We start from the raw sequence: 63,957 nt of genomic DNA on the forward strand, positions 1-63,957 counted from the left end.
AGTGCAAATTAGTACAACCACTTTGGAGAACAGCATGGAGGTTTCTCAAAAAGCTCAACATAGACCTACCCTATGACCCAGCCATGCCACTCCTAGGCATCTATCTTGAACAGCAGGCCCCAAGATATCAAAAAGACATTTGTACTTCCATGTTTATCACTGCACAATTCACAATAGCCAAAATATGGAAACAACCCAGATGCCCCTCCACAGATGAATGGATCCAAAAAATATGGTACCTATACACAATGGAATTCTACATAGCAATTAGGAATGGTGAAATATTGTTATTCGCAGGGAAATGGTCAGAACTTGAGCAAATAATGTTGAGCGAGACAGGCCTAGAACACAGAAAACAAAGGGGCATGATCTCCCTGATATATGACTGTTAAGATGGGGTGACGGAAAGACAGTAGAGACCAGGTCTGTGAAACCAAAAACTGCTTGTCAAATGGTATTTCCCATAGGATTGGGTCAGCGACCCAACATTATGTAACTAAAACCAAACCACTACTCAACATATAAAGGTAAAAAATTGACCTCTCAGTGGAATGCAATAGCTCAAAAGCTATGGATGTACATTCATATAAGACTGCTGTCGACATATTGTCTAATGTCGACATTACTTTTAAAGCCCTAGGTGAATTTTCTTGGGCGTAGGCCACGTGGCTATTGTATATGTTCTTGGTACATTGTGTATTGTATATATGTCTACCTGACCTAGGGAAGGGAAAGAAAAACAGAGTGTAAGATATCACAAGAAATGTACACACTGCCCTACTATGTAACTGTACCCTTTTTGCACAACACCTAGTCAAAAAATTTTTGTTTAATTAATAAATAAATTACAAAAAATAAGATGTGAAGAGCAAAATTAGCATGGAACTTTTTGAGAATGTGTGTGCCCATACTAGAGCGTGAACTCATGGCCTGGGTGCTGAGCCAGCTTTTTCCACTCAAGGCAGGCTCTACCACTTGAGCCACAGCTCCACTTTGGGCTATTTGTTATTCGGCGTTTTAAACGTTTTTTGTTTTTTTTTTTGTCTTTTCTTTTTTGTTACTGGGGAATCAAACCTAGGACATTGTACTTGATAGGCAAGTAATTTGTCACTAAGCTACATTCCATCCCACTTAGGGCTTTTTGATAGTTAATTGATTATAAGAATCTCACAGACTTTCCTGCCTAGGCTGCTTTTGAACTGTGATCCTCAGATCTCAGCCTGAATAGCTAGGATTACTGGTGTGTGCCACTGTAGGCTGAGTTAACATGTAACTTTCTATAAAGAATCTTGATGAGTCTATAGTGCAAACACTTTTTTTTTTCCTCACATGCAGAATTCTTTTCTTTTTGTACAGGCCCTGGAACTTGAACTTAGGGCCTCACATTCTTGCTCATTGTGTGTGTGTGTGTGTGTGTGTGTGTGTGTGTGTGTGTGTGTGTGTGTGTGTGTATGTGTGTGTGCTCAAGGCTGGCATTTTCCCACTTAAGCCATACCTCCACTTCTTATTTTTTGCTGGTTAATTTGAAAAAAGAGTCTCATGGACTTTTCTGCCCAGGCTAGTTTCAAACCATAGTCCTCAGATCTAAGCCTCATGATTAGTGAAGATTACAGGTATGAGCTATTATGAGTCATCAGTGTTCAGCTCATCTAACAATTCTTATCCTCTAACAATTTTACATTAATCCATCCAAACAACTTTCATTTCAATTATCCTCTAATTTTGATCTTGTTTAATTTTCAAGTTTTCTCATGTCCAGAATAATTCTCTGTCTGGTAAGATTTCCTTTTGACACATTTAAAGTTTTTTTATACTATTACATAAGCAATAATGTGTATAGCAATAAAATATAGATGCTACTTAAGTAAACAAAGGATGAGATTTATTCAAAGCATAAAATCTCTGATTTTTAATGTAATATAAACTTGAAGTATACAATTAAAAGATAAAGGAACCCTATTCATTTAAAAGTAATATTATAATAAATTCCATTTTTCAAGTATTGCATATATCTTATGTGAAAGCTTCATTAATTCAAGAGTCTACATTTGCCTTCATGTCTAAATATATACACAAGACAAAGTGGGATGATATATATATGTGCACATATATACATATGTATGTGTATGTTTATATATACACGCATACATATTACATTGGGAAAAGAGAAAGGATTTTAAGCAGGAAGTATGAGAAGAGTGAAAAATAATATAAAGCGTTCCTAAATTCAACTCCATGCAAGAAATTAATTTCAAGTATAATGATATGGATAGGTTAAAAGGTTGCAGAGCAATGTACCATGCAACATGGATCAAAAGAAAGTACAAGTAGTAAGATGAATCAGATAACATAGACTTCAGAGGGAAGAAAAATCACCACTGATGAAAACAGATATAACAGATTAATAAAAAGGTCAATCTATGAAAAAGGTGAAACATTCCTAAATATATGCACACTGCACAAGATAGCCACCAAATGCACGAAACAAAAACTGATGTAAAGGAGAAACCTACAATTTCAGTTGAGAAATTGAACAACCTTCTTTCAATACTTGACAGAACAGATAAAACAGAAATTCAACTATGATTTGAAAGAACTTAACATTAGCCAATAAGAGGATGTGACTAGCAGCTATAAAACACGACCCAACAGTAGCACACTATGCTTAGCATACAAGGAATATTCACTAAGACAGACCACATTTTTGGATCATAAATAAAACCTTAATAAATCCAGAGGAATTAAAATTCTTGACTTCAATAATGGAATTAAACTAGCAATCAGTAACAGAAGTTAATGGAAATATCTCCATAAATTCCTTAGAAATTAAACAACACCATATTTCAAAATAATCTAGTGGGGGAAAAAGGAATTCTCAAGTAAAAATTTAGGAAATACATTTATGACATGAATGAAGTGAGAAATTTAAATTTTAAACCAATTTCATGCCTTCTAGTTTGGCTTCCCTCTTCTCTAACATTTTCATTTCTTACCATTTGCAAAAACAACCTAGGTGCTGGGCACTGGCCAGGTGCATAGTAAGGATGGAGATCCACTGGAGATTTCTCCATTGATTCTGTATGGCCTCATTCACAAATCTGGTTAATGATCTATTGATAAGTCAGGGAATTACTTGGCCCTGTGTCTTATCCAACAGGCTAGTTTGGGTTCATTTAGCAGCTGTGATTACAGAATTCTCAAGAGAAGCCTAAAAGGACAAGCTTCTACTCATAAATGCCTTTCTAGTTTGTTCAGGTCACATTAGGTGTTCCCATTAACCAAAACAAGTCAGATGGATAAGCACATTGAAAATATGGGAAGGGAATACTACTCAAGGTCATCAAAAGGATAGAAGGAATACTTATGACAATTCTTTCTTCTATTTTTCCTTCCTTCCCCATTCCTTTTATTTTCATTTTTTACACATAAATCTCCCATCATTATTATGGTGTATCTAGATACAGAGGTGCTTATACCAAAAATCTCCAAAATTATTCTCTACTTTTTTTCTCCTAGTACAACATGGAATAGTACTTAATTTAATGAGATAAAAATTCATCGTGAAAATTATTTTTTTCTCAGTATTTTAGTAATTCATCTATTAATAAAAATATCCCCAAACCTATTATTTCAATTGAGAATATTTAAATCTTAAAGTGAAGTAATTTAATTAAGATACAAAAATATGTAAAAATCCCTTATAATAAAATATTTTCTAATATTCCAGTATTTGTTGTTGTTAGTGGTGGTTATTGGGGCGTGAACTCAAGGCCTGGGCACTGTCCCTGAGCTCTTACTGTTCAAAGCGAGCACTCTACCACTTTGCACTACAGATGCACTTCCAGTTTTTAGGTGATAATTGAAGATAAGTGTTATGGACTTTCTTGACTTCCAACTTCAATCCTCAGATCTTAGCCTCATGAATAACTAGGATTACAGGCGTGAATCACCAGGGCCTGGTGAATATCCTAGGGTTTTTTTTCCCATTTATTTTCTTATGAATATGCAAAGAGGGAAGCATCAATAAGTGACTGTGTTTAAACACCTAAAAAAAAAGACCTTACTATTAAGCAGCGTTCCTGTCTTAGGTAATTGTATATGTACTTTTTATCTGAGAGTAAGCAGCCGGTGAAATTAAATGATTTTCCAAATGACTGCATTGTCAATCTACCTTCTACTGTAAACAACTGGTTTCTGTCATTGCTCCCCCTTATGTGCATTATTTGCTCTGATACAGTGTGCTGACAATCTTAACATGTCACTACAGTTTCCTACAGCCATCAACTGGCCTGCCTTTATGAGAGGTCTTTTGAGAAACACTGACCAGGGATCCATTCCTTCCAGAAGAAATGGAATTAGATACAGGAACTGCATTACAGTTGAGCAAATTTCTGGTCCTCATTCACATTAACATCATCACATTTACACATCTACAAAGCAGAAATATTTAAGATCTATCAGTAGCCCACATGAGCTCTGCCCATGCAACAACACAGACAGCTTTGGATTAACCAGAGACATTGAGAAGGAGCCTTTACACATCAAAAATCACATTAAAACTGAAGGGAAGAATAATCACAGCCAGTATCTAGTAACATTTATTATTCTGTAAATATAAAACCTACATTTAAAAGGAACAAATACGATAGCAGGTAAGTGGCTCCAAACTTCATGAACACCAAACAGCTCTAAATTGTGACTGGCACTGGCTCCACATGTGAGCTTTGATGATTTCTCAGCTTTTCCTATGGCTAAAATGACTGCTTATTTGCCTTCCAGAGTTCTTCATATTGGCCAGATCTGAAGAGAGTCTTCATCTCTTCTGGAGGGTCAGGTAACTTTGAGACTGTAAGTTCCAATGCAGGTAGTTCTCAATGTACTGCACATGGGCAAGGAGGCACATTTCACACATGCAAGCCATGAAGAAGGCCTCATGGAAAACATGCTTGTTCTGGTATACAGCTCTGTCATCGATGCTGAGCTGTATGTCATAACATTCCTCTTGGTTTCAACCATGATGGCTACACCAGTGAAGCTACTCAATTTGAAAGTAAATTCCTCTCCTATGGGTAAATTCTGTATCCCATTACAGTTACCTCACTCACATTTTTTTTTACTTCACAGTGCTCAAGGTTGTGCTGGTCACTAAGTGCTCTATAAATCTAGTGTGACAAAGGTATTTGAACTAGGAAACTGAAAGGGAATACCAAAATCGAGAGACATAGGGTAAAAAGACAAACGACTATAAAAGCAATACTTGCAAAACTGTTTGGTGTAAATCAACTGAACAACTCATGGGGGGAAAGGGAAAGGGGGAGGGAGAGGGGGTATGAGGGAGGAGGTAACAAACAGTACAAGAAATGTATCCAATGCCTAACGTATGAAACTGTAACCTCTCTGTACCTCAGTTTGACAATAAATTTTTTTAAAAAGCAAATAGAACACCTAAAAAAAAGAATAGAGTTTAGAGGTTCAAGTCTTATGATCTTTAGAGCTGAGCCCCACAAATTTATTTTACAATCTTTCTATCCTTTCCTTCCTCTCTTCTTGCTTGAAAATACATAAAGAATAATTGAGATTCCCAATGGCCATGTGAAGAAGAATTTCTGTGCTGGACCGCACAGGATTTCTGATGCATGGCTGCTGAAAACCAGGGTTCTAAACTCCTGTTCATATTAGTATCAAAAGAAGAACTGTAGGGCTGGGAATATGGCCTAGTGGCAAGAGTGCTTGCCTCGTATACATGAGGCCCTGGGTTCGATTCCTTATCACCACATATACAGAAAATGGCCAGAAGTGGCGCTGTGGCTCAAGTGGCAGAGTGCTAGCCTTGAGCAAAAAGAAGCCAGGGACAGTGCTCAGGCCCTGAGTTCATGGCCCAGGACTGCCCCCCCCCCCCCAAAAAAAAAGAAGAAGAAGAACTGTAGTTTTCACAGGAAAGAGTCCATCAGAAATATTTTAAGCTTATTTATTTATTTATTTATTTATTTTTTCGCCAGTCCTGGGCCTTGGACTCAGGGCCTGAGCACTGTCCCTGGCTTCTTTTTGCTCAAGGCTAGCACTCTGCCACTTGAGCCACAGCGCCACTTCTGGCCATTTTCTGTATATGTGGTGCTGGGTAATCGAACCCAGGGCCTCATGTATATGAGGCAAGCACTCTTGCCACTAGGCCATATCCCCAGCCCTATTTTAAGCTTTAAGTAACATAAAACCTATAGCAGCTTAAACAAAGATGTGACTTTTTTTCTCTTCTTACCAAAATTCTAAATATAGGTGGTTGCTGGCTTTGATCACGAAACTCAATTTTCAAGCCAGTTTTATGTGCTCATTTGAATTTTTCCCCCTGTTTCAATCCTTCAGAGTGTAAGATAACTGTCCCAGTGTATTCAAGATAATAAAATAACTGGATCTAAAAGCATGGTTTCTCAAAGGTGTGTGACCTTTGAAAAATTTCCTTAATTATCTGAAACTTACTTCTTGGTATGGTATGAGTGCATGGATTGGAAATGTAATCCTTCAATGAAGTAGAGTGGAGAGGTGGGGATTAGTGGTAGATGTATGGTCATGTACCAGAGACCTTATTAATGGATAAAGGCCTTTCTCATGTGAGTGCTACCAGCACTCTTTAAGAACTCTCTGACCTGTATTCCTTGATATAGAAAGTGTTCTAAAACTAAACAGAACTGAATGCTTGGCCAGTGAACTAGAGAATGTATTACACAATAGTAGGAGAAGTGACTTTAAATTAGATAGATAGATAGATAGATATTAATGATTATCTTCACCCAAGTAAATAAAATGCTTTATCTACCATATATTCTATTTCCACATGGAGTCTTAAAAGTAAGTGCTGATATAAAACTAATAAGATGTTAAATATCTCCTTCTGAATTTTACTTGCATGGAATCTTTGATGTATTCTAATTTTAGATTTTTACACTATGTTAGATATCACAGGAGACATGAAAATATATGAGGCACAGTTCTTTTGCCCTAGAGGCAGTCATTATCTACTGATAATGGTAGTAAACATTAAGAAGAGGAGAGTCAAGGAGTTGTGTGAGAAAGATTCAAGGTGTTTTGGGCTTATAGGCAAAGATATATATATATATAACTTTCAAATTCTGGGCTCTAAGTAGATTCTGCAGGATGCAAGGTTAGGGAGGGAAAAAGAAACTTCTTTGTCAGATATGACAGTGACAGATTGGGGAGGTAGCAGCTAAGCTTAGAAAGAATCTTTACTTTGACCCAGAAAGTATACGGCAACAGAATGTCTTCAGAAATAACTAACTGCCAAGGGATGGGTGGAAAGAGGGTGAGAATAGTGAAGGGTGTGACAATGATACTGATCAAGGCAAATTGTATTCATAAACTGCTTCATTAAATGGAACCTCCTTTGTACAACTGTTAACAGATAATAAGTTTTAAATATGTCTGTCATGGGGTTTGAGCACAGAATCTGGGTGCTCTCCCTGAGCTCTTTTGCTCAAGGTTAGTGCTCAACTGCTATGAACCACAGCCCCACTTCTGGTTTTTGTCGTGGGTAATTAGAGATAAGAGTGGTTTCCAGCCACAATCCTCAGATCTCATCCTCCTGAGTAGCTAGGATTATAGGCATAAACTATCAGTGCCCGGCTAATAATTTTTTTAGAAAAAGAAATAACTAGCTTCATCAACATGATCAAATCATAGGCAATAAAAAGGAAAATTTAAAAGCAAGTCAAGAGCAAATTGGCAAGTGTTTGAAATAATTAGTTGAGAACTTAGATTTTTTTTTCTACAGGAAGAAATCCAATAAAGGGAGCATACCATGGAGGGTCTTGGTTATGCAGAGATATACAATAAAGTCATTATGAAGGACCTGTTGGGGGGATTTGAGAAAGAACTAAAAGGAAGCTGTACTGTTTAACCTTGATTGCCAACAGGATTGGATCAACAGATCAGGAGATTAGAAAAGCAATCCCCTGGGAGTATCTGTCAGGGTGTTTCTACAGTCAATTAGATCATAATGGCTCTGGCTTAATCAATAGTTCAAGCTGTAGATTCATTCAAAATGTGAGTAGATTATTGGGAAGTGGTAGGACTGCCACTGTGGAAGGTGAGACCTAGCTGGAGGAATTGGTTTGCTGAGGGCAAGGAATGTAAACTTTGGATATAGACACTTTCTGTTCTCTCTCTCTCTCTCTCTCTCTCTCTCTCTCTCTCTCTCTCTCTCTCCCTCCCTCCCTGTCTCTCTCTCCCTCTCTCTCTCTCTCTTCCATATCTCCCACTCCCATTTTTCTCCTATTCTCTCCCTCCCTTCACACTCTCTTCCCTAGTTACTATGACATGGGCAGCTTACTCACAACATCCTCCTCATTATGGTGCCTTTCCTTATCACAGGCCCACAAATAACGGAACCAGCCAATCATGTGCTGAGACGCCTCAAACTGTGAAGAAAATATACCTTTCCTTCTTTTAAGTTGTTCTCTTAGGTATTTGTCACAAGTATTTGATAAAACAATTGACTAAATCAGAAGTCAAGCAGATGAAGAATAATGGTTAGGAGCAAGAGGTATTAAGAGTTAGAAGGTGGGTGATGGTAATAGAAATCAAATGTTTTTTTCATATTATGATTATATAGTCCTTGAGGCAGACCTACTGTGTTGCCTTGAACTAGCTAGACTGAAGAGATAGATGAAAGTACTTACATACAACAAAGTCAAGCAATACTTACTTTTAAGGTTTTCTTGTCAACATCTGTCTAAAGAAGAAACACTGAGTTATAAGCTATTATGTGCTATTCTTGACCATGGGATCTAAGGTACAACAAACGTAATACTAAAGTACGAGCAATAATTTGATTTGTCCTAACACCACATAATAACCTATATTTTTACATATTTATCTGTCTTCAATCATGGTGAGTTTTCTCTTCCTCGATAATATATACTATTTTTGTATGTGAGTATCCTTTGCAGGCCATAGTTGACAACTGGAATTGTTACTAATTTGCTTCCTTAAATTACCAAGCCAATGCAATTACTTTTTAAAATGCTTTCAGATACACAATTCAGATAGGTAAACTCAGATGTAAATCCTATAACAGTAAGATTGAATAACATGTATTTTTCAAATTATATTCTCAGAAATAAAGTCAGATAGTGCCATTTGCATTGATTCATTTTCATATATGAATATAAATTCTCAATTATACTTTTGCATTTATTGTATTCTTTCAGATTTAAAAATAAATCTCTAAGTGTCAGTAAAGATTATTTTAGTAAACAGACATACAAAGATTCTAAGTGAGGATTCCTGGCATAGCTCTATGTGTGAAAATGTGTGCACTCTGCATACCAATGACAAAACCAGAATGCATATTTACCTGTTGGTTTATCCATTATCTACAAGATTCAATGGAGAATTTCTTTTTCTCACTGCATAAAGAAATCACAATCTGGACAGAACTGCCAAGATGGATAGGGGATGGGCTGTCCTGATCCAAACTTTAGCAACAATGCTGGATTAACATATGTTCAAGGTCTCTGGAAAAAAAATTCAAATCAACGTTTATGCATTTGTTTCCTTCCCATATACATGAAATTGCCTTTTTGCCTTGGGGGTCAGGAACGTAGAAATATGATTATAAATGTAGATAATTAGATGTTCTCTCTTGCTTTTAAAATCTTTTGTTGTTGTTGTTGTTGTGTTTTTGGCCATGCACATGATGCCTGTAATCCTAATATGCAGGAGGCTGAGACTGAGAGTCATGTTTTCAATCCACCCTGGAAAACAAAGTCTGAGAGGATCCATCTCTACTGAACTAGCAAAAATTTAGGTGGGAAACTGGCTCAAATGGTAGTGTGCATAGTGGCGAATAAGAAAATCTAAGGAAAACTCAGGGTCCTGAGTTTAAACCAAAAAAAGGCAAAGAAATACTATGATTTTCATTTTTAGAAAAGCATGATAATTTAATTTGTTTTTGCAATTTGAAAACAGAGGGCTGGCCCAAAGTAGAAACCTAAAACTGTGACAGTAATAAAAGAAAAACAATTTGCCCCAGTCCTAGGGCTAGAACTCAGGGCCTCGGCACTGTCTATGAGCTATTTTTCTTCAGGAGAATGCTCTACTATTTGAGCCATAGCTCCACTTCCGGATATTCTGTGTGTGTGTGTGTGTGTGTGTGTGTGTGTGTGTGTGTGTGTGTGTGTGTGTGTGTGTTTAATTGGAAATAAGAATCTCAGAGACTTTCTTGCTTAGGCTGGCTTTAAGTTGCATTTCTTTTTTTTTTTTTTTTTTTTTTTGCCAGTCCTGGGCCTTGGACTCAGGGCCTGAACACTGTCCCTGGCTTCCTTTTGCTCAAGGCTAGCACTCTGCCACTTGAGCCACAGTGCCGCTTCTGGCCGTTTTCTGTATATGTGGTGCTGGGGAATCGAACCTAGGGCCTCGTGTATCCGAGGCAGGCACTCTTGCCGCTAGGCTATATCCCCAGCCCCATAAGTTGCATTTCTTACATCTCAGCCTCCTGAGTACCTAGGATTATAGGCCTGAGCCACCTACACTATACCCCTTTTATTTTTCTAATCCTGAGATTTGAACTCAGGGCTTGGTTATATCCATGAGCTCTTTTGCTCAAGGCTAGTACTCTATCACTTTGAGGCACAGCACCACTTTCTGTTTTCTGGTGGTTAACGGGTGGTAAGAATCTCAGGAACTTTCCTGCCAGGCCGGCTTTGAACAATGATCCTCAAATGTCAAGCCTCATCAGTGGTTAGTATTACAGGAGTGACCCACCAGTGTCAGGCTATGGTTGGGGAATGAGATCCAGTTTGCAATTTATGCACTAGAGAACTTTTGGTGACGAAATGTTTGATGGTAGCTTAAAATGTTAAACACACCTCTCTTGATACCTCCATTGTACTCCTAGCTGAAGTTTACCTAGGAGAAATGAAAATACATTTGCACACATAAATGTGAACACAGATGCTCATAGAAAATTTCTCTGCAACAAGCCAAACCAGGAAAAAAAAAACCCCAGAAGTTTATCACAAAGCAAGAGACTAAATAAAGCATGCGTTGTACATACTAGTGAACACCAACATGGAAGGTGGGGGAGGGGCTCTCCAATTCCTGCGTTTATGGGAGTGCGCGGGAGAGAATTCTGACAGTTAGGAGCCTGGATGGGTTTCCTAGCGACCCCAGGCCTCAGGGAAACAAACCACTGAGTGAAGAGAGAGCCAGTATGGCAGAACACACTCGGAGGTGGTCCTTGCAGCCATGGGTACTAAGGCCAATGCCCCCAAGCACAATGCACAAGCGTTGGCCCAACGACAAGGTATCTTCTAAGTGTGTTGTCACGACCAAGGAGGAGATTCTCAAGGTTCCTTCCTCCCTGGAAGGACGGAGATGGGTATTTCTGAAGAAAGGGCAAGATGACTTCAGGAGAGGCTGTCCATCCTGTAAAGATCTGATAATCCCAGGATCCAAGGAGGCCTTTATCCCAACGATTAGTCGCTTATATCAACCCAGAGATCCAACGAAGATGCCCAGGAGTGCAACGCTGTATTCTTCGCTCTCGCAAGCCCAGCAAGAACGCCGGGCATTCGTGGACGCCGTTGAAGCCCGAATAAACCAGAAGCACCCCTTGGCTCTCTATCCGAATCTGGAAGACAATATATCCGAAGATCTCTTACTGGAGGTGCTGCGATTGCTGGACCCTGAAAGGGACCTGGAGAGTACGTGGGATTATTGTGAGAGCGGCAAGAAAAAAATGGAAATGGAGAAACCCTTTAAGTTACCTAAAATCTCTAAAGAACTGAAAATGATCCTGGAACCTCCCAAGATTCCTTGTACCCGTCGAGAACTTTTGCCTGTGAGAAAAAAGCGAATCTCAAAGGAGTTGATTGAAGCTGCTATGCGCAGGTACATACCCAAAGGAGTCTATGACTTCTGCAAATGGGTTCAGAGTCTTGGAGACATACACATTAGTGAACACATGGTAACGGAACAATTTGGCGTTGAGTATGAATGCACTCCAACCTATACAGATTCCTGCATCAAGAAAGTAAACTTGATTCCTGTAGAGCTCAGGTACTGCAGAAAACTAAGCAAAGTGAAGCAGATAAGATTCTCCCTCCAGGAAACCAGCTTTGATAGGAGACTCCGGAAGCCGCCTGATCCGTATAAATCTCGCTGGGTGAAGATAAGGTATGGAGCTTGGTACCTGAGGCCTGAGTTGTGGAAAAAACTAGAAAATGATGAGCCTCTGACTGACCCCAATGTCATTGTCGAGCAACCTGTTCCTTCAGACATTATTGATGAACTTTATGGGACAATTGCCTTTAAGGACTTCATCATGAGCAAAGGCTACTCTATGCCAGCTATACTTGAGAAGTTTTTCTTCAGGAAGGGATGGGATTACCAAGATGTTTCTACTCCTATCCCGAGAGTAGTAAGAGCTCATGAACTGAAATATGCGGATGATGATGATGACGACGACGACGACGACGATGATGATGACTAGACAGTTTTCTATTCATCACTTGGCTATTTCCTGCTCTCACTTTACTCATCAGAATATATGATGAGATTCCTACCATAAATATATATTTTTGATGGACAGTATTTATAATTCAATGCCCAATTCTTATAAACATGAATGAGCAATTAATAAAGTTTTCTCTTGTTACTGCTTTTGTTGTATTTTTAATGTTTTACTTTTTGCTTGCCACGAGGTACTTTTCAAATCTCCTTTTGGTTTACTCTAACTCAAGGAGTGTGTTACTTTCTAATATCCATATGTTTCTAATTTTCATGTTCATATTCATTCCCAGCTTCATTCCACTATACTCAGAAAAGATATTTCTAGTGATTTTAAACGTATTAAATTTGTGAAGACTTATTATGTGACTTAATATGAAGAATGTCTTATATGCACTTAAAAATTTGTATTCTATTGCTGTTTTGTAAAAAAATTCTATATATCTGTTGTGCCTATTTAATCAGCAATGTAGTTCAAGTCACTTTTCCTCTTAACGTTTGGATTTCTGTGCATTACTAAAAGGAGAATATTGGAAGTCTCTGATGATTTTTATTGTCAGTTTCTACCTTAAATCTGTCAATACTTACTTTATGTGTTTAGGTACTTTGATAATAACTGTGTATGTATTGATAATTGTGCTGTTAACTCCCATCTAATGACTTTGACTGTCTCTAGAAACAGTTTTAGAGTTAAAATCTCTTTTGCTTGCTTTATGGATAGATAGCTATCTTAACGGATGACTCCCAGTTATCATTTGCATGTAATATATATATTTATATCCCTCCATATTCAGTATGTGTTTCTTTAAAATGAATATTTTGCTCAGAGTATATCACGGGATCTTATTTAATTCAATTCTTTTATAGCAATATGAAAAACAAAAATCATTTTGAATGTCATGTATTTCTAATATTCCTGAACAGACACAAAACTTTTAATGCTGTGATAGTAAGGCTGAAGTAGAGGGAAATAAAAGTAAAAATAATACATATGTGAAAAGGAATATCTTTTAAAGCACCAAGTTCAAAACAGATAACCCTAAAGCCAAGTTCTCTCATCTTTCAGTCAAGGTACTTTAACTCTGGAATTACAATTTAGAGATCCCACTAAGTTAGGAATGTGTAGGGAATGAACATTTATACATTTACAATTAAATTCCCTGTAGTTAAGAACAGACTTAAAGAAAGACTTCTCCTAAGAAGCATAAGAACAGCTGAGACACAAATGAAGAGAAGCTCAACATCTATGGCCATAAAAGAAATGCAAGTAAAATAAACCTAGATTCCACCTCACCCACCCCAGTTAGAATGTCCATTATCAAGAAAACTGACAATAACAGATGCTGGTGGGGATGTGGCCAAAAGTGAATGCTACTATAATGGTAGTGGGAGTGTAAACTTGTCCAACCACTCTGGAAAGCAGTATGGAGGGTCCTCAAAGACTAAACATAGAGCTTCCCTGTGACTCAGAAATCCCATTCCTGGGCATTTACTAATAGACCACAAACAAGGCCACACTAAAGCTACCAGCATTGTTAAGCATAGCTAGATATGGAATCAACCCAGATGTCCCTCTGTGGATGAATGGATCAAGAAAATATGATCTATATTGTTTTCAATGGAATTCTTCCTGGTGGAAAATCAACTTACATAGTTTACCAGGAAAATAAAAAATACACAGTTAAGTATGATGAACACCTGAACATTTCAAAGAGCTTTCAACAACATAGAGAAATATCAAAAGCAAAATAGGATAGCATGTCTCCAAATGGTAAAAATTTTATGGTTTTCTTTATTTTTGTCATCCTGAAGTTGCACACTTTATGGACACTTATTTTACTTATCAATTACAAATCAATAAATCTAAGTGGGGGTATCTAAAACAATCAGTTAAAACACAATCCCAGTAGTTGTCCTAATGTATGAGTACAAACTGCAAACTCAAATCTACACAGGGACTAAGGCGGTAATAAAGATGAATAAGGCAAGTCATGAAGATGGCAAGCATCTATAGGGAAAAGCTATGACTTAGCTCCAGCCAATCATTATCATGTGAGAATGCAAGCCAAGGATCGTCCAACCTTCCAGTTTTCAAAAAAATACTGATTTTTAAGATATTAAATCTCTCAATTAAAAGTATTTGTTGAATTTTGAAAACCCTTATCAGCTAAGTGAAATGCTTATCAAGCCTGAATCAGTCAGTTTGTGTTCACTACAAATGATGCTCAGTGTGTGAGGGATAAGCAAGAAGTCACTGTTTACCAGTGAGACAGAATGAGCATTACTAACAAGATCAGAGGAAGTCAATGAAGTTGGGTTAGTAAAAGTGTTGAATATTCAAAAAGATATTGGGAATGTCATAAGCATAATAAGCATAAGCATCTGTTTTGAATAAGCAACTACTTATTTATCAGTTTTGCAACTCCCACTACTACTTGTGTTCTTGTACCCAGAGCTTGCTTCTTTTTATATTATGTAAAATTTATCAATTTTTTTATCTTTTCAAATTTATGCTATAGTTAACACTGATTAACTCATCATCAGATGAGTGTTATATTCATCTGTATGTCTTTATATTTGCCTTTACCAGTGACATGTTTTTATGTTGCTATTTGGAATGTTTTATTTCAATGTGACAAAAATCCCTTAAGAATTTCATACAAGCCCAGGTGCTGGTGGCCCATGCCTGTAATCTTAGCTACTCGGGAGGCTGAGATCTGAGGATGGCAGTTCAAAGTCAGCCCATGCAGGAAAGCCCATGAGATTCATCTCCAATTAACCACTAGAAAACTGGAAGTAGCACTGTGGCTCAAATGATAGAACATTAGTCATGAGCTGAAGAACTCAGGGGTAGTGAGTGCCCAGGCTTGAACTTTGGTTCAAGTCCCACAACAGACAAAAAAAATTATACAAATGTAGGTCTGTGTTTATAAGTTTAAAAATATGTTTTCTTGGGGGGTAGGTTATCTCCAATCATTTTTTTTGACAATGCTGGAGTTTGAACTCGGGGTCTCGACTCTGTTCCTGGGGCTTGAACTCGGGGTCTGGACTCTGTCCCTGAGGCTTTCTGTACTAAAGGCTTGCGCACTACTACTGGAGTCAAAGTTCTACTTCTGCATGTTTTGATAGTTTGAGATAAAAGTCTTGTGATTTTCCTGAGCAAGTTGGCTCCTCAACCTCCTGAGTATGTAAGATTATAGGCTTGAGCCACTGTCATTGGCTGTCACCACCTTTAGGTCTATTCTTTTTTTTTTTGGCCAGTCCTGGGCCTTGGACTCAGGGCCTAAGCACTGTCCCTGGCTTCTCTTTGCTCAAGGCTAGTATTCTGCTACTTGAGCCACAGCGCCACTTCTGGCCGTTTTCTGTATATGTGGTGCTGGGGAATTGAACCCAGGGCTTCATGTATGGGAGGCAAGCACGCTTGCCACTAGGCCATATTCCCAGCCCAGGTCTATTCTTTTAGTTAGATTGCGATTTGGTATTTTTGCCGTTACTAAATTGATAATTTGAAAAATGGTTTACCTCTTAGAATTGCTGAAATTGTTGTCATTATTTTTTTAGCAAGCTTTTAAAAATATTTTTTCTCTCCTATGACTGCATTAATGTATATAATAATTCATCTAACAGTGGCTTACAAATCTCACGGGTTTTGTCAATGATTTTCTTTCTTTGTCCTTTTTGTAACTCTTTGCATAATTTGAGGTGTTCTATTTTTTATTTCTTCTTGGTAAAGTCCTTTTAAAAATTATCTTAGTACAATGGTAAGGACTCCAGGAAAGGATATCAGCAGAGAACATCAGTGCAAAGTGTTAAAGTCTTTGGTGACCAAGACATTGTGTGTCTCCAATAGCAGAAGGCCTCCTGGAGCCCTCAAGAAAAGAGCTAAAGGAATCCTCTGGGTCTGGGCTATGAGCAGTGAGTGAACATGGGACTTATGCTGGTGTTTGTGAAGTGTGCACAGGCAGAATGAGTTTTTAGTTTTTAAGCATGCACACTTATGTTAGGGAGTGTGGTTTCTGGTGTAGAGTAATAAATAGAACATTGATAGCACTAGGATTTGGAGTCTGGTCATGTTCGTGAGAGTAATGGAACCATTTGCTATGGGGTATGTGATGATCCTGGGGTGGAGGTGACAGAATGCCAATACTATCTCTTAGCAACATGAACGCGGAGCAGCTTTACTAGCTTGGTCCTTGGTGTTGAACATTCCTTTCCTTTTCCCTATATGGGGATGTCACTATCACTATTTGTGCCAGGCTGACAGAGTTAACTAGTCTCATATACTTTTCTCATCTTTTGTATTATACCCATTCACGAAACAAAATATGTTCCATTTACTTTCAACAGTACACATGCCTTTGTGTCTGCTAGTACTCTTTTTATCCTGTTGTATCTTAATCCCAATTAGCTCAATTAAAGCAAGATAATCTTATCCTGTTATATTTTAATACCAGCTAGCTAATGTAAAGCATAATAGACACTCAAGTTTTATTTCAGTGCATATTTTAATGAGTTTACCTTAAAAAGTTTTAAGTCAAGGGCTGGAGATATGGCCTAGTGGCAAGAGTGCTTGCCTCATATACATGAAGCCCTGGGTTCAATTCCCCAGCACCACGTATATAGAAAATGGCCAGAAGTGGCGCTGTGGCTCAAGTGGCAGAGTGCTAGCCTTGAGCAAAAAAAAAAAAAAGAAGCCAGGGACAGTCAGTGCTCAGGCCCTGAGTCCAAGCCCCAGGACTGGCCAAAAAGAAAAAAAAAATTAAAAAAAGTTTTAAGTCAAGTAAATCAAATAGTAGTAATTTACTGGAATCAAGTAACAGATTTAAGTATCCTGTCTTGTGAAAAATAGACCAAATAAACTATACCTTTCTCATTGCAAACGTTCATTAATTAACACATATGTTTCACAGGGATGTTAGCATATATGGAGTCAGAAGTGCTTTTCCACATTTTAGTTAGGCAACATTGAACTTCATGGAGCTTATCTTCTCATTTATAAAATGGAAACTGTATGATCAAGCATAAACATTTACTGGTGAGAATTAAAGGATGATTTTGTTATGGTTTGAATATGAAATGGTCCTTACAGGCATATGTGTTGACTTCTTGGTAGGGGTGCTGTTTTGGGAGGTGCTGCAAACTTTAGGTGGTAGAGCTAGAGAGAGGAAGTAGATCTCTGGGGATATCTCCTTGGGGCAATAATTTTTCCATAACTCCTTTCTGTTGCTTTTTCTGCTTTCCAGCTGCCATGAGATGAGTAGCATTGTGCCAACTATGTGTTGTGCCCCACCAAGCTGATCATGGGTTGAAACTCTGAAATTGTGAATTAAAGAAATCTTTTCTCTTTTAAACTCTTTCAGTCAATTTTTACAGATTTAAAGAGCTAACAGAATATATAAAATTGTCTGATTCCACAAGCATTAACAGAATTAATATTCTGAATATATTTATAGAAGAGAAGGGGGAAGCAGGAGGAATGTTTTATTGCAAAGGTAGAAAGGAAAGAAACCAAGTGGGGAAGAGTTTGTGATGACATTAATACAGTGCAATAGTCTCCAACTGTACACATTCCATTTTAGCTGTTACTTAACATGAACAAAAATGTATTTGAAAAATGAGAGCTGCTGTTGGACAAGGTGTAGTGACACATGCCTATAATCCTAACATTCAGGAGTCAGAGGCAGAAGGGATTGCAAGTTTAAACACAGCCTACATAGTGAAATGCTGTCAGGAAGAAAGAAAAAGAAGAAAGAAAGAAAAGAAAGAAAGAAAGAAAGAAAGAAAGAAAGAAAGAGAGAGAAAGAGGGAGGGAGGGAGGGAGGGAGGGAGGGAGGGTGGAAGGAAGAGAGAGGAAGGGGGAAGAAAGAAACAATGGGGGAAGAAAGAAAGAGAGAGAGAAAGAAGGAAAGAAATACAGGAAGAGAAAGAAAGAAAGAAAGAAGAAAGGAAAGAAAGAAAGGAAAGAAGAAAGAAAGAAAAAGGTAGAATGAAAAAAGGAGAGAGATAAAAAGAGAGGGAAAGAAAAGAAAGAAATCAAACAAAACAGAATAGAAAAGACGTTTTTAATGGTAAATATTAACCCCTGAAAACTATGTTATCTTTGGAGATTATGTGGGTTAATCCATGCACATAAAAGGAATAATATTTGACCTATTAAGATTGTTTTAACAAAAAATATTTCATTAAATAAACTGGCCTCAAGTTCATGTTTAAAAAAAATAAATTCAGGTAATCCTAGCTACTCAGGACACTGAGATCTGAAGATAGTAATTTGAAGCCAACCCAAGCAGGAAAGTCCTTGAGAATCTTATCTCCAATGAACAACTCAAAAACCAAAATGAAGTTTTGGCTCAAGTATTAGGTTCAGCATGTCCCTGGGTTTAAGCCCCAGTACAGGCCATAAAAAAAGAAAACAAAATTGAAGAGAGCCCAACAAATAATTGTACCATTGTAGCCACTTAAAACCTTGAAAGTCTGTTTAAGATTCATACTGTATAGACAAGGACTGAAAAATAATCAAATTTCAGTTTAGAAAAATTCAAATAACCACCTGGACATACATATCAGTAATCATAACTATTCAGAAGGCTGGGGCAGAAATATTTCAGGTTCCACATCAGCCCAGACAAAATTATTGAGACTCTATTTCAGAAGTAAAAATAGAAATAAAAGAATTCAGCTATGGGTCAATCAGTAGAGCACTTACTTGCCTAGAACAAGGCCCTTTTCAAGTACCTAGTACTATACAAATAATAAATAAAATTATCTTCAAGTAACTGAGTTATAGTGGGTCAATTACAATGTCTATAGTTAAAAATCATCTCACTGTGCAGCATCTTCTCATAATTATACTCATAAATATTATAGAAAAATGTGCAATTTGAAATCTTGGGCTCCACATGTATGAAACTTGTACCGAGGCTTCAAAGAAAGGAAACATAGGGATATGCCTTCATTTTTCTGGAAATACTTGGGGTGTGGTTTCTCATATTGCCTAAAATTGCAATTATGCCTTTGTGAGCAACAACAGTGGAAATAAATTCATCCCTAGAATTATATAAAGAACATAAATCACGCAAAACTGTTCAGTTTGATGCAATCCCATTTATCCAGTCTGTCTGTGATTTGTTGTGATTCTGGATCTTGGGAAGTTTTGACCAGTGCCTAGGAACGCCAGAGTTTCCTCTAACCTGTCTTGTAATATTTTCATGTATCTGGCCTTACATTGAAGTCTTTGGTCCATTTAGAATCTATTGTGGTGCAGGCTGAAATATAAAGATAGAGCTTTAGTTTTCTGCACATGGATAGCCAATTCTGCCAGCACCATTTGTTGAAGAAGCTGTCTTCCATTCTGTGTTTTTGGCTCCCTTATCAAGTGTTATGTGGTTATAGGAATGTACATTCATTTCTGGGTCTTCTATTCTATTCCATTAGTTCTCATGCCTATTCTTGTGCAAGTATCAAGTTGTTTCTACTACTATGGCTTTATAAGAGAGTCTGAAGATCAGTATTGAAATTCCTCCAACACTGTTCTTCCTGCCAAGGATTGTTGTTGCTATTTGGGGTCTTTTATTATTCTATATGCATTTTTTGTGTTGCTTTCTTTATATCATAGCTAGCAAGATAAATAAAAAGCCCATAGAATGGGAGATGATTTTTACTAGCTATGTATCATACAAGGGCCTCAAATCTAAAATATAGTTAGAGCTCAAAAAATTAAATTTGCCCCAAAAAACCATCAAAGAAACAACAACCCAACTAATAGATGGGCTTAAGACTTAAAGAGAGACTTCTCACAAGAAGAAGTAAGAATGGCCAATAACACATGAAGAAATGTTCAACATCTATGGCCATAAAAGAAATGCAAATCAAAATAACATTGAAACTCCACCTCACCCCAGGTAGAATGGCCATTATCAAGAACACTAACAAGAACTCATGCTGGTGGGGATGTGGCCAAAAGGGAACTCTACTACACTGCTGGTGGGAATGTAAACTTGCTCAACCACTCTGGAAAGCAGTATAGAAGTTCCTTTAAAAAACTAAACTCAGAGCTCCCCAATGACCCAGCAATCCCACTTCTGAGCATTTATCCAATGGACCACAAACAAGGCCACAGTAAAGCAACCAGTACAACCATGATCATTGCAATACTGTTTCCCATAGACAAGATATGGAATCAACCCAGCTGTCCCTCTGTGGATGAATGGATCAAGAAAATGGGGTATGTATACACAATGGAATTCTATGCTTCCATTAGAAAGAATGCTATTGCACCATTATTAAGGAAATGGAAAGACTTGGAAAAAATATATTAATTGAAGTAAGCCAGACCCAAATAATCATAGGTTGCATGGTTTCCCTCATTTGTTGTAACTAGAACTTGCCTATAAATATACATGTAAACACACTGGATGTTAAAAAACCAAAAATTACACTTGGACATGATCAACTATACAGGAATGTAAACATTCACAAAGTGATACCAAAGGAGGACATTCTTTGAAGATCACAAAGGGATATTCTTAGAAGATCACAAAGGCTCAATAGCTATATGAATATGAACATATAAAATGATGTTTATTGAAATGAACTCCAAGAAATGGAAACAAGAGGTTTGTTTGTGATTGTACTTTTTGTTTTGTTTTTTTCTCCTTTGCTGTTATTTTTATTTCTGTATATTTTGTCTTGTATGTAAGTTTATCTGTTTGGGGAAAAGGAAGGGGAGAACATAAATGGTGGGACAAAGGGCGAATAAATGCAACAGTGATACTCACTAGACACTGTGGAAAATTAACTGAACAACTTGGGGGGATGAGGGTCCGAGGGAAAAATTGGGAGAAAACTAGGGAAGAGGAGACACTGCTCAAAAAGAAATGTACTCATTCCCTGACTTATGTAACTATAATCTCTTTGTGTATCACCATTAAAATAACAATAAAAATTACCAAGGAAGTTACATCATTTAAAACAACAGAAATAAAACATATTTCAAGATGAAAAAACAAAAACTAAACACAAGCCAAATGGCATTTGCTTGCACAGCCAGCAATGCCTGGGTAATGTGCCCCTGATCTTTTATCAGTTAAGCAGAGGACACTGTTCTCTTTTCAACTTATTGTTAGACTAATTAAGGAATATCTATAATGCATACTATACCTTTAAGAAAAATACAGCATTACTCATTCAGCATAGATTTGCTTCAAGTAGAAGATGTTGACACCATCTGGAAAAATGAAAATAGACAAACTCATGACTCCTATAGTTTAGTTTTTTTTTTTTGCCAGTCCTAGGGCTTGCACTCAGGGCCTGAGCACTGTCCCTGGCTTCCTTTTGCCCAAGGCTAGCACTCTATCACTTGAGCCACAGTGCCACTTCTGGCTTTTTCAACTTATGTGGTACTGAGGAATCGAACCCAAGGCTTCATGCATACTAGGCAAGCACTCTACCACTAAGCCACATTCCCATCCCTCTTTTGTTTTTGTTGTTGTTGTTGTTATTGGGTTTTTTTTTTTGGCCAGGCCTGGGGCTTGAACTAAGTGCCTAAGTACTATCCCTGGCTTCTTTTTGCTCAAGGCTAGCACTCTACCACTTGAGCTAGTTGAATATTCAAAGAAGAAAATTTTGATTTTCTCAATTATTTTTCCTTTACTCTTTTTTAGATTCAAGGACACTGCTGAATATTTTTTTGGTGTGTGCATGTCCTGGCACTTAAACTCAGGGCCGGGGTGTTGTGCTTGGGCTTTTTTGCTTAAGGCTAGTGCTGTACCACTTGAGCCACAGTTCCACGTTGAGCTTTAGTCTTGCAGACTTCCCTGTCTGGACTGGCTTCAGAACTTAAACCTTGGATCTCAGTCTCCTAAGTGGCTAGGATTACAGGTGATAGCCACAGGATTCCAGATGCTGAAAATTTTTGAGCATTGAATAAACTAGAAAGAGAAAGCTATATTACCTGGTCCTTTCTAATTTTGAAGGGAATGTCTCCCAGGGTTGTCTTTGAACTGCAATCCTCAGATCTCAGCCTCCTGGGTAGTTAGGATTATAGGAGTGAACTAACATTATTTACTAAACATTTATTTTATTTTTTGTGCATTTCTGGAGCTTGATCTCTGAGTCTAATGCTATTGCTTACCTTTTGTTTTTTGCTCAAGGCTGGCTTTCTATCACATAAGCCACACCTTTACTTTCAAATTTTTGGTAGTTAACTGGAGATAAGGACCTCACCAACTTTTCTGCCCAGGCTGGCTTCAAGCTGTGAACCTTAGATCTCAGCTACTGAGTTGCTACGATTACAGACATGAGCCTCCAGTTATTTTACAGAGATATGTTTAAACTATAAAAATAGGTTATGATAGGTTGTAGCACATTTTCTAGTAAATTACTCTGTGTGATCTGTATGTCCACATATGCCTCTGCTCTAGAAGTTTAGGATATATTCTCTAAATTCTGTAATAATCAATTATTACAATAAGAAATCTGGGTCTAGGAACATGTGATAAAATATTTCCTTTGTTTAACATAGATGAAAGAAATTGTTTACCAATTCTGAGAGTCTACAATGAAAAAAAAACATTAACAGTGTAGCTTGTGAAGTGAAGCAGAAATACGTTTATACTCCAGCACTACCAGATTCTTCAGCATTGTGACTGTAGGCAAATTGCTTCATAGAATGTTTACTGAAAATAACTTGTAGTTTGCCAGGTTCTGCTGGCTCATGCTTGTAATCCCAGCTACATGGAAGGCTGAGATCTGAGGACCACAGTTCAATGCCAGCCAGAGCAGAAAAATCCCCATGAGACTTTTATATCTGATTACACGCAAAAAACAGAAGTGGCCTTGTGGCTCAAAGTGGTAGAATTGCCCAGGCCCTGAGTTCCAGCTCCACAACCAACAACAACAATTTTAAAAACCCTGTTTTCTACTGTTGTCTAGGATTTTTAACACTTGGAAAATATTTGGTTGGTGTTACTGTTTGATAGAAAGTGTCCTCTCCAAATGATTTCTCAACTAATTGCTCAGTCCCCAGCAGGTGGCAAAACAGGCTACCCTCAAGACCCTTCCCTTCTCTCCTCTCCCCATCCTCCCCTCTCTCTTTTCCTGAGAAGCATGAACCAACAATACCCAGCTGAAACTTCACTCATTTAAGATGAAATGGAAAAACCTCCCATGCTCCTGGACTAGGAGGATTAACATTGTGAAAATGGCAATATTGCCAAAGGCTATCTACAAATTCAATGCAATACCCATCAATATTCCAACACCATTCTCAATGAAATAGAGGAATCAATCCAGAAATTCATACGGAACAATAAAAGACCCCAATAGCAAAAACAATCCTAAGTAGAAAAAACAGTGCTGGAGGAATTTCAATATCAAACTTCAAGCTGTATTACAAAGCTATAGTAATAAAAATAACAGCTTGGTACTGGCACAAGAACAGGCCTGAGGACGAATGGAACAGAACAGAAGACCCAGAAATAAACACACAGAACTATGGCTACTTAATCTTTGATAAAGGAGCTAAAAAATAGGATGGAAGAAAGACAGACTCTTTAACAAATGGTGCTGGAAAACTGGATCAACACCTGTAACAAATTAAAACTAGATCCTTATATATCACCCTGTACCAAAATCAATTCCAAATGGATCAAAGACCTCGAAGTAAAATCAGATACCCTGAAAACACTACAAGAAAGAATAGGAGAAACACGGGCTCTGTGGCACAGGACAAAAAGGTCCAGAAATGCAACAAATCAAAGAAAGGTTGGACAAATGGGACTGCATCAAACTGCAGAGCTTCTTCATGGCAAAGGACATAGCTCACAAGATAAACAGAAAGCCCACATATTGGGAGAAGATCTTACTGGCCATACAACAGACAAAGGCCTCATATCTAAAATATATGCAGAAGTCAAAAATGCCTCTATCAGAAGGAATGACATTGCCCCATTCGTAAGGAAATGGAAGGTCTTGGAAAAAATTATACTAAGTGAAGTGAGCCAGACCCAAAGAAACATGAACTCTATGGTCTCCCTCATAGGGAATAATTAGCACAGGTTTAGGCTAGTCACAGCAGAGGATAACAAGAGCATAATAGCTATACCCTTATGAACACATAAGATGATGCTAAGTGAAATGAACTCCATGTTATGGAAACGACTGTTATATCACTGTTGTAATTACTTTCAACATGCGATGTGAAACCGTAGTTTATATTATTGATGATCCTCTTGTATCCCCTTCCTGTGGTTGTACCTGAACTATCTCTGTATCATATCTGAGTACATTGGAAACCGTGTATACCGGTATTAGAACTAGGAAACTGAAAGGGAATACCAAAATCGAGAGACACAAGGTAAAAAAGACAAACGATTACAAAAGCAATACTTGCAAAACTGTTGAGTGTAAATCTACTGAACAACTCATGGGGGAAAGGAAAAGGGGGAGGGGGAGGGGGGAATGAGGGAGGAGGTAACAAACAGTACAAGAAATGTATCCAATGCCTAACGTGTGAAACTGTAACCTCTCTGTACATCAGTTTGACAATAAAAATTAAAAAAAATTAAATTCCTCTAAAACAAATTCTCAAAGAACCAACTTCCCCCTCAACAAATTGGCTAAAGACCTAAAAAGAGACTTCTCTGAAGAGGAAATGAGAATGGCCAAGAGACACATGAAGAAGTGCTCTGCATCACTGGCCATAAAAGTAATGCAAATCAAAACAACACTGAGATTCCATCTCACCCCAGTAAAAATGTCCATTATCAGGAAAACTAATAACAAATGCTGGAGTGGATGTGGCCAAAAGGGAACCCTACTACATTGTTGGTGGGAATGTAAACTTGTTCAATCACTCTGGAAAGTGGTATGGAGGGTTCCTCAGAAGGCTAAACATAGAGCTCCCCTAAGACCCAGCAGCCCCACTTTGGGGCATCTACCCAAAAGATTACAAGCAAGACCACACTGAAGCCACCAGCACAATAATGCTTATTGCAGCACAATTTGTCATTGCTAAAATATGGAACCAACCCAGATGCCCCTCAGTAGACGAGTCTATATACATATGTAGTACATATACACAATGGAATTCTAAGACTCTATCAGAAAGAACAACACTGCCCCATTGATAAGGAAATGGAAGGACTTGGAAAAAAAATCATACTTAGTGAAGTGAGCCAGACCCAAAGAAACATGTACACTATGGTCTCCATCATAGGGAATAATTAGTAAATGTTTAGGTTACTCACAGAAGATCACAATAACCAATACCTATGCCAGTATGAACACATAAGATGATGCTAAGTGAAATGAACTCCACATATGGAAACATGTGGTACAACACTGTTGTAACTATTTTCAACATGCCATGTGAAACAGTACCTTTTTTTTCTTTTCTTTTTCCTCTCATATTCCCTTCCCATGGTTTTACCCCTGCTATCACTATATCTGATCTTCGTACCCTGGCTAATGTATACACGTGTATTAGAACTAGGGAAGGGAAAGGGAATGCCAAAATAGAGAGATAAAGGATAAAAAGACAAATCTATCTATCTATCTATCTATCTATCTATCTATCTATCTATCTATCTTTCTTTCTTTCTTTCTTTCATTCTTTCTTTCTGTCCATCCATCTGTCTGTCTTTCTATTGTTATTATAAAGTTGATGTACAGAAGGTTTACAGTTACTTAAGTCAAGTAAAGTGTACATTTCTTTTTGGAGAATGTCACCCTGCTCTTGCTCTCTCCCAATTTTTCCCTCTAATACCCAGCACCTTCAAGTGGTGTAGTTTATTGTCAACATTGTGTCTAGTTTCTTCATCCTTTGTCTCTTCATTTCTGTGCCCTCCCTTACCTTGCTGAAGACAAGTAAATGAATAAACAAGATAAAAAGACAAGGAAAAAAACTCCATTTCTTGGAGTTCATTTCGATAAATATTATTTAATATGATCAGAAGCACATAGAATGTATTGTGTCTTTTTGTTCCTCCCCTAAGAAAAATACATTATTTTTATAAGCTGTTCTTAGATCCATGAGAACTGAGTAAACTGTGTCATGTTAAATGACAGAAGATAAATACTAACAGAAGGGTGTCCTACTTAGTAACTCATATCTTGGGCAGTGGACCTGGGGTTTTAAATGTAATACATCTTAGGCCACTACAATTTAAAAAGATCATTTATTTTGCTACTTTAAAGTTCTTCCTGACAACAGTAAGCAGAAAAATAAAAACATATTGAGGATATAATAAATTACTCAATAATTTATCAATTATTAAGTGTCATAAAATATAGGAATAAACATCAGTTATAACTGTTGTAACCTAAATTTATGTGGAAATACATGTTCATTGTACAGAATTAAAGAGACAAGATGCAACTTGACTTATTTCTACCTTTAAATAAATGTTGAGCCACAGAAAATAAAGGATCAGGTCATTTAATATGATTAAAAAATAACTGTGTATACAGATTTATAATAATTCCTTTAGGAAAATGTAATCCCTATGTCATAGATAACAATGTGAAATTTCATTTTTCAATCAACAATGGGCAAAAGAGGACGAATTTTAATGTAATTAACAAGTTCAACATGTGAAAATCAGAATGAACACCTCTGTAGGCATGGAACAACATATGATAGTAGAGCTACTAACTAAACACCAGAGCAAAAATTGTAAAACTGTTTTCCAGGCCCCTATAGTCATAATTTAAGTGTGGTACTATGTAGGTTATAGGTTTCAAATGACTTAAATATTTGGTCAAAAGAACTATTTTCTTCCTTGAATCTCCATTTCTGCACCAGGTGATATGTTGACAGTTGCATGCAACTCTAACTATAATTGATCGATTAATGTCTTCCTTGTGTCCAAGAATAAATAATTAATCTCTGAAACAACTTATTCAGATCTTCTATACATTCCATATTTCATTTTTCCTTTTATTTCCTTAAACAAAAGCATTCATTTTTTTTTTTTTTTTTGCCAATCCTGGGCCTTGGACTCAGGGACTGAGCACCATCCCTGGCTTCTTTTTGCTCAAGGCTAGCACTCTGCCACTTGAGCCACAGCGCCCCTTCTGGCCGTTTTCCGTATACGTGGTGCTGGGGAATCGAACCTAGGTCTTCATGTATGGGAGGCAAGCTCTCTTGCCACTAGGCAATATCCCCAGCCCCAAAAAGCATTCAATTTTATAAACTATCAAATCTTTCAAAATGAAGTTCAGAGTATCAGTGTCAGTATTTCCAAAGAAAGGTTTTTTACTCTATAAATGATTAAAATATCTATCACTCTATGGATTTAATAATATAAAAATATAAAATAATTGCTTTATATTATTATAGTGGTAAGAGACTTCTTAAAATAAAATATCTAATCTGAACACTCGTGTCTTATGGCATTAGGTCTGAGCTACTCAGGAGGCTGAGATCTGAGGAATGCAGTTCAAGCTAGCCAGGACACAAAAGTTTGTGAGACTATCTGTAAACAGTAAAAGAGCTAGACCAAAGATGTAGAGCATCAGCTGTGAGCAAGAAAGCCTAAGTGAGGATGTGAGTTCAAGCTCCAGTATCAGCATAAAAATTAAATTAAATTAAAATGTCTAGGAAATGACTCTGTGGCTTGAAGTGGCAGAGCGCTAGCCTTGAGCAAGAGAGCTCAGGGACAGCACGTAGGTCCTAAGTTCAAGCCCCACAACTGACAAAATAAAGAAATGAAATAAAATTAAAATATCTGGTATGGAGGCTGGGAATGTGGCCTAGTGGTAGAGTGCTTGCCTAGCATGCATGAAGCCCTTGGTTCGATTCCTCAGTACCACATAAACAGAAAAAAAAAAAAACGGAAGTGGCACTGTGGCTCAAATGGTAGAGTGCTGGGCTGGGAATATGGCCTAGTGGCAAGAGAGCTTGCCTCGTATACATGAGGCCCTGGGTTCGATTCCCCAGCACCACATATACAGAAAACGGCCAGAAGTGGCGCTGTGGCTCAAGTGGCAGAGTGCTAGCCTTGAGCAAAAAAGAAGCCAGGGACAGTGCTCAGGCCCTGAGTCCAAGGCCCAGGACTGGCCAAAAAAAAAAAAAAAAACCACAAAAAAACAAAACAACAACAACAAAAAAACAAATGGTAGAGTGCTAGCCTTGAGCAAAAAGAAGCCAGGGACAGTGCTCAGGCTCTAAGCTCAAGCCCAGGACTGGCAATATATATATATCTTGGTATGATTAGTGTTAAGCATCATATCAAGAAAGCCTTGAAATATAACAAATAGGGGTTTGGAATGTGGCTTAGCGGCAGAGTCTTGCCTAGCATGCAAGAAGCCCATGGTTCAATTCCTTAGTACTATATAAACAGAAAAAGCCAGAAGAGATGCTGTGGCTTAAGAGGTAGAGTGCTAGCCTTGAGCAAAAAGAAGCCAGAACAGTGCTCAGGTCCTCAGTTCAAGCCCCAGGATTGGAAAAGAGAAAAAAAAGAAACCACAACAAATAGACATAACTAAAGAACCTGAATTTGTTTATTACTTTTCAGAGAGAGGGGACATACATACTTGAAATCATGTCTTAATTCAGGGCAATATTGCGATAAATATCTATATAAATACTTGTTTGTTAAGCTACTTTTTGATGTTTAGTCCCTTTGTAGATGAATCTTAAGCTTACTGGTTCCTTTTATGTGTGCCGTCCCTGGGGCTTGAACTCAGGAGGGCCTGGGTGCTATCCGTGAGTTTTTTGCTCAATCCTAGTGCTCTACCATTTGAACCCCAGCTTCATTTCTGGCTTTTTTGTTTCTTGGTGGTAAATTGGAGATGAGACTAACAAACTTCGATGCTGGGCTTTCTTCGAACCAAAATCTTCAGATCTCAGCCTCCTGTATAGCTAAGATTACAGGCGTGAGCCACCTGCTCCCAGCTGAAGTATTGGTTCTTAAAGATATTCATATTTCAGCTAGGCACAAGTAGTTTATACCTGTAATCCTACCTACTCAAGAAGCTGAGATCTGGGGATCATGGTTTAAAGCAACCTGGGCAGGAAAGTCCATGGGACTGTTAAATATCCAATTAATGATTCAGAAAATGCTGGCACTGTAGCTAAAGTGAGACAGTGCCCAGGCCCAGAGTTCAATCTCCAGGACTGGCAAAAAAGATATTCCTATTTTAAAACTACCTTAACTAATATTTTCACCAGAAATTGAATAAAAAGAGATATCAGAAGTCAGAGAAAAAGCAGGGAAGAAAATCTGTAGTATAGTCTACTTTTAGAATTATTGTTTAAGTATAACTAAAAAAATTAAAATAAGCCTCCCTATGAGTAGATAAGATTGTCAAGACCTTTTACAAATAGTTCTTATATATTAATGTTAGTCAATGAGCTAAGTGTAGTATTACCCTCATTTTCATATAACCTATAAACGCACATGTATGTGTATATTTATAATACTCATTAAGAAGCATGTAGATACCTAATATTGATATGATTCATAGAATGCAACGTAATTAAAGAATAAAAAATAAAAACAAGGATTGCTGTGAGAAATTGCTGAGGAAGTTGAAGTATATATTCATATGGTTAGTAGTATTTTCCCTAGGAATGTAGCTAAAGCATGTTTTCTGTCAGAAAACCTTTACAGAAGAAAACTGATACTTATATTCAGGTATAACTTAAAAAATATATAGATCAGGAGAGCTCTGTGGAGTGCCTTGAGATGGCTGATGAAATTCAGCACTCACATTGTGACCTCAGTAGGGCTGTTAGTACAGATGAACTTACTGCAGAGAGCTGCCATTCAAATAAAGCTTAATGAAACATGGCAAAACAGTACTGCTTTTAATGAAATCACACTTGGGAAATATTCAAGGAAATTTCTTAAAGAAACAGGTGACTAACTCAAAATGTTAGTATTTATTCATAAATTACCTTTAAAGGACTGGGAACTGGCTGCCCTCACCTGCAATCCTAGTGACTCAGAGGACTGATATCTGAGGATCATGATTCAAATGTAGAAAAAGTACCTGAGACTTTTAATCTTCAAGTAATCACCCAAAAGTTGGAAGTGGAGCTGTGGCTCAATAATAGAGCACTAGCCTTCAGCAAAAACGCTCAAGGACAGCACCTAGGCCCTAGGTTCATATCCCAAGACAGGTACTAAAAAAAAAAAAAAATACGACCAGCACCCCCCACCCCCAGGAAGAAAAAAAAACTTCATAGGTCAGTCAAGATTGTGATCTAGTAAGCTTCTGGAACTGTATTCCTAACCTCTCCCTCAATGGAATTGTTGCTAGGTGACCACCTCTACTTAAATAACGCAGATCACTTGGCCAGGAGCACATACTCGGGCTCCTTGGTCATTTCCTTGCTAACAAACCATGGGCTTCCCAAGAGGGCCCAGGCCCCATCAGCGCCCACACTGCCTGTTTGGTAGAGTACTTACCCTCTCAATGTTCCCCATATTACTGGGTATTCCATTCCCACCTGCAATGGCCATGGTGATTACTACTCAGATTCAAAACAACTTTTGCTACGACTGTGAAGCTCCAATCAACAACCAGATTCAATTACAACTCTATGCAGCCTACGTGTACCTGTCTATGGCATTTTACTGTGATCGGAAGGAGGTGGATCTGGGCCACTTTTCACGGTTCTTCTTACAGCAGTCACACAAGTGGACCCAGCAATCCAAGAAACTCCTGTGGATCCAGGAGGAGCGCGGCAGCCACGTCTCACTGAACCGAATTGACAAGCCTAAAGACCACAACTGGCACGGTATCTTCCAGGTGATAGAATATGCCTTTAATTTAGAAATAGCCATCACTGAGAGCCTTCTGGAGCTGTATCATCTGGCTACCAGAAGAAGAGATGCACAGCTCAGCAATTTCTTGAAGCATCATTGCCTGCCACAGCAACTGGAAACCCTTGAGGAATTAGACAGTTTCCTAATGAATCTGCGCAAGATATGGGCTCGCCGTGGCCTTGAGAACCTAGTTAAATAGTTCTTCAGCCAGATGTCCCTCAGAAAGACCAAGAACTAACCAGACTGTCCAAGGCCACCAAGAATTACTCAGGGCCACCAGGACAGTCAATAACAGTGTCTTTATATCATATTTACTTTTTTTTCTGTTTGAATTGTCTACCTGGTAAAGACATTTGTCTATGAACAAAATCAATGTGTTTTTGAGTTATTCTCGCGTTTAAAGAATGAGTATCCAGGGGTCTCCACATACTCATGCCCCATTATCTTGCAACTCATTTTGTCCAGCCATGTACTGGAGATTTGCATATATACAATAGGTTAGGAAGAAGGAAGGGGGAGGAGGAGAGAGAGAGCAAAAGGAGACAGAAAAAGAGAGAGAAAGAGAGCTCTTTTATAAGAACATTGTTAGGTCAGAACACAATAAGAGAATGGTTTTAATTTCTAGCACCACACAGAAGAAAGAGGAGGAGGGAGGAGGAGGGAGGAGGAGGAGGAGGAGGAGGAGGAGGAAGGGAGGAGGGAAAAGAGGAGAGGAGAGAGGAGGAAGGAAGGGGAGGAGAGAGAAGAGGAGGAGGGAAAGAAGAAGGGGAAAAGGGGGAGGAGAGGGACAATGGAGAGGAAGAGGAGGAGGAAGAGGAGGGAGCGGAGGAGGGGAGAAAGAAGGGGAGGAGGGGTGGAAGAATTGGGGGAGGAGAGGTGAAAGAAGAGGGGGGAGAGGCAGGAGGCAAAGAAGGGAGAGGAAGAGGAGGGGGAAGAGGAGAAAGGTAGAGGAGGAGGAGGGTAAAGGGGAGGAAGGGAAAGAAGGAGGAGAATGGGAAGATGATAAGGGGGAAGTGGGATGAGGAGGAGGAAGAGGAGGGGGAAGAAGAAGAGAGGGAAGAGGGGGAGAAGGGAGAGGAGGAGATGGTGGTGGTGGTTAAGCATGTCATGTCCTTGCCCAGGGCAACTTTGACTAAGAGGACATAGTGACATGACGAGGAAGCTGGCAGATGCCATGGTTTGGAGCTGAGTGTTGCTTCACTGCTGACTCGCTGACAAGAGGTTTAGGATGTTGTCTGTGTTTTGTGAAGAGCATCTAGCATCTTTCTTTTTCTATACAAACTTCCCAATGTGATTTTTTTTTTTGCCAGTCCTGGGGCTTGAACTCAGGGCCTGAGCACTGTCCCTGGCTTTCTTTTGCTCAAGGCTAGCACTCTACCACTTGAGCCATAGCACCACTTCTGGCCTTTTCTATATATGTGGTGCTGAGGAATCAAACCCAGGGTTTCATGCATACTAGGCAAGTACTCTACCACTAGGTCATGTTCCTAGCCCCCCCCAATGTGATTTTATTTTTTTATTTAATTAAATTTCATTGTCAAGGTGATGTACAGAGGGGGTACAGTTACATAATAAGGTAGTGAGTACAGTTCTTGTCATATTTGTTACACCCTTCCTCATTTTTCTTTCCCTTCCCTAGTTCAGGTAAGCATATATCTAGTGTACCAAAATCATATACAGTAACCACATGGGGTATGCCAAAGAAAATTCACCTAGTACATTAAATGTAATGACAACAATAAAATCCTCCTGTTTCCTTCTCTTGCAGTTCATTTTGCTTAGCCTCATCTTATATAATCATATGTACATAGCTGTTGAGCTATTGTGGTCCTCTGATAGGTCTATCCTAGACTTATTATGTTTGTTTAGGAATTGTTTGGTTTTAGATACATAATGTAAAGTCGCTGAACCAAACATGTGGAAATACCATTTGAAAAGAAGTTTGTTATTTTGCGGACCTTGTCTCTACTGTTTTCCCCCTCCCTCCCCCCTAACAATCATATATAAAGGAGACCATGCACCATTGTTCTCTGTGTTCTAGGCTTGTCTCACTCAACATTATTTGTTCAAGATCTGACCATTTCCCTGCGAATACCATTATTTTATCATTTCTAATGGCTATGTAGTATCCTATTGTGTACAGGTACCACATTTTTTTGAATTCATTCATCTGTAGTGGGGCATCTGGTTTGTTTCCATATTTTGGCTATTGTGAATTGTACAGCGATAAACACGGATGTGCAGATGTCTTTATGGTATCCTGGGAGCTGTTGTTCAAGATAGATGCCTAGGAGTTGTATGGCTGGGTCATAGGGTATGTGTATGCTCAGTTTTTTATGAACCTCCATATTGTTCTCCAAAGTGGTCGTACTAGTTTGCACTCCCACCAATAGTGGAGAAGGGTTCCTCTTTCCCCACACCCCCTCCAGCATTTGTTGTTGCCTGAGTTCAGAGTACAGGCCATTCTAACTGGAGTGAGGTGGTATCTCAGGGTTGTTTTTATTTGCATTTCCTTTACTGCCAGGGATGTTGAACATTTTCTCATATGTTTCTTTGCCATTTTTTTTTTTTTTTGGCCAGTCCTGGGCCTTGGACTCAGGGCCTGAGCACTGTCCCTGGCTTCTTCCCGCTCAAGGCTAGCACTCTGCCACTTGAGCCACAGCGCCGCTTCTGGCCGTTTTCTGTATATGTGGTGCTGGGGAATCGAACCTAGGGCCTCGTGTATCCGAGGCAGGCACTCTTGCCACTAGGCTATATCCCCAGCCCCTCTTTGCCATTTTTATTTCTTCTCCTGTGAAGTCTCTCTTTAGCTCCTTTGTCCATTTAATAATTGGTTTACTGAGTTTGGAGGGGGTCAGTTTCTTGATTTCTCTGTAGATGATGGATATTAGGCCTTTGTCTGTTGCTGTGCTGGTAACGATCCTTTTCCATATGGTTGGCTGTCTTTCTAGTTTGGTGGCTATGTCTTTAGCTGTACAGAAACTTTTTAATTTGTAGTAGTCCCATTTGTCGAGTCTCTCCCCTATCTGTTGTTCCCCTGGGACACTATTCAGGAAGTTCCTTCCTGTGCCTCTAAGTTTTAGTGTCTTTCCTACTCTGTCCTTGAGTAGGTTCAGGGTTTCAGGTCTGATGTTGAGGTCCTTAATCCATTTTTAGTTGATCTTGGTGCATGGTGATAGGCTAGGGTCTACTTTGAGTTTTCTACATGTGGCTGCCCAGTTTTCCCAGCACTAATAATTAAGAGGCTGTTTTTTCCATTGTATGTCTTTAGCTCCTTTGTCAAATATCAGCTAACTGTAAGTATGCAGATTTATTTCCGGGTCTTCTATCCTATTTCATTGATCTTTGGGTCTGTTTTTATGCCAGTACCAGACTGTACTTGTTATGATGGCTCTATAATAGAGCTCGAAGTCTGGTATTGTGATGCCTCCAATGTGATTTTAATTACATTTTATGCATATTATTATATGTCTTTTTAGTTTTCCTCATGGGGGTAAAGGCAATTCAGTATTAAAATATTACCAATGGCATTTTTGGAGGAAATCAGACAAGACAACATTGAACACAAGTGTATAGACAAACTCTGTACACTTGAAGAAGCCAGAGAAACTGGCTTAAACTGATTTTCCATTATTTCATAATAAAGAAAAAATTAGGCTGGGAATATGGACTAGTGGTAAAGTGCTCGCCTCGTATACATGAAGCCCTGGGTTTGATTCCTCAGCACCACATATATAGAAAAAAGACGGAAGTGGCACTGTGGCTCAAGTGGCAGAGTGCTAGCCTTGAGCAAAAAGAAGCTCAGGGATAGTGCTCAAGCCCTGAGTCCAAGCCCCATGACTCGAAAAAAAAAGAATAAAAAAAATTATGCTGGCATGTGAAAACATTTTCACAGATTTACCTATCTTTTGGGTGCATATCTCAAGCCTGAATTCCCCAAGTAAGTGCACTGCTATCAGTTAAAATTTACTTTTGTACCAGGCACTGATGGCTCAGGCCTGTAATCCTAGGTACTCAGAAGGCAGAGATCTGAGGATCATGGTTTGAAGCGAGCTTGATTAGTAAAGCTACATGAGACTCATCTCCAGTTAACCAGCTAAAAGCTGGGAGTGGCACTCTTAAAGTACCAGCCCTATAGGAAATTGTATCACTAAGGGTAACCATTGTACAAAGATCCAGTCCTGGGCACCATGAAAATAACATTAGGTGCTAAAAGAAGTGACAACAGATATAGTCAGATATAGCTTGTGTCTCAGTGTAAATTGATTCTTCCGGTATTGTTAATATCTGGGTGAATGTGCATATTTAACATGAGTGACTTTGTGTTAAATAGCCATATTCCTGAGAAAATTTTGAGCTATTATACATTCTAAGTAGATTAAAAAGTATTTGTGAATTGACTTGTTATTTATAGCCTTAACCACCTGTCTTAAATATCATAGAAGGTGTAGAGCACAGTATGGTTAATGTACTGAAAACATAAAAACTCTGGTTCTTTATATTATACTTTATTTATTTTATTGCCATTCCTGGAGCTAGAACTCAGGGCCTGGGCACTGTCCTCGAGCTTCTTTTCTTCTAGGCTAGAACTCTACCACTGGAGCCACAGTGCCACTTCTGACTTTTTCTGTTTATCTGATACCAGAGCTTCATGCATGCTTGGCAAGCACTCTGTCACTAAACCAAATTCCCAGCCATGTACTCTCAGATAAATACAAATTTTAGAAATTTTGTTATTTTCACAAAGCTAATCATTTTTCATTCTACTTCAACATTCTCTTTTACAAGAAAGGAAACATTTTGTTTGAGTGCATTGTGCTAAAACAATTTAAAGCAGTAAATTTTAAATTAACGTGTACAGAAAAGTTACAAGAATAGTACCAAAAAGCTCTAAAAGTTCTTTATCCATATCTACCATAACCACATTTTATCACATTTATTTCTTATCACATTTTCCTTCCTCCTGTACATCAATGTGTTTTGACTGAAAAGACATATTCTTTTTCTTAACTATTATCAGCAATCAAAATCAGCTAACTTCGTAATACAATATCATTTAATTCTACAGTACTATCTGATCCTTATCCAATCTGGACACTCTTTCAATATTGATCGGATTTTGTTTCTACTTCAAGATCTAATCCAGGTATCAACTGTGATGTCTCCCATCTCCATCTTGCATAATGGAGAACCATTTGCAGCTTTCAATGCTGGCTAAAGGACTGGGAGTAGCTAGTTAGGAAAGAGAAAGCTCTGGAGACAGCAGTTTCTTAGTGTGGGAGAGAAAAAAGGGCAAGTCAGAACTAAGGATGGTGTCACCAGAAAAAGAAAAAAAAAGAAAGAAAATGAAAAGATGTCGCTCTCCCAACTCTCCATACCCCACCTCATTCCGCCCCCAAAATTAAGGAAATAAAATCCTAATGGAAATTCATTGGAGAAAACACAGAGAGAGGTAAACTCAGGCAGATTCCTCTGTTTTTGTTTTGTTTTGTTTTGTTTGTGTTTTTGCCAGTCCTGGGGCTTGAACTCAGGGCCTGAGCACTGTCCCTGGCTTCTTTTTGTTCAAGGCTAGCACTCTACTACCTGAGCCACAGCGCCACTTCTGACTTTTTCTATATATGTGATGCTGAGGAATCGAACCCAGGGCTTCATGCATAGGAGGCGAGCACTCTACCACAAGGCCATATTCCCATCCCAGATTCCTCTTTGAGAGGGGGAGCGAGCCGAGAACCCACACATCTGCGTGAAGTTGGGGCGGTTTTGCCCGTTTCTTCTTTCCACGGGGGAGTGGAAGGCGTTGCATTTTTTACACAGCCACATGGTTCTCGCTTAAAAAGATAACAATTTCCCCAAATAGCCTACGTGTTACTCCAGAGCGGGAGGAATGGCCCCGGAGCAGGGCGAGGGCTGGGGCGTCGGGTTCCGCGAGGATCCGGAAGGGGACAGGGGTGCGGGGAGGGGAGGGCAAGGGAGCTGAGGGGTGCCCTTGGTGGTGAGGCTGTGGCACGAGGGATCGCCATGGCCGCGGAGAGGAGGAGGTTGGGACAAAAGGGAGAAGGCTCTGAGGACTAGGCTTCAGCCCTGGGGTCCACTAGGGGCCGCATTTAGGAGGAGCCATGCCGGCAGAGGGGCGCGGGGCAGGCCAGGCGCGAGGAGGCCGCCCAGGTGGAGGCGCGCGAGGCTGCCTGGGTGGGAGGAGGCGCCCTCCTAGCAAAGGGAAGCGCGCGAGGGCGTGGCTTCAGCCCCAGGGTCCACTGGTTGGCCGCATGGAGGAGGCGCAGTCCCGGCGGAGGGGCGAGGGGCAGCCTGGGCGGGAGGAGGCGAGGACCCCAGGCGAGGTCGCCAGGCGGGACTGGAGAGCCCGGGGCCCGACCTCGCGAACCACTAAGTGCGGGACTGGGGTCTGCTGTAGGGATCAGCTCCTCCTGCTGAGCCGCCTAGGTGGGTTGGCCCCACAACATCTTGGCTGCACCCTGCAGGTGCCACGCCTTCCTCATGGCCCACCTCATATTCCCTTGGGCTCCCAGAAGCAGAGACTCAAGCCACCAAAATGGGAGAGACTACAGGAAGGTGGTCTCCAAAATAGGGGGTGTCCTTAGAGTGTGTCTGGTCCTTAATCCTACCTACTCAGGATCCTGAGATCTGAGGATCATTGTTTAAAATCAACCTGCTCAGGAAAGTCTGTCAATCTCTTATCTCCAATGAAACCATTGAAAAAGACAGCTAGAGGCGTGACTTGAGTGATATAGAGTGCCACCCTTGATCCTGAATTCAGGCCCGGATCCTGCCTGAGTGTCCCAGTAGTGTTACAAACATAACAATTTAAAATTAAAAATTAAATACAAGGGAAATGACTTCTAACTGGTCCCTGAGTACTGAGCTGGTGATATCATTAAAACTAATTTTAAGATACATGGAGGTAGAGACCAAAAAAAGTTTATTACTAAAGCAAAGAAAGAAAAGTACACAGCTCAGAGATGAGTGTGGAAATACCTAAAAACACATGCAGTGGGGACTGGGAATATGGCCTAGAGGCAAGAGTGCTTGCCTCATATACATGAAGCCCTGAGTTCAATTCCCCAGCACCACATATACAGAAAATGGCCAGAAGTGGCGCTGTGGCTCAAGTGGCAGAGTGCTAGCCTTGAGCAAAAAGAAGCCAGGGACAGTGCTCACGCCCTTAGTCCAAGACCCAGGACTGGCAAACAACAACAACAACAACAACAACAACAACAACAACAACAAACACATGCAGTGAGTGAGCTAATGTCTGGGGTTGGAGGTTGTTCTCAAATTCACATTGGGATAAGACCCCCCCCCCCATATCTCACATCTATATTTTGTTATTTTTGTTGTTAACACTTTTATCATTGGGGCCCAGATATTTCAAAAATTAAATAAAGGAGAGGAGGCCTTCTCCCTGGCCCTTGAGTACTGAGCTGGGGATGTCATTACAATTTTTTTAGAAAACATTAATTTCAGGTTATTATCCTATCGATGACTTGAGCATCTATTTAAACAAAGGAAGGGCTCTGCCAGATCGTTTCTTGAAGATAGGTGTCCATTTTGACATAGTTTTCTTTGAAAATAAAGTTTTTGCCCTCAGGGGCAATTTTCCCAAGCATGCCCTCACCAACACACCTAGGAAAAGTGTCCTTCAAAACATGTTCTTAAAGGGAAAGGGGGAGGGGGAGGAGGGAGGAGATAAGAAACAGTACAAGAAATGTATCCAATGCCTAACATATGAAGCTGTATCAGTTTGATTATAAATTTTTTTTTAAAAAGGGGAAAGAAAACATGTTCTTGATCAATTCCCACAGTGCACTAATTATTTGGACAAGACAGCAAGATCAGTAGGAGAGAGATAGTCTTTTGTTCCTTTTGATTTTGATTTTACTAGATGTTTCTGCATATTGGAGAATTGTAGGTTTATAGCCAGTACATTTTTTTCCCGACTATGAGGGATTTGAACCCTGGGATTCACACTCATTAGGCTGGCACTTTGTTCATTGAACTGCACCCTGTGTCCTTTTGTGCTTTATTTATTTAACAAATAGAGTTTTGCTATTTGTCTGGATTGCCCTGAATGGAATTCTTCCCATTTAGCTCCTCACGTACCTTGGGTGACAAACACATGCCAACACACTGGTTGAAATGAGGTCTAGCAAACTCTCCCCTGCGCTGAAGGCAAACTGTGATATTCCTTATCTTCACCTCCCAAGTAGCTAGGATTACAAGCATGATCCATTGCTCCTGGCCTACCTGTGTGCTTTTAATCAAGCTATTCATTAATACAGTATTAATGTCTAAATTCCTGGATGCTGTTTGCTATGTATCATTTTTCCTTATCTATCCTGCTTCATTATCATCACACAACCTAGTACAGAGTCATTCATTGAAACTGCTAGCTCCTCCCCAAAGCTACCTTATAGGTTCTATCATGTGGGGTTTCTTTTATAGTGTATACATCTAGGATAATTAGCATTTTCACTTCCTCAAATATTATCATCCCTAGTGTTGGGAGCCTTCACTCTCTTCTCCTCTAGTTACTATGAATAATTAATGGTTTAGGTTATTTTTGGCCTATATCCTTTATAATACTGAAACTGCTTGCACCCCTCTGAGTTTCAGTACCCCTAACTCTCCCCCTCCTAATTCCCCAACCTCCTATTCTTCTTGTCCTCTAGTTATCTCTCTACTATTCTGTGCTTCTATGTAATCAACTCTTTTTAGCTTCCACAAATGAGGGTGAGTTTACAGTGTTTGTCTTTCTGTGCCTAGCTTTTCCCTATTAACATTATGACCTCAAGCTCTATTCATATTTCTGCAAATGACAAGATTTTTTTTATCTTATTTTCCCTGTGGCTAATATTCTGTTGTGTTTTGATATTAAAAATAATTCATTTATCCATCTATGGTACCCTTGGTTAATTCCTTATCTTAGCTATTATGAATAGAGCTGTAATGAATATAGACAAAACTAGTATCTCTCTGAGGATAGTGATTTCATTTCTTTGCTTATACACTTAGTAGTGGGATTAATAGATAATATAGAAGATATAATTTTGTTATATGGCAAATTATCTGAGAAGCCACATATTGAAGGATTGAATCTTGGAGTCTTTATTAGAGAGTATTAGCAGTCTGCAGGCAGCCAGTGGTTACCAAGCCTGCAATCCACAAATGCACTTAATATTGTTAGGAAACAGGCTAGAGAGGAAAGATAGAACAAAAACACTAACAAATCAATTCAGCCCCAATGGAGAGCTGACTTGGGACACTATGGTGACTGGAGATGAGCCAGGAGACAGAACACAGGAAGCAAGGATGGAGACATGTGGCATGGTGTAATAGTATTGGAGCAGGCCTGGCCCTAAATAGGGTCAGGTGAGGAGGCAGGGTCACAGGAAGTTCCCAGTCCCAGGCACTTGACTGACAGGTTCAGTAACCTATAGGTCAAGGGCCTACCCTTGTCTGAGGATGGGACTTTCCTTCCTCTGGGAATTCAGGCAAATCCACCAAGACAAGATGCCAGATAGTACAACTCGCCATGTGGCCAATGATGGCACTGGCCAGATCTGACCTCCATACTACAATTTCAGTTGTTTTTAAAGAACCTCCACATCCTTTTCCAAAACAAACATACCAATTTATATACTAACCAACAGTATACTAGGGTTCTTCTTTCCCCCTATCCTCACTAACAGTTTCTCATTTGATTATATAGTAATATCCGTTCTAACATGTGATGGCAGATGATATCGAAATGTGATTTTAGTAGCTTCTAACCATGTATTCTAATCACCTACTCTTGTGGAGGGGCCTTCTGTCACTTTAAATGACTCCCAAATGTTTTTTCTTTCAGGTTGTTGTTTCATTTCAAATAAAGTCTTATAGAGAACCCTACAAGGAACCAGACAAAATTACTGACTCATTCCAATTCCTTTCTACTTCTTGTTGCTTATGAAACAGAGTTATGGAGATAGCAGTTTGAAATTGGTGCGGGATAATGTGTGCTGTACTCCAACTTTGCAAAATCTGGTTGTGAAAAATTCTTACTTCTTGGGGAATTTCTAGAATTTTGATTCAATGTACAGCTTTTTACTTCTTCCCCAGCTCCTCACCCATCCTCATTCTCAATTTCCTATTTTTAAAATATCTTTTGTGAGTGTGCATTCCAGTCTTGGGGCTTTATCTTAGGGTCTAGATAATGTCCCTTTGAATTTTTGATCAAGGCTGGTGCTCTACCATTTGAGGCAAAGCTCCATTTCTGACTTTTCATGGTTAAATGGAGATAACAGTCTCACAGACTTCCTTTCCCAGGCTGGCTATCAACCCTGATCCTCAAATTTCAGCCTCCCAAGTAGCTAAGATTATAGTCATGAGCCATAATTGCCTGGATTTAAACATCTTTTTAAAAATGGATTTCATTATTCTGTCTATATTACATTTAACCACAACGTTTTCTTCTTTTGCCCAAACCCACCTCTCTGGATTTCTTCCCCTACTTACTTCACATTTTACATTAGACCATGTTTGTGCATTTAGTGTTTATGAGAGGAAACATGTGCAAGGTGCTGGTGGCTTATACCTGTAATCCTAGCTACTCAGGAGGCTGACATCTGAGGATCACAGTTCAAAGCCAGCCCAGGCAGAAAAGTCCCTTGAGACTCTTACCTTTACTTAACCACACAAAAACCAGAAGTGGAGCTGTGGCTCAGTAAATAGAGCTCAGGGACAGCACTCAGGCTCAATACAGGAAAAAGAGGAAACATGTAACCTTAGTCTTTCTGAGCCTGACATATTTCACCACATGATAAATAAAGTTCCATCTGTTTTCTGCTGTCATCATATTTTCTTTTACACTTCATGGCCAATAATTATTTTCATTTACTTCATTCATTTATTCATTTCACCAAAATCTCATGTTTGCTTGCAAGTTGCCAAATTACATTGGTTATGGTCATGTTAAAATGTGATTTTAATACTCAGCTCTTCCTCTCCTAGCCAGGCAGAAGAATATCGCGCCTGAGTCTTCTAGACATCATTTCACCACACATTTACCCACATCTCTCAGGAAATGCTTGCATAGAGTGAAGATAAATCACCTAGGTCTTCCTGTATCTGTTCAAATAGGACATTCCTCTCTGCCTTATACAGCATCCAAAGGAACTGTTCAGAACTGTTTATTACTCCATCACCCCCAAGTCTTACCATCCCAGGATGACCCTGGTCAAACTGCAGCTTGGCGACAGTTCCCAAATCAGAAACTTCACTGAGTCCCAAACTTCCTTGTCTCAGGGCATTGACACTGACTGGGCTACTCTTCCCTTAGAACCCGAATTCCTCACCCTTCCTTCACTTCTTTTGGAGAAAACCTTGCTATCTTTCTGAAAGGGCTGCTGTTCAAGATTCTACCATACTGTGTCACAAGGTGAGCCAGTCTGATCCTAGTATATTACTATTTCCACCATTAATCAAAGCTTTTCCCAAGAATAAGGTTTGAAGAATAAACCCAATAGTGAGTTCTGGTACACATTTATTAAGTTGTAATTTCATCAACATATTCAAATGGCCAAGCAAAAGAGCACGGGAAGGGAAGGACTAATCACTGGTTTCTCTGGACCATAATATATTTTACTACTAAATGCTTCCCCATTACTAAAGAAATGTGTACTCTGATGTCATGTTATCCTGTTCCAGATCATAGAGGAACATAGGCGTCCTAATTAGTAGACCTCTTATAGCACAAATACAAGGACAATGCTTCCTCATCTTTCAAAGCCTGTTCATAAAGGGATGGGAAGCACCTGGGTTCAAGTCCACTGAACTGGGCCCAGTGCTCTAGAACTTTCATCTTGCTGGTTTCAGCATAGGCCCTTGGTCCCCATGCGAGGTGATAGTTAGACAGATCATTGTAAGGTGCCTGGTACTGTAGGTACTGCTCCCGCACAAAATCTTCCATAATCAATTTCCTGGGATTCCCATAAATGTAGTGCTCGCACTCAGGGTACACTCCCATTACACTAAGTGCCTTCCATATGACCTCTTCCTTGGCACGATTGCCCTCCATGAAGATGATACATAAAACTATTATCAGGAGGCCCGTCTTGGGCATGCCCTGGACATTACTCATAAGCCCATCATATGTGATCCCTGCTGCAGTGGCAAGCTCATAGTAGTGGAAGGTGGGATCCACTTCTTTCATATTAATGCCGAAGAGCAGCCTCATACTGGAAATAATTCTGTCTAGGATCATAGGAAAATAATGCTGGTGATCTTTGTTGATGTAATTGAGCATTTCTTCTTTGGTGACCAACTCCTTCTTCCAATACTTGAGGAGTAGGAAGGGGGTTAATACTGCTGAATTTTGCTGCAAGATTATAGAATCTATCAAGTTGCACTGAGGGCACTGATGTAAACACTGTTGAGTGCTAGAACCCAAATTGAATTGGCCCTCTGGAGTGGAGACCATGGCACTAGAAGAGGAGACGATGGCAGTGGCCTCTTTCTCCTCAGCCTGTGGGACTACCTCGTTCACGCGATCTTCTTCCCCTTCCATTATGATGTCCAGCATTAGAGGACTGACAGGGGAGGAGGCCACCACCATTGCTTCATCCTCCTCCTCAGCCTGGGGAGCCAACTCACTCATCATTTCAAATAACGTCTTCATTGTGGGATCTAGGCCCAGAGGAGTGGGAAAAGAGGAGGCTGTGGTAGTGGCCTTCCGCTCCACAATCTGGGGGAGCAGCTCATCTATCAAATCTAATAACATTTTTATTGTAGTATCTGGAGAAGAGGTGGAGGCAGTGGTAGTGGCTTCCTCCTCCTCAGCCTGGGGAACTAGCTCACCTACTCGGCCTTCTGATACCTCCATTGTGGTGTCCACCATCAGAGTTGTGGAAGGGGTGGAAGTGGAGGAGATGATAGCAATGGCCTTCTCCTCAGCCTGGGGGACAAGCTCATCAATCAGGCCTAATGACATCTCCATTGTGGTGTATAAACTCAAAGGAGTAAATGAGAAGGGCATGGCCTCCACCTCCTCCAGGGGATCTCCCTCAGCCACCAGGCCAGCTGACACCTCATTTACGGTCTCCAGAATTAGAGGAGTTTGAGAAGAGGAAGCAATGGCAGTGGTCTCCTCCTTCTCAGCCTTTGGAACCAGCTCACCCACCATACTTAATAATAAATCCATTGTTTCTGGGATTGGAGGAGTTGAGGAAGAAGAGGCAATAGCAATAGCCTCTTTCTCCTTAGCCTGGGGGACCAGCTCACCCCCCAGATCTGTTGATATTTCCATTGGGGTATCCAGAATCAGAGGAGTGGGAGAGGAGTTGATGGTGGTGGTGGTCTCCTCCTCCTTAACCTGGGGGACCAAACTTAGTAACATCTTCATTGTAATGTCCAGAATTGGACAAGTGGAAGGAGACACAGTAGCAGTAGCCTCCTCTTCAGCCTGGGGAACTAGCTCACCCACCAGGCATGGTGTTTCTATTTGGGCCTGAGGGCCTCTTTCAAGTTCAGAGGGCTGGCTCTTCTGATGATGAGACATCATGACTGTCCTTCAGGACAACAGGCAGTAGCTTGGCAGACAGACATTCAGTGATAGGTACTCATAGGCCTAAGGGAGAAAGGCAGTGGGTGAGTGTATTAAGCTGAGAACTGCCCTCTTGGTGGCTCTCACATGGCCTATCTCATGTCTTCTCTTTGGTGCTCTAGCACTATCAGATAGGCTCGTACCTCCCTGTTGTGCCTATTATCTGATGTTTGTCTTTTTTTTTTTTTTTGGTACTGGGGATCGAACCCAGGACGTTGCACTTGCTAGGCAAGTGCTTTGCCACTGAGCTACATCCCAGCCCTATTGCCTGAAATCCTAATGCAGTAAGTGAAAAAGCACAGGGTGCTAACTAAGCCTGAGGCTCTGGGGTGCTTGGAAGATATGTGGGATTGAGCAAAGTGGGATTCCTTGTGTTCTGGGATAAGTGAGGACTGAAGGACTCATTCAGGGTACACACTTAACCTAGTGTGTACTTGGGAAGTGTCTGGTTATGTGAAGACTAATACTCTTAGAACAGGTATTCATGTCCATATGGTGGAATAAAAGATAGTGACATCTGGTTGTCCATGACCAGGGGTGACAACAACAGGTGACTAAATTCCATATGTTCCATCTGGATGGAAGTCTAATTAGGTTTTCACTTTGTGAAAATTAAAGGGTGGAAATTGTTTCCTTGATGAATAAAGACCATATTCATTAAACCAAGATCTTATTTCTATGAGACACTAGAACAAGTGAAGGAGGCCAATCCTCCTATGCTCCCTAGGTTTTCTCATACATGAAGGAAGGGGAAGTTGTGGTTGGTGTCCCATGTGTTTGGGTCCCATCTTTTCTCACCTTGTCTCCTGGAAGATCCTGCACAATTCCCTCTGTTGAGCAGTGCTGATGATCCCCTCACTGCAAGTCCTCACCTCCCTGACACCTGAAAGACAAAAGTGAGGCTATAGCTTATGTGTACAACTCTGTAGGGACTTGTCAAAGGTGACAGGAGATTGGTTCAGGGGGCTACTTTGTGTGGAGTGTCTGCCAGATATTCATAGTTTTTTCCTCACAAGGCCTGGACTCTTACCATCTTTTGACCTACTGATCCATCTTGCAGGCCAAGTCCAGCATCTCCTGGCCACCACCCCAACCCTGAGCCAGAGGTGGCATCTCTTCTTTATAGTGCTACCTGTAATGAACGTGATCTCATAAGATGGGGAGGTTCCCCATGTCTTGCATTGAGCCTTCCATGGTCCTCACTAAGGTCTCTACAGAGTAAAGGCTATGCTCTACAGAGCCTGCAAGACCCCTTCCTCTGTGAAACTGGCTGCAGATGTAGAATTTGTAAAGTACACACTGGATCTCCCAGGACAGATGGAGGTGTCCTGTATTCCTTGTTGAACTAGTACCAAGGGTGGGGATTTCTCTGCTCAGTACTTCCACCAGGGACCCTCACTAAGTCCTGGAATCTCCCTGCCAGGAAACTCAGATCAAGGCTGTTACTTTTCAAGTCTGCTCCATTTAGAAGGTGGGGTGGGGCTTGGTGTGTGGAGGCTCATGAATATAAATCTTGCTTCTTAGAAGAGGAGATAAGGAAGTTCAAGTTTTAAGGCCAGCACATTCAAAAACTTAGTGAAAGTGGGCCTATTAGAGTACCTGTTTTGTACTTCACGTGGGAAGTGTATTTTGAAGGATGGAGGTCTTGAACATTCCAGAAAAGAAGAGACAATATTTGAAAATGAACAAAAGCAAAAATAGAAAAAAAATAAAAAAGGACTGGATAATTACCTAAAGTGATAGAGTATCTGGCTAGAAACCACTAAAGCCCTGGTTTCAAACATCGGAAAGGACAAAACATAGCATGTGAAGAAAGGGTGAACAACTGCCTTACTAAATGTCTAGATGTCTTTGGTCAAGGAGTATGTTTCCTAGAAACATCATAAGCTTACTGTTACCCCAACCCCTCCTCTTGCCTTAGGGTCCACTGGGAGTTTGTGGTCTATAGTCCTTGAAGAACTGAGTCTTGAAATTGGTCCTTCTATGTGAGGACTGACAATCTTTTTTTTTTCCTTTTTCATATTTTTTTCTTTATTGTCAAAGTGAAGTTCAGAGGGGTTACAGTTTCATATGTAAGGCAGTGAGTACATTTCTTATCCAACTTGTTAACTCCTCCCTCATTTTTGCTAAGTTATCTAACCCCTCATAAAACCAAAACTAAGCCCCTCCAAAGACCTCAGACCAATGTTGTGGCTGCAAAGGACACTATATCAGAAGAAGGGGTTGGGAAATGCTGGGCGTAATCCCTTGCACCGATGATAAGAGGTATAAGGCTTGGGCTGGGGATATGGCCTAGTGGCAAGAGCGCTTGCCTCGTATACATGAGGCCCTGGGTTCAATTCCCCAGCACCACATATACAGAAAATGGCCAGAAGTGGCGCTGTGGCTCAAGCGGCAGAGTGCTAGCCTTGAGTGAAAAGAAGCCAGGGACAGTGCTCAGGCCCTGAGTCCAAGGCCCAGGACTGGCCGGAAAAAAAAAAAAGAGGTATAAGGCTTTAAAAAAATCAGGATGTAGATGGGATATTTATAGGGTCTCTCCACTGAGGACTTAGGTTCCTCTGATCACCGTCTGTTCTCAACTGAACCTCTCTCAGAGTCCCAACCCCGAAACGTGCATGGATTTCAGTACAAAAATGAGACCTCCCTCCAGAAGGCCCTAGTTATAAGGAGGGATAGGCAAATAGGAGGGATATCCACTAGAGACAGACCTCTGCATGAAACGCTGAAAGCGTAGGTAGTACAACTGGAACTTTTGTGGAAGAGGAGTTGCTACCACTTAGGTCTTGCCTCCACCAATCAGAGTTCGGACTTCTCCTCTTCTGGGACCTGTAGAAAACAGAAAAGCAGATATGAGAAGAGGCCTCTGATCGTTGGGCTCCGTGAGGCAGAGGGGGCATTATACTAGCCGGAAGCTGAAAACGGAAACTTGTACATCTGATGAATTGTTTATTGACTGTTTAAAAGGACTTGTTTTCCCCGCTCCTCTCACCCTCTGCTGTATCCCAGACTCGTCAGAGTCGGGGTCCGTCCATTCTAGCATCGCAGAAGTAGACTGGAGCTCCAACGGTTTCTGTTTGTTTTCTCTTGGAAGCTTCTATCCGTTACAAGAAAAGATGGGGCGTGCCCCTGTTGCTATAGACACCAGGAAGACGAGGGGCAGCAGACGTATTACCTAGAATATTGCGGGTCACAATATCTAGGGAGGAAGCTTCTTCTGCCCACTCCCAGATTCTCACCTCTATTATTTCCAGATTCTAGACCTCTCCAACTTTCCCACAGTTAGTCAGAAGAAGGACTTGACTCAGAAGACAACACCCTCATGAGTGGAAGCCCACGTGGCAGGGCTGAGACAGTTCAGCAATTGTGGCTCCCACTTGTGTAGGGGAAATGGCTTTCCCTTCCACCCAAAGTCCCCATCTACCCCTTAGAGAGCCCCATCCTCTCACCACCAAAGTTAATGTCTCCATGAATCCTCGGTGGCACGATTGAGTGGCAGAAAGACATATTCTTTATCTGATTTGATGCCCCGTGGTGCAGAGCTGAAACAGTGGTGCAGATGGATTATCTGGGGGACGTTCTTAGTTGTTGGGGATCTCTCAATTCACACTCTGCCACTATCTTTCCCAACATAAAACCCTGGCCTTTTCACACCAAAGATCTTTCCACTGAGAATTCCAGTGATTTTTGAATTACAAGGAGGAGTAGGGAGGGCTTGGAGTTTACCTCTGGACAAAATATGCCTCCTAGTTGCACAGATAACTTCAGAAGTGCAAATGAAATAGGTGAGGGCCCTCTAGTAATCCTTCTTTCTGCCCTCAGGGTGTCACATATACCTCTTACAAGAGTCCTAACCTCTTTACTTTCCAGATCTGAAGACTTTAGAGGACATTTGTTACTCCCAATTATCTCAGCTGCAGGAAAAGGTGCTCTCCTGACTGGATGTCCACTTGTACAGGACTAATAACAAGGGTAGAGCTTGATTATAGTGTAGAACAAGCTGAGAACCATTAACTCTAGGACTTTTGCATTTTTTTTTGCCAGTCCTGGGGCTTGAACTCAGGGCCTGAACACTGTTCCTGGCTTCTTTTTGCTCAAGGCTAGCACTCTACCACTTGAATCACAGTGCCATTTCCATTTTTTTTTCTTTTTATGTGATGCTGAGGAGTCGAAGCCAGGGCTTCATGCATGCTAGGCAAGCACTCTACCACTAAGCCACATTCCCAGCCCCTCTAGGAATTTTTTTTAATGAGGGAAATGGCAGGTAGGTGTCAGCCCTGTTTTTCTGAATGTAGACTTCCAGCTGTATAGACTAGGCTCTTTTGAGCAGGCAAGGTTCAGCTTCCTTAAGCTGGCCTTCTTTTCACAGATCCTGAAAAGTTATTTGGAAACTTAGATCATTCTTGACATGAAATGGATAATCATTTTCTTCCCAGGGAAATCTTTGTTCCCAGGGAGGAAGAAATCAAATGAAGGGGGTGTATGCTGTACTTTGGATAGTAAAAGTCTGCCAAAGGCCAATGTGTTAAAGATTTGGTATCCGGGTAAATGTTACTGGTATGTAGTGGAACCATTAGAAGGTAGGGCCTAATGACAGTCTTTTAAGAATTAGCTTACATTAGTTATACACAAGGAGATTTCACATTTCTACACATTTTACAATATATTCCAATCAGTCTCACTCCTTTTATAATTGTCTTTTCCCCATTCCCCTATCCTAAAACAATTTGCATAGTGGTTTTACTGCTTTACATTCTCACCAATAGTGTGTAAAGATTCCTTTCCACTTGCATCTTTGCCTGCATTTTTTTTCCTTGATGACTGTCATTCTAACTGGGATGACATAGAATTTCAGTGTGGTTTGGATTTGCATTACCTTTAAGGTTAAGGATGTTGAACATTTCTTCAACTATTAGCCATTTGTATTTATCCTTGTAAGAACTATCCAATATGCTTGCTTGTTTAGTAATTGGATTATTGGTTTTCTTGCTGTTTAATTCTTTGAGTTGTTCATGAATTCTAGGTATTAATTTCGTGTATTAATTCTGGATATTAATTGTTTCTTTTGCTGTGCAGAAACTCTAATTTGATGTCTTTTTAAAAATGTTCATCCTCTGGCTCTCTGGAGTCCTACTCAGAAAAAAATTTCATGTGCCTATCTTTCAGAGTTTTAAATTTGATCCTACTGGATTTAATTTTCTTTATACAGTGAGAGCTAGAGGTCCAAGGTTACTTTCCTGCAGGTGGATACCCAGTTTTCACAGCAACATTTGTTGAAGAGCCTATCATTTTTCAATTGTTGGGGGAAACAAAATGACCCAAGATCTTTAATGAAAATTGACTATATCTGTGTGGTTTTAGTCCTTGGTCTCCTATATTGTTTCATTGGTCTTCAGAACTATATTTGTGCTAGTATCAAATTATTTTTGTTACTATGGCTCTAGCATATAACATGAAGTCTGGTATTGTGATATTTCCAGCAGTATTCTTTTTACATAGAGTTATTTTTGCTAGAACATGGGCACCTGAGCCTTCTGTCCAAGCTCATAGTTTCACCTCTACCACTCTCAGAGTTCAGTCCTCTTCATTTCAAAGACCTGCAAACATCAGAAAAAAGGCTGTTACTCCCAGGCTTTCCTGGAGCTCAAGGGGCCATGCTCTTGACCAGAGGCTCACTTTTGCAAATCTGACAACAAATTTGTCCTTCAATCAAAGTAGGGTTGTTACTCTCTCCAAAGTATGCTCTTGCCTTGAACCTTTATCATGCTATGGCCTCTCCCTTCTAAAGACCTCAACCCAAGGCCATGGTTCCCAAGTTCCTTTTTGACAAAAGGAGGGGGTTAAAGGGGGTTGGGTATTCACCTCATCAGAAGCCCCATGGTGCAGGGCTGAACACAGGGTTGCAGATGGCTTGACAGTGTCCACTGGGTTCATAGTTTCTTCCATCACCTTTCTCCTTCAAACTGGACCCCTCACAGAGCCTGGACTCATCATATCCAAACCAATATTGTGACTCACAGTTTCCCTTGAGTTTGAAAGAGGATTGTGAAAGTAGCTGGGACAATGGTCTTACTAGAGATGCCCCAGGGAACAGTTAAGTATAGAAGAAAAGTTCGATTTTTTTTCAGTCACTTTGTATTCTCTCTTCACTCTTAGTGTGCCACTTCTGCCACATGGGGTACTGGGGCCTGCTCACTATGAATCCTGACCCTTAGGGTTCCTTGAGGCAAGTATGCTGTCCTGAGTACATGATGAGGCAAACAGACCTGATAAGAAGGATGTGGTTTGATTATTGTAAACTCCTACATCAAAAAGGAGCTGGTGATTCCACACTTAGATTGCCCCTATATTGCCTGATCTTCAACTCTCCAATAACCTCAGACCAAGTATGAACTCTAAGGATCCATTGTTTGGAGGCACTGCTTTATTGGAAACATCCCTGGGCAGAAGGATGATAGCAAATGGTGTTGGAGAAGCAACTCCTCGGTCTCCCAGCTGTTTTCCCACTCAGACTAATATTTGCTTCTTTTCTTTTCTATTTTTATTTCTTTTCTTTCTGTTTGTCAGTTGTGAGCCTTGAACTTAGGGCCTGGGCACTGTCCCTGAACTCTTTTGCTCAAGGCTAGCACTCTACAACTTTGAGTCATAGCACCACTTCCAGCTTGGGGTGGTTAATTGGAGATCAGAGTCTCATAAGGACTTTTCTGCCCATGTTGGCTTTGAGACACGATCCTCAGATCTTGGCATCCTGAGTAGATGAGATTAAAGGCTTGGGACACCAGTGTCCAGATTTCTTTTTTATTTTTTGTTTATTTTTATTAGCATTAGTTATGTGAAAGGATTCATTTTGACATGTTCTTACATTCAGTGTGTCTTGATTAAAACCATCTCTTCTATCACTGTCTATTATTCCCCAGTGGCCCCTTTCTGAGTTTCATCTCAAGAAGTTCCATTTACATAAATGTACATAACGTATTTTAACCATATTCAACCTCTTTGACCAGCAATAGGGTACAGCTGGATACTTGTGAAGCTTTTACACAGTGGAGCAGACTTACTCCTCCCTGAGAGAACATGGACCCTTCCCCACCAAGTCCCTCAGATCAAAGGTATGACTTGCAGGTTCCTCTGTGGCAGAAGGAAATGATAGAGAGGGGTAGAAATATTCCCCTGAGGAGCTCAGGTACCGGGCTGACCATGACTGTGGAGCTACAATATTTGGGAATGATTTCTGGAGCTGAGTTATTCTGGGACACTCTACCTGGGGAATATGACTTACTTCACTTACCCTCTGTTTCTACCTAGGCATGTCACAAAGTCCAGACCCATCCTATCTCAATGACATCATCTCGGTTAAATAGCATCATGGAAAAGCTAACAGGTAAGGTACCCTTTTGTCATTCAGCAGCTATTTTCGGCCATTCCATTTTAATACTGTCTATCCTCTTGGTAGGTTGAGGATTTTTCTCCTTCCATTTGATACAAGGCTAAAATCATCACCTGTGAGTCTCTGTTTTGCTACACAAAATACCTGTAGAGGGCCGTTACTCACCCTGAAACCCAGTATTTCCCTGTGGAATGAGTGTCAGGAAAGAAGCAATGGAAAGAAAGTGAATTCAGATTTCTCTTGAAGTTGTAATGGATATGATCACCAAAGAACCATTTCTGACACCTCAGAGGATTGCAGTGTTTAGGAATTCAGTTTCAATAAATGATTGCTAGTTGTCTTCTACTTAAAAAAGGGGACTCCGGGTTTTCCTCACCTAAAGAATCTCATTCATCTGTTTATATTTCCAATTCCCAGATTCGTATGTGAAGCACATTAAAGTTGTACAACAAGTGTCCAAAGACCCTCAACAGTCTTCCAGTTGCCTTCCGTGTTATAGCACAAATAGCAGCTGATTGTCAGACATATCCAAGTCTACTCACATCCCCTTGGGGTAACAAACAATATTTTAGCTCTCAAATAGCTATATCTATGTATCTAAATGTCTAGTCAGGCATGAAGTTGAAATTTGATAAGAGGCATGGCCATCAGATAGGAGTAAGGTTGAATTGTGGGAAAGCTATGGACTTCTGCGGGTAGTAGTAAGGCTCTGTGCCATAGAGAGGGCAGGTGATTCAATGTTATCCTCCATAGGAAGTAGAAAGGATGAGCTGGGCAGCATGCAAGTTGTAGATTTGGAAGGGAGAGCACAAGATGGAGGAGCATGGGAAGACTGACTTGGAGACTACAGTCATTGGGAGAAAATAAAATTAAATCAGTAACATAGCTTTGCTGGTTTGTTTAAAGCATATGATAGTATGAAGATTATAACTTTGGTAATATATTTAGGGGGAGGGAGCACAAGCTGGGGAAATGCAGCTGCAGTAGAGAGGCTGGAGGAGAACAAGTGTGGTTGGTTTTCAAGGATTTGGTTGAATGCAGTGACAAGAGTCTGATATTAGCTTTGACAGGATGAGTTTCCCCAGAGCTCATTTGGGCCCAGCTTGTTCCTGGTGTCTGGCTCAGAAGGAGACAGTCCAGCAGCTATGTGTCCCTGAAGCAGGGCCAGTGGAAGGCAGGCAAAGCACACTGACTCTCATGGCTAAGTCAATCACCTGGTGAGATTTCTCAGCCTTTTACCTTCCCTTGCTTCTGCTGCAGTTGAGTACTTTGGTGATGAAGGACTTCCCTGTCCACCTAGAAGATATTTGGAGATTAACAAACAAGAGGTCTAGCAAGGGTCCCTCATGCTCATCTGCTTCAATGTCACAAAGTGTGGCTGTGGGAAGTGAAATAGCATGTGCTCTCCATGAGTTCCACTGTGTGCAGAAGTGATGAAGCAACGTGAAGCATAAGAAAGTTGTCCTTACCTGAACAATTCTGGTTGTATCCTAAGAAAGGAAGATTTTTGAACTTCATGCCTATAAGTAGAGGGCATTTTTCTAGATAAAGATTTGCATAGAACCACATCTTAGTCCTTTTATGGTACAGCAAAAATAGTGTAACATAAATACTATATTCTAAATCATTTGTGCTCTATGAAAATGAACTCAGTCAAAACTGAGGTTGCTGAGAGCTTGCATTCTGTTTTACACACTACTGAATGCAGATATTTAGAATTGTTGGTGACCAGTGGTAATACATTCAACAGTATTATTTATAATTATGATTTATAAATGCTGGTCTTCACCTGATTTTAAGTATGATTTCTTATTCTGTCTAGTTATATCTATATATAATTCTTTTTTATGTTCATTATTCTTTGTAGTTATCTTTGTTTTTTTAAATTTTTTATTGTCAAACTGATATACAGAGTGGTTATAATTCTTCTTTTGTATGTGCCAATCCTAGGGCTTGAACCTAGGGCCTGAGGGGCTTTTTTCTCAGGCTAGGGCAATACAGCTTGAACCATAACTCCATTTTCATCTTCTTTGGTGGTATATTGAAGATAAGAATCTTAGAGACTTTCCTACCTAGGATGTCTTTGTACAGCGATCCTCAGATCTCAGCCGCCTGAGTAGCTAGGATTGTATGTGTGAGCGCTCAGTGCCAGCTCATAAATGTAATTCTTCAAGCTAGCTATTTATAAATCAAATGATATGATATATAATTCTCTGTCTGGATTTATGGACCCCTAACTTTTAATTAACTTCTTGATTTATAAACAACCGACCCAAAGTCCCAGTTGATAAGATATAAAATCTTCCACTAGATTTATGCACCATAGCCTAGAGCCCTGGTGTAAATCATTGCTTTGGCTGTCTTATTTGAAAACACCTTCCCTCTCTACTATTAAATTCTGATTTATATTTTAATATATTGCACATTTTGATAATTTGTTACTACTAAGTACTGATTTATTAGACCACCATGATACAATGTTTTAACATTAAAATTTGAAGACTTTGAGTTAGGCACATGAGATTTTTGAATGTTTTATAAGCAGGAAGAAAATTCTACATTCAATACCCTACCAAACAAAACATGGAAGGCTGCCGTTAGAATACATGCCTTTTTATTCTATGCATCGCCAGCACCTACAAAGAAGTCTTTTCTTTTGACACATGTATACAATTATTAGCTAGACCTAAGCCGACTTCTGGCACAGGAAAGTACTAGTGTCTGACCTGGATAGAATGATAGAATTATTGTGTACTAAGCCTCTGCTAAATTTGGAAAGGTCTGCATGATTTTATCTTGATTTTCTCTTCCCTCTGTATGGTTTATCCAATGAGGACAGAGTGAAGTCCTGCTTGGGGAGCTCCCAGCACTTGTTGAGCAGCCAGTTAAATACATACCTGTTGAAACTATTTCTTGTTTTCCTGGTTAAATGGCTGTAGGACTCAGATTTATCAGTTTTATGCTTTTGCTTACTGGTGACTAAACTACTGCCAACAGTCTAAAAGATTTGTTCCTGCAGAGGATTATAGCAAGGCTTGAGAACATTGAGTGAGAACGAGCTTTTAGAGTAATGCTATTCTTGAAGTTGTCATGCAAGAGAAAGGATTATTTTTCCTTTTATTATATCAAGTTTATCAGATCTGTGTTATTCACTTGGTTTCTTATCCTCATGTGGCTCATACTGGTGTGTTATTTTTTCCTTTTAGAGTGATAGAAGGTGTTGCGTGGTGACATCTGTTGTTAAAGTTTTATCTTACTCAAATTCCAAGAATTGAGGTCATTATTTGGATAAACTACCATATAGTACACTGAAATTTTAACCTTCCTATTCTCTATATAGTCTTGTGGTTTATAGAAATCTGAGAGATTTGTGACAAAATGATGGACATATAATTTAATATACGGCAGTTCATAATAATCGTATGGTATCTATTTCATAAAGCATTTTTAACACCACAGTTCTTTTTGGTGCTGGTCTTGGGACTTGAACTTAGTGTCTGGGCACTGTCTCAGAGCTTTTTCTGCTCAAGGCTGGCACTCTGCCACTTAACCCATAGCCCCATTTCCAGCTTTTCAGTGGTTAATTGGAGATAAGAGTCTCCTGGACTTTACTGCACAAGCTGACATTGAGTAGTGATCCTTAGATGTCAGCCTCCTGAGTAGCTATGATTGTAGCCACAAGCCACCAGAGTCTGGCAACAGCACAATTTTAAAAACAAATTTATCTATGTGGTTTTCGAAATATCTCCTTTGGCATTATCCTTGAGCTAGGAATTAAGATTGAATTTGAAGACATGGAGAAACTAAGACAGTGTTCTGAAATTTTAATACATGGTTTGTTTCCTGAAGGACAAGTCAAGGTAACTGAGGAAAGATTCAAACCTAAAATTGTAAACAAATGACAAAAGATTCTTACCCAGAGCTGCCCAGGCTTTAGCTCTGTTTCCTGGCTGAATAGCTTTATCAAACACTGTAAATCACCTCAACTTTCCAGTGCCTTAGTTCCTCCTTCTTAAATAAAAGAATTAGGTAGCAAACATTCACTGAGTATTCACTATTTGGCAGGTAATCTCAAAGTTATGGGGAACCAAAAACGTGAACAATTAAAACACAGTCTGACTTCACAGAATTGAAATCCAGAAGAGATGGCACAACTTTTAAAATTAAGTAATGCCATATGTATGTAAGCCAAGTCTAAGAAAATTCTGTAGAAAGGAGAAAAATAGAAAAAATAAAGTTCCAGCCCTTCACTACTGGTAATGCCAGGCCACATCTTTCATACAACCATAAAGAGCACTATGTACATAATTTTATCTTTTCAGTTATCCTACACAAATAATGACCTTTAATGAATATTAATTACCCCAGTATTGTCACAATACTTTTGCAGTCATGCTGTTAAACTATTTATTGCATATGATTAGTAGTTATAAATGCCAACAAAGGAAACATTCAAAACAGAATCACAGGATAAAGTAGAATGTGAAGAAAATGTTACTTATGGAGGATTATGCTATGTGTGTGTGTGTGTGTGTGTGTGTGTGTGTGTGTGTGTGTTATATGTGTATCCACACAGATACATATACACCACACAGAAGGTGATAAGAATGATCATTGTATGTACTACTACAGTACAATAGCAAACTTAATTATACTAGACAAGATCCCTGCTCACAAAGTCTTTACATTTTCGAATATGAATAAGTTTGGCAGAATGACCATACTGTGTGTTTTCTTTTAGACAAGACTTTTGTGGAGTTTGCTAGACTGGTACTTTACCACTTGAGCCATGCCTCCAGTCCTGTTTCTATTGTTTATTTTAGAGAGTAGGGGCTCATGAACTCTGCTGTTCAGGTTGACCTAAAACCGTGATCCTTGTGATCTCAGACTCCTCAATAGCTAAGGTTACAGAGGTGGACCACCAACATCAGGACTTGAACAGAATTTTAAGTGCATAAGGTCATGTGGCAAGGTCCCTAGAAAATTTTCATTTTAATAACAGCAAATTTATAATCAAATGCTTCACTAAAGACAACTTAAGGAAAAAATATAAGTAGTTTCTTCACTTTGAAAAAGGAATCATCAAGTAAAAATGAATTTACACATAAATTTTTTCCTCTGAATTGGTCTTTTAATTAAGACCATAATTGCATATAAACACCTAATGTACTCATTTCTTTCAGAGTCAATTCTTTCATTTTACCTTTGTTAAACTACATTCATACACCTATTAGACACAAAAGCTCTGAGCATATTCATGCAAATATAATCATGAAGACATAATTACCAGAATCATGAAAGTATTCAGGAGGATGACCTCTTGAAAAAGGAAACAATTGAAGCTAATAAAACTGCCAAGTAGATATGAGAAATTTATGAGTTCTGCAAAACAAAAAGAGAATGGGCATTTTAAATTATTCATCACACTAAACCAATGGCAGCCTTTTTCAAAATAATTTATGTGCTATCTTTCTCTATTACTTTTCTCATGAGATCTGTTTTACTGTAGATCTATGTGAAAAATACCTGCCATCTACCTACCTGCCACTATCATAGCATACTCTGCATGGCTAGGCTGGTGACATGAGACTCACTTCAACTCAAAGCCACTGAATCAGTGCCAAAAATAGTGACACATTTCTAAGTACTTCGAGTCTCCCCCACATCTGATTTAGATATTTAAATACAAGATATAATTTTGGGCATTTCACTTAATCCTAAAATGAGTTAAGACTATCAGGGCTGTTAAGATGGAATGAATGTATTTCACATGTAAGCAGAATATGAATTCCAGGGGATACATAGTTCATTGTGTTCCAATTCTAGACCTCCAAATTCATACTTTGAACTCCTAACCCCCAACATAATGCAGTTAGGAGGTGAAGTTGAGAGGTAAGTAGGATATAAAGGTAGCTCCCATGAATGGTATTAATGTGCTCACATCTATATAGAACACTCTCTTTCTTTTCCCCTGGTGAGCATACAAGGAGAAGATAGGAGACTACATCCCTGAAAGAGCTTCCTCCAGAACTCCACTATGTGAGCACCCTACCTTCAGCCTTGCAAATGATGAGAAATAAATTCTGTCGTTTAAGCATCCTACTCTGTGATAATTTTTTTTTTTGGCCAGTCCTGGAGCTTGAACTCAGGGCCTGAGCACTGTCCCTGGCTTCTTTTTGCTCAAGGCTAGCACTCTGCCACTTGAGCCACAGCGCCACTTCTGGCCGTTTTCTAGATATGGGGTGCTGGAGAATCGAACCCAGGGCTTCATGTATAAGAGGCGAGCTCTCTTGCCACTAGGCCATATTCCCAGCCCTCTGTGATAATTTTTTATAGCAGTCTAAACTGACTGAGATAGTAATTTAGGATAAAAAGTAACAAATGTATACATAAACACATTGGAAAAAACCTAGGTAAGCAATATGTCTTCCTGGAACAACAACACAAAATGAACCTGAAGTTTCAGTTGAATTGAAGTTTAGTATGCATCCCTAGTCATGACTCCATTGCTATGGAACTCAGTTTTGGGAATGAGATGGGGCTTTATAGTACAGTTGCCATTGGAGGGTGATATGTGTGTCAGAAATGCTCTAGTAGGAAGTTCTTGCAACTCTTTTGAAGTGAAGTGTATGGATTGCACAAACATTGTTTTAGCGGAAGCCCAAAGCTCTGAGTAGAGAAACAGAAAAATAATTAGCATTGGAAATTTGGATCCCATCTCTCTCTTCTATTCTCATTTGTTGAAATACCTAACTTTTCTCATTTAAGTAATACCCAGCACACACACACACACACACACACACACACACACATAGTTTATATATAACCAAAACAGCTTATATATAAACACATGTATGTACACATATATTTATATATGTATAGTATATAATGTTTTCTATATAATATATATTTATTTGCATATATATATTTATACATTGGCAGGCCTTGAACTTGCATTCCTCTTGATTCATTCATCCTCTTTAGTTTCTGTAAAATTTCATTAACAAGAAAGTGGCTCACAAATTTTAGGGTATCATGGGATGTAAATACTATGGGATGCTATGTAGCTGCTACAATAAATATACTGACAAGGAAATGTCCATGAATATAGCATGTCAAAATGTGTAATGTGTATATATATGAATATGTTTTATGCAAGAATTAAGTTTTAAGAATGTCAAGAGTAAGACAAGTGCCATGGCTCATGGCATAAAAAGACATTCTGCTGGGCTATTTCTTGTAATGATTCACTAGTCTCATAACTGTCCTAATATATTTTCTTATGTTTAATACCACTTAACCATAATTTTAGCTGGGTTCCATACACCACTGGTTCATGTCAGGCACTCTGTTTTCCCACTTTCTTCTAGTTCTCAAGTCTAGTCTTTTATTTATGGAAATTTATGCCTTTTCTGGGATTTGTCAATGTTGATTGTATTGCTTCTGAAATTCACATTCTTCATTACTGAAATACAAAGTTCTATCTTAAATAGTCATCCCACTGCAACCGTAATTGTGTAGTTTAGTCGTACAGTCTGTTGATACTCCAGACACTCCAGTAACTCACAAAATTGTAAGTGAAAACACATCAATATTCTTCTTCCCCCACAACTGTAGAGTCTACTAAGCTTAGCTGCAGAACTATAGCAGAACCTTGTGGCTAGGATGAATTCATAGTTACTAATTAATGCATTTAAGGCTGGGGTAGTACTGAAGTTACTTTTATTTTTGGTTTAAATTATTGTTCACTGCTCTCAGCTAATTCATACTTTCTTTGTTTGCATTTTACTCTATTTCCTTTCATTCTTTTCTGATTAATATAAAATGTTTTATTGATAAAGGAAATACTTTCATTTGAGAAGCTTCCCAATTATGGGCCTCCAATTTACTACAGTTGCATGAAGATAAAAAAATTCAATATGAACTTTTCTTGAGTCTAAAAAATTATTTTTACTACATCCATTCATATTATTAAAATATAGTGTGTATATGAATATATGTATATATTCATATGTATATGTATATATTCATATACATATATGTAAGTATACTGAAACATTGTATTATTGCTTACTTATAAAGATACTGGGGCTGGGAATGTGGCTTAGTGGTAGAGTGCTTGCCTAGCATGGGTTCGATTCCTGAGCACCACATAAACAGAAAAAGCCAGAAGTGTCGCTGTGGCTCAAGAGGTAGAGTGCTAGCCTTGAGCAAAAAGAAGCCAGGGACAGTGCTCAAGCCCTGAGTCCAAGGCCCCAGAACTGGCAAAAAAAAAAGATACACTTTCCTACTTCTGAGTACTAGTTCTCAGTAGTAATCATTTTCAATTCTGTCAAAAAATAAATTTTGATCAAATTAGATAAATTAAATCAAATATGGTAAAACAATAGAGAAATTAGGAAAAACTGGTAATCCTCAAACTACTAAGTCCATATCATGCTATCATAGTATTAGAAAAGAGAAAAGAAGGACATTATTTTGTGATGGAATGTTACTCAATGAAACTGTCCAACACAATTGTGAAAGTGTGGTTTCATTCACAAAATTATGCTAATACAGATCTAAAGATTGCCTTCTGTATTTTATTTATTATTAGAGGAATTAAGATAATTAATTGACCAGGGATAAGAATGAATGGAGTTTTGGATATATGAGCAGCAATTAAAATGTAGTGCTGGTATCCACATAAGAAGACCACTTGGTAAATGAAGAATACATTATATAAATCCCTTCCATTACCTATGTGCTATACATTGGCTGCGCTACATATAAGCAAAGAGACAAAAGATATAGTCATGTTGCTGTAAGAATTATCCTTTGGAGATAATGAAAAATCACTGAAGGGAAATTCTCAGCAAAGAAACCCGAGGCTTGCCTGGGCTACAGACTGAACAAGAACTTGATTCCCAACCACAACACACAAAGAGATAGTAAATCCTTTAGGAGGAGTATAAGTGTAGGACTCCTATTTCTCTCCCTTTCTCTTTGCCTCTTAGAAGAGGTGAGAAGTTTATTGTTTCATGGGCTTCTACCTTAAAGCACTACCTCACCAGAGGGCAAAAACAATTGGGTTACACAATCAGGCTTGAAAATCTTGAGCCAGAAACAAAACTTTTGTCTTCATGCCAATTACCTCAAGTACTTTATGATAGTTAAAAGCAGCGGACCTATACACAGTTGCATGCCAATTTCAGGAGGTTTAAATTTATGATATATTCCCCTTGGTTCATCGAATTTCAGAAACATCAATGCAATGCATTTGGGTTCCCTAATTGCACGATTTAGCAGGAGCTTGCAGTTACACTGGAATGAGTGCTGTGAGAGTGTAGGATGTTGAAACTGTCCCCAGTATGATTCTAAAACCTGACTCTTAAGGCAAGGTGGTTGGATTGTTCTTGTTGTTGTTGATTGTTCTTGAGGAGCATCTTTGTCAAGGAAATTCCCTCTGTCACATCAACAGAGATGTTACTTTTTCTAGGAAGAGTTATTTTTAATCCTGGAAGCAATTCAAATGTCCATGTGCCAATAATGCTATATAAAATATTGCAGTGTATCAACTCAATGGCATATAACTAAGAAATAAAAGGAATAAGTTCCTTCATATTCAAATTTCGAACACATTAACACAATATATTCTGATTTCCCACTTGCATGAATTGGCAGGAACTTGGAATTACACTGGAAATCAGTGCTATGTGACTGAGGGATGTTGAACTTTGCCCCAGGGTGACATGAGAACCTGACTGTGTTCATAAAGTCTTATTTCAGTGTAAAATCACTGGTGTACCAAGATGGAGATGGCAGCAAGACTTGTCCACATTCACTTCATCCACATACCTTGCCATGGTATAAACTGTATTAGTGAGGTAGAGCGTTCATCATATATTCTCCCAATACACATGGCACACATAGGACATAGAGCTTTGATGCTTTGAATACACTTGTTTAGGATCAGTGACCTAACACTTCCCGTATCCATCATACTCACTGACATTTTCAAAACCGTGGCTTGCAGTTCTCATACACAAGAGGTGAAGCTTTGTGTTTGAAGCTTTCTTACAATTGTTGCATTCTGGACTTTTCTTTCCTGTGAAAGGTCTGGGTTCCTAAGTTTATCACTGTGAATGATAGTTTTACCATATTCATCACAGAGGGTGTTTCTAGGCTGTGAAGTTTCTGACACTCAACCCATTTATTTCATGGGTTCAAAAGCTTATCTACTTTCTTGTCCTTGCACCTTGAAGCAATGTAAAAAGCTTCCCCACTTAGAGCTCTATATCTGGCTTTTCCACACCAGGAGTGGCCTGTTTCAGGAAAAAGACAGACCTGGACAGGAAATCTTCCTACCTGCTGAAAATGGAAGGAGTACCCCACTTACCTTCTACAAACTTAACAAGATTGTGTGAACTATTCCTGTCCTGTAATGTTCCCCACTCCACAGACACATGAAAACCATATTTCCCACATGAGTGAGCCTTTATACTGCAAGGACAGATTTTTGTAACAAAAGAATAAATGGGTGGTTACTGTAGGCATAGAAGTACGAAATAAAGTGCTACAAAGGATATGGTCAATCAGTTCAATTATTTGAGATAACCCTTCAGCTGTAAGGTACAATTTAAGACATACATACAACCTCAACCCAAGGGAAAAAATATCGTGAGTTCATACACGGAGGCATTGTTACAGTGTAGTTCATCCTAAAGATGAAGAAAAGACTATCCACAATAGGTGGGTTTCAAACCAAACAATGGGGAGACAATGTGAATATTTGGATGGAATGGAATGAAGCTCAAAATTCTGAACTTTTTTCTTGTTTCATGCCCATTTTGTTCAGTGAGGATATTTAGTCTGTGTGTCCTCTTGAGATAAAGAAGCAGGATCTAAACTGGATGCTTTGAAGGCAGGTACCGTTCAGGGGTAGACAGGGGAGTTTACTCAAAAGTTTCTGGGTGGGTAATCTGGGTTGGATTTCTGGAAAATGTGTTGATGGAGAGAGGAGGGCTAAGTGGGACTTCTGGCAGCGTCACTTCAGAGCTTAATTCACTGGTAGCCATTTTAGGGAAGAGTGAATGACTGAAGCTTGTCATTTTTCTGGTGTCTTTTCATGTCTTCTCCACCAAAAAGAAAAAAAATTCCCTTGAAGGTGAATCCTATATCTGCGCTTGGTGAGGGATTTGACTTCATGGTACTGATTTTTTACTTGTGATTTCTTGTCTCCTGAAAGGATTTTGAAATTAGGCCAGATCTAGGTAGGAATAACCTAACTATTCAGTGAGTGGACAAGGACAAAATGGATTTCCTGAAATATTTGAGGATGGATAAGTACTGGAGGAGATTTTCTGAAATGAGTAGGATGGCTGGAAACAAGGAAACTTCAGGAAAATCTAGGAGCTTGGGGTGGTTGGGTGGGGCTTCCTGAAATGTTAGAAGGTTGGAGGACTGGATGGGGATTCCTGAAACATTTGCATAGTGGACAGGGATTGGACAGAACTTAAAATATTAGGAAGGTAGATTCAACCTCCTGAAATATTTCCATGTGGGCAAGGAATGAGGGTGACTTCCTGAAATAGTCACACAATAACCAAGGGAAGGCAGTTCTTTGTGAAGCATTTGAAATGTGAGCAGAGACTGAACAAGATTTCCTGAAATAATTTAGGAGTGGGTCGGGACTGGAT

General features: G+C 39.5%; 3 protein-coding genes across 3 annotated transcripts; 2 read left to right on the plus strand and 1 right to left on the minus strand.

The window, feature by feature from the left end:
* Window positions 1–11,224: 11,224 nt before the first annotated feature.
* On the plus strand, window positions 11,225–18,475 carry LOC125343183 (protein FAM47A-like; the record flags this gene model as incomplete). Its single annotated transcript, XM_048335450.1, has 2 exons — window positions 11,225–12,497; window positions 18,438–18,475. Coding segments are annotated over exons 1-2 (1,311 nt in total), but the record flags the coding sequence as incomplete, so codon positions are not given.
* Window positions 18,476–30,984: 12,509 nt separating this feature from the next.
* On the plus strand, window positions 30,985–31,497 carry LOC125343184 (ferritin heavy chain-like). The gene has a single exon (XM_048335451.1). The coding sequence runs from the start codon at window positions 30,985–30,987 to the stop codon at window positions 31,495–31,497; it is 513 nt and encodes a 170-aa protein (XP_048191408.1).
* Window positions 31,498–43,023: 11,526 nt separating this feature from the next.
* LOC125343185 (melanoma-associated antigen E1-like) lies at window positions 43,024–44,850 on the minus strand. The gene has a single exon (XM_048335452.1). It carries the CDS (start codon window positions 44,848–44,850, stop codon window positions 43,024–43,026), a length of 1,827 nt encoding a protein of 608 aa, XP_048191409.1.
* Window positions 44,851–63,957: the final 19,107 nt, after the last annotated feature.

This window comes from Perognathus longimembris, chromosome 28, assembly GCF_023159225.1.
Source record: "Perognathus longimembris pacificus isolate PPM17 chromosome 28, ASM2315922v1, whole genome shotgun sequence".
NCBI classification, from domain to species: domain Eukaryota; kingdom Metazoa; phylum Chordata; class Mammalia; order Rodentia; family Heteromyidae; genus Perognathus; species Perognathus longimembris.

Excerpts from the sequence above, each read along its gene's own strand:
- LOC125343184 (XM_048335451.1), top strand. The coding sequence starts at position 30,985 with ATGGCCATGGTGATTACTACTCAGATTCAAAACAACTTTTGCTACGAC.
- LOC125343185 (XM_048335452.1), bottom strand. The coding sequence starts at position 44,850 with ATGTCTCATCATCAGAAGAGCCAGCCCTCTGAACTTGAAAGAGGCCCT.